The 72,089-nt window shown below is 38.4% G+C and overlaps 1 protein-coding gene and 1 pseudogene across 1 annotated transcript; both read left to right on the top strand.

The window, feature by feature from the left end:
• Nucleotides 1–28,522: 28,522 nt before the first annotated feature.
• On the top strand, nucleotides 28,523–35,580 carry PDE6H (phosphodiesterase 6H). Its single transcript, XM_020994389.2, has 3 exons — nucleotides 28,523–28,699; nucleotides 29,412–29,452; nucleotides 30,548–35,580. Exons 1-3 carry the CDS (start codon nucleotides 28,566–28,568, stop codon nucleotides 30,622–30,624), a joined length of 252 nt encoding a protein of 83 aa, XP_020850048.1. The 5' UTR covers nucleotides 28,523–28,565; the 3' UTR covers nucleotides 30,625–35,580.
• Nucleotides 35,581–39,775: 4,195 nt separating this feature from the next.
• LOC110213721 (rab GDP dissociation inhibitor alpha pseudogene) lies at nucleotides 39,776–42,494 on the top strand (annotated as a pseudogene).
• Nucleotides 42,495–72,089: the final 29,595 nt, after the last annotated feature.

Genomic DNA, 72,089 nt, shown 5'->3' with positions numbered 1-72,089 from the left:
ATTATTTCTAGGATCAAATACAAACTCTTAGGTTTGGCATTAAAGTCTTCTCAACTTTACTCCAACCTTACTTTCTAGATGTGGTATATCATCTTTCCTTTGCACACATTCTTCAGTCCAGCCTAATTAGACTTCTTATTTCTTACACATCATTCTATTCCCTATCCCTTTATCATTGTACATACTGTCCACTAGGCATTGAAGGGGCTTTCTCCTAACCTCTGCCTCTTAAAGTGGTATACAAATTATTTGGAATAAGCAACAATTTTGATATGGTTTCATTTTGTGGCAAGCAATGGACATGAAATATGCTGCTACTAACATTAAGCTGACTCAGAATACTTTACCTAGACCAGATGAATGGAGAGTGAGCTGGTTTCTCTACCTTAATTAGTTCTCCCTCAGTTGAGTGCTAAATTTTGTGCTATTTATACATTTCACTTCTCCCTTTTGTTGTATTTTTAATTCTGAAGTTTTTTAGTCCAAAGAAACATGCAGAAATCATAGCTCTTTATAAGCACAGTTTAATGATAACGAGAAGCAAAGTATGGCTAAAAATGAAAAACAATGTCCCAAACATATAAACTATTCCTGTGGAATAGCCTAATTAATCCTTTTAAAATAAGAAAAGATTTTCAGAGGAATATGGCAAGGAAAAGGGTGGTTATTAATTCCACCACAGTGTAGCAGATGGGGGAAAAAAGCTATGGAACATTTCTATGAAGAAAAAATGCTTGTCAGCAGCAAGGCAATAAAGACTAAGTACTGAAGATTGGAAAAATGTAATTTTTATGGAAAAAACTCACTTTTCTTTCAAGGCTACATAAAAACTACTGTCGGATAAAGTCCAGGTGATGCTATAAAATCTGGGCATCTTCATCAAACTGTAAAACATCCTTACAAAAAAAGTGTCCCAGGGATTTCTATTTCCAGTCAACCTAGAAATATCATCCCTATCCAAAGAGTGAAGAACTTGGATAAATATGTTGATATGTTAAGAAGCAAATTTTTTTCAGAATTACAGAAAGTGCTAAATGGGAGTGGAATTTTTTTAACATGTCCTTGCACCATATTGTATGCCACAAAAGATTTACAAATGTATCCAATAGTAGATACATGTGTTCTGATGGTCTGCAAACTTGACTGATTTAAAACCCAGTGGTAACAAATGAGCTTTAATCAAGACTAGACCTGCAAAAATGGACTGTTCCTCAAAGGTATATTTAATATTCATTGTGATAAAGAATATTTTCATGCTAAAGAATTAATAGATATATATCTGTTATATATATATTCAGTACCAAATTATGTATAACAAAGGATCATGGCAAAAGGATGGCATATCACATAAAGTTCTAAATAGTTGTGAGGATTATCATATATCAACATTTATTTTATTTTGTTCCAGCTAGTTCTCACACTAATATAGAATCTTAATTTTCCTTCAAGCCTTGCCTCCTGTCACCTCCTACATGAAGATTTTCCTGTCTCCCCTCCTCCAACTGCTAGTTCCTCCTCATCCTTAATGGTCTTGGATTTTTTTGTATTTATTCTTCTATGCTGGTATGCTGGAACCAGCTCCCCCTGGCTTATGAGAGCCCATTATTAAATGTTCAATGTGCACATTTACACCTCAGAAGTCAGCAAATGCTCCAAATCAGGGTTTGACTTACTCTTTTGCTGATTGTCTAAGCTTAAGAAAGTGATGGAGAAAATGTTAATGATACAGATTAAACTTAAAAGTGTGTCCTGGGGGGTAGCTAGGTGGCAGCTATAGATAAAACACTGGCCCTGGAGTTAGGAAGACCTGAATTCAAATCTAACCCCCAGACATTAGCTGTATGACCCTGGGCAAGTCACTTAACCTTGATTGCCTCACCAAAAAAAAAAGTATGTGTCTGAGACTGGATTCGAATTCAGGTCCTCCTGACTCTAAGACCAGAGCTCTATACACTGTGCCACCTAGCTGTCTCCCCCCCCCCATTATTTTTTAAATGTGTGTCCTGGGTACATTTTTTGAGAGTCAATTAATTGTTAAACATTTACTGGCACACCCCTGTTTACAGGCGTACATGGTATCTCCTATAGACTGTAAGTTCCTCGAGAACAGGCACTGTTTGGTTTTTGCCTCTGCACTCCTAGCTCCCAATACAGTCCTTGGCACAATGTGTATGATTGACTGATTGGCCACAGGACTGGGAGCAGGCTATCTCCATCCTAATGTCGTTTTTGTCTTTTCCAGCTTCTTCTGAAGTTCTCACACAGGCTTATCCTATGTCATTTCTGACCCCTTTTTGACACAGCAATTTTCAGCTGAAAATTAAAATAGATTTAGGAAGAGTTTGGACAGATTCATGTTTAATTGACTCATAACAGGTTATTGAGAGAAGTCAGGGATGTTTGGAGAACATTATTAACTTCTTGAGTTTGACATCAGAGAGGTAGATCTTTCCTATATACAGACTTTGACTGATCAGACAGCCACAAATATCCTTTCATGTGTCAGGGAGAATACCACTGACAGTGGCATTTATTGTGTTTATTCAGTCAGAGCTTGATCCAGCAAAAAGAGCTTCAAGTCTTAGGGTGAAGAAGGCTGGGTCTGAGTCCGCATTACAACATTGCTAGCCATCACACCCTGTGTAAATTACTTCACCTAACTCTGCTCTAAAATTATGTAATCTGACTCCAAACCAAGCTGGGGAGGGGAGGGGAGAGGAGAGGAGGGGTAGCATTCAGCTCAGGGCTACTAACTCAGCCATATATATACATATATATATACACACACGTATATATACAAGATACATATACATACACATATATATTCACGTATATATACAAGATACATATACATACATACATATATATACACGTATATATACAAGATACATATACATATACATATACATACATATATACATATACATATATATATATATATACATATACATATATATTAAATGGGCGGCAAACACCTCCCAGCTTAATAGTCATTACTTGCAGCATTGTACAGTGAAAGTGAGACTGTGCACATTGCTTAAACCCAGTTTCCTCATCAGTAAAATGAGGAAATTTCGTCTAGATGGCTCAGTTCAAGCCTTAGGAACTTCTACTTGTATCACTATCTTACAAGTTAGTTGTAAGTGCAGTACTTTGTAAACTGTTAAATAGCATATTAAGGTGAGTTATAACATGACTAACATGGAAAAATGCTTTGTATGACTTCACATGTATAATTGCTGTCGTATTGCTTGCCTTCTCAATAGGTGGAGGAGGGACCCAAGGGAGAGAATTTGAAACTCAAAATTTTCTAAAATGAATGTTAAAATAATTTTTTTACACCTTGGTTAAAAAAAAAAGACGAGTTACATTTATTTATGATGTACCTACCTTATGTAAGTCACTGTGTTAGGTAATCTTAGGAGATGCAAAAATGAGTAAGGTATAGCCTCTGTTTTTATATTTTGTTTTATTCTCTTTTCTGTTTTTTATATACAACTACCCTTCTTTTCAAAAGGGAAAAATTTTAATTCATGCAATTTATTTGTTACCCATTGGCTTAAGACTGTAATAGCTAAGCTCAAGGTTTTCACACCAGCTGACAAATATGTAACCTCTGATATTTTCTTTCCCCCATACAAACTCCTATAAATATAAGAAAATGCTTACAATTGGCTTTTGTCTGATGATAACTCACAATTATATAGTACTTTAAGGTTTACAAAGGAACTCTAGTCCTTTAGCACAAAGTATACATTAGTAATTACTGAGCAGCATGTTCAATGAACTTTTAGAATAATGATCAGCTGAAGTTGGAGCCCTAAATACCATGTAATTCCCAGTCTCCTCTCTTTCCATAGAATGGAAACAAAACAAACCCAGGCAGGTTCTGTCATTAGACCAATACCCTTTTTATCACATTGGAAAAAAAAAAGAATGTTCTTAGGAGATTAAAATTTACTTCTTTTCCCCCCCCCCAAAACCTTCTTTCTGAAAGGCTGTAGCTATAAAGAGTGATGTCTTAGGGAGATATCTCTATCTCTGAAAGGCTAAACTTAAACCTAGCCAAGAAAGCTGTTGTTACTATATTCTCAACTCTTAGATTACTATTGTCATTATATTGTCATATTAGTATTATAATTTTATATCAGATCTGGAACTGATAAGAGTATCTCTGTCTATAAACTTTATTTTCAACAAATGTTTACAATAATTATACATTTGGTCAGTATTTACTAAGCACCTACTATGTGCCAGGTATGGCAGATAGGTGGTACAGTAGATAGAGTGCTTGGCCTGGAGTCAAGAAGACTCACCTTCTTCAGTTCAAATCTGTTCTCACACCCTTACTAGCTGTGTGACTTGGGCAAGTCACTTACCAGCTGTCTACCTATATACTAGATAAATTAGAAAAAGGTACTTAAAGGGAATCAGGAAAAGTTTCCTGTAGGTGGTGGGTTTTAGCTGGGACTTGAAGGAAGCCAGGAAGGGTAGGAGACACAAATGAGGAGGGAGAGAATTCCAGTTATGGGAGGTAGCCACTAAAAATGTGCAGAGTCAAGATATGGTATGTGTTTGTGAAGAACAGAAAGGAAGCCATTGTCACTGGATAGTAAAGTACATAAGTAGAGGTGGGACAGACAGAGTAAGTTGTAAGAAGACTGGAAAGGTAGGAAGAGGACAGATTATAAAGGGCTTTGAACACCAAGCATATGATTTTATATTTGATCCTCCTGGAGGTTGATTAAATAGAGGATGACAAAATCAGATCTGCAATTTAAGGAGAGTGAGGGGTTGAGGATGCAACCCAAATTGCAATTCTGGGTGACTGGGACAATTATGGTACTGTTTATGGCAATAAGAAATTTAGGAAGAGGGGAGGCATTATGGGTACATATGAATATTAATTAGAAAATTGTAAGAATCAGGACTCATGAATATATCATACATCAACAAAAATAAGTCATTTTGGTTTGCAATAATAACAAATCAATAATACAATAAATCAATAGTCAGTAAGAAGAATGGAATAAAACTAATCACATCATTGTTGTTGTTCAGTCACTTTCAGTTATGTTTGACTCTTCATGACCTCATTTGAGTTTTTTTTTAACAAAGATACTGGAGTGATTTGCCATTTCCCTTCTCCAGCTCATTTTTACAGATGAAGCAAACAGGGTTAAGTGACTTGCCCAGGGTCACACAGTTAGTAGGTATCTGAAGCCATATTTGAACTCTGGTCTTCCTGACTCCTAGCCTAGAGCTTTATCCACTGTGCCATCCAGCTGCCCCATATCATTATCATAAATAAGCTAAAATTATTTAAACACGTTTATATAAAAGTCACCACACATATTCTACCATTAGTACTCCTGCAAAAGTTTGGAAGACAACTTTTTTTTTTTGAGACTGAATAACTGCGGGTTGATAAAAAGGATCTGGAATAATTGGGTATCCAAACACTACTGTCAATGATAAAAATCCTGCCAACCAGTATTTTAACTGTCCCTCCCCACTTTGTATAATGTGAAACTTTGATTAGCATGACATCAATGCCTTTGTGCAAATCACTGATAAAATAAATAGCCATGGGACAAGTGCAGATTCCAAGAGGCTCCACTGCATCTTTCAAACTGATATTGAACAATGGTGCTTATTCTCTGAGTTTTGCTATTCAACCATTTCCAAGAATGTTGTCTGTACAACACTTCTTTCCATCTTTTCCACAAGAGTAGCATGAAACACTCTGGAAAATATTTTGCTAAAATCTAGGTAAATTCTAACAAGAGCATTTCTCTGACATGCTTGTCTAGTAATCATAACCAAAAGAAAGAAACAAAGAAACAAAGGAAGAAAGGAAGAAATGAAATGAGACAGATATGCTGGTAAATGTTTAACAACTGGATCTCTGAAAATTCAAGAAAAAAATTTGAAGTTTATTACTATACTACTAATATTTTCTCCATCACTTTCTTAAGACTAAGCAATCAACCAAACAATAAATTATTGCTTGATCTGTAGTTTGGTGATTTAGGAGATGTAAATGCTCACACTGAAAATTTGACAATTGGCTCTGACAAGGTAGTAGAGTTGGTTCTAGCACACCACTTAAATAAGGTTACTATGGCAGAACCCACCCCTGAAAAAGCGATGCTGGCTCATGGTGATCACCATTGCCTTTTGTCTGTGTGTTCTAACCAGTTCTTAAATAGAATGCTCTAATTTTTTTTTTACCAGAATCAAAGGTAAGTTCATTAGCAGACTCCATTCTCTTCTCTTTTTTGGAAAAAGAAAAAGGGGGAGAGGGACAACATTTATCATTGTCCACATATGGTACTTCTCCCATTCTTCATGATCATGCAGTTGTGATAATAGTGACTCAGTCATCATAAGTACTTGGTCTTTCAGTACCTGGGATGTAATTCATCTGGGCTAGGTGACTTGAATTAATTAAGGGCATATGATTCATTGTGTTATGAGGTAATAGGTCTTGAAGGCCATAGAGCACATCTCTGGAGGGTCCTATTAAGCTAGAAAGGTCTGAGGATAGGCTATATGTCTGTGGTCCAAAAACAGCAATGCATTTGAAATAAGCAGCAAATGATATCAGACATTATGAAAAGCTAAGCTCAGAGAGGATAAATACTACATTTGGCTGATTCATGGTGATCTCTTCCAACCATGGTAACTCATAAAGACTGTCCATCAAAATATAGAGGGGTTGCAACCCATGCTGATGAAATCATGGAGGAATGGGGAAAAAATGTTCTTTCATTCATTCTTTCCCTGTTCCTTAAGGTATTGAAGTTTTAGAGTACCCACACTTAACTGAACTTAAAATAGCTATGGAGTTCAAATCCCTTATCCTTGGCTACTCAGTTTCCTTCTATGACTACTCAAGCTTACATTGCTTTCACCCTCCTCTCAATTTCTAGAGCAAATTCTAGCATTATCTTGACTTGTATTGTTGACTGCTTATTTCAAGTATCTCCAACACTAGACTGTAGTTTTCTGGAGGGCAAAAATCATTGCTGTGTCTCCCACAGTGCCCAGCATAGTATTAGGTACATGGTAATAAATAACTGAAGCTCTACACTGAAGACTGATTTTATCAGGGTCAGGAACTCATAGCGGAGGAACTCCCTCCACCACATAGAGGCATAACCTCTTAAATTAGACACAACTGCATGATAATTTGCATACAAAGGAAATGCAGGGTGGTGGAAGATGAAAATGAAAACAATTGAGAGCTACTAAAAAAACCAAACAAACCCCCAAATCTGGCTTCCGGCAAGACAGACAATGTGGATCATTGATTGACTCTTCTTTCTTCTCTTTCTGTATCTGTCCCAGAAAGAACATTATTTCTACATTCTTAACTTCTTGTCTTCTTCAACCCTCCCTCCCTTGCCTTTCTCTAATTGACATAATTTGCCTTATCAGATAAGAAGTAAAAAAGGAAGATCAGTTTATCAGCTCTAAGAGGGAAAGAAGTTAGAGATAAGGTTGCCATCAAGATTCATATTTGTACATGTTTAAGTAATATATTAGACATTAAGGATATTCATGCCTTGCCTATTAAGTTTTTGCATATAGATTGAATAGATCTGCTAGCATGGGGATTTGTATCACTTAAACATTCAATACATATTATACCTTCCCTATGTTTCAAGATGGTGGAGGTGAGAGTGATCTAAAGAAAGGAAGAGGGGGCAGCTAGGTGGTGCAGTGGATAAAGTACCGGCCCTGGATTCAGGAGGACCTGAGTTCAAATCCGACCTCAAACACATAATGCTTACTAGCTGTGTGACCCTGGGCAAGTCACTTAACCCCATTGCCTAAAACAGAAAAAAAAGAAAGAAAGAAAGGAAGGAAGAAATAAGAGGAAATAGCCTAAATATCTTATAACATTTCATTAAGTTTCTTTATATTGATAATATTTTTACATCACCTTCATTTCCAAACATGCCCCTCTTTTTCCTTTCCTTTTAAGAGCACTCCTTTGGAACAAAGACCAAAAAAAAAATCAATTCAGAAAAACTAACTAATAGATTACCTGAGCTTGACATATAAGCAAAGTTCCACACCCATATTCCTCCACCCCTGAAAAAGAAAGGAGGGAGACATATTTTCTCCTCTTTCTTTGGGACCCAGCTTAATCACTTAGCAATTATTTCCTCCAGACATTTTCCATTTGATGATCTTCTCTGAGCTCCATTTTGCATTGGTAAGTTTGAGTAGGTCAGTTCAATGGGAGTTCAGGGTCCGAAAAAATGTAGTGCTGATTTTCTTTTCCTTGATATTTTAGGAATAAGTTGTCTTTTCTGAAACACTGATAGAAGACTGGAGATTTACCACCTGCCTAAGCAGCTTCCAAGGTGGTTTAAAGGGCTAATAACTTAATTCCTGGCCCCAAGTGACTTCCCTTCTTTAGCTAGTTAATGATGTTTTCCTTTCTGATGGGAACAATGTAGACCCTAAAATCAATCCTCATCCTTCCCTGGCTGTAATAGTTGACATTTTTTTGACTAGCCCCTCCTTCAGAATACTGTCTTCTCTCTGTTGTCTTCTGACACTGTTCAGTCAGAGAATCTCTTTCCAGAAAGGTTGATCTTTCTTAATGTCCTTTGTAAGATGTATCAATCATATCTTAGTCCCTATTCATGACATACTACAAGGCTCTGTTCCAGACCAAAGGATTCAGAAAGTCTCCTTTTCTTTCTACCCTTTCTCTTGGTGATCTCATCAGTTCCCATGAATCCAACCATTACCTCTATACAGATGCCTCCTTTATCTACATGTCCAGCACTTCCTTATCTCTCTCTTGAACTCTAGTCCCTCATTTCCAGTGGCCTGAAGAGCAATCTTCCTCTGGATATCTCATAGGTATCTCAAAGTCAACATTTCTAAAATGGAACTCATTATATTTTCTTTTGGTCACTATGTGCCTCAGGGATTAGTGTTAGACTTGGAGTCAGGAAGACCTGAGTTAAAATCCTGCCTCACATGTTTACTAACTGTGTGCCCTGGGCAAATCACTCTCAGATTCCTTACCTATAAAATGGAGATAGTAATAGCACCCATCTTACAGGGCTGTTGCAGGTATTAATGAGATAACATATGTAAAGTACTTTGCAAAACCCTAAAGCTTATATAAAGGCTAACTCTTTATTGTTATTATTAAGAAGATTGGTGGCTCTCCATTACCTTTAGGGAAAAAAATACAATTTTGAAATTTAAAGCTTTCACAATCTGGGTCCAGACCACTTTTCTATGCTTATTATAAATTACACCTCCTCTCACGCATTCGACCTTTCTGACAAAGTAGATTATTTGCTGTTCTCTGTAAACAACATTCCACTTCTGGGCTTTGCATAGAATTTCATTTTTCCTACTTACCTCTGTCCCTTAGAACTCCTGGCTGAAGTGCTATCTCCTGTAAGAAGCCTTTCTTGATCTACTCCTAAGAGGGCTACCCTCTTGCATTCACTTTGCATTTATTTTGGATACATATCCATATTTCCTTATCTGTGAACACATTGTATCACCCCAGTACAATATGAGGTGCTTGAGAATTGGGACTGTTTCACTTTGATATTCATGTCCCTGATGCCTAGCATCACATCTATCACAAAGCAGGCTTGACTGATTTTAGAGATGAGTGAATTGAGGCAAAAGGGTCCTGTGATTTGGCCAGAACTGCACAAGTCAGAACTGAGCTGGAATTAACCTGGCTCTTACTTTTGACAGTCACGTGGGCTGTCTGCAAATAATACACACATATTAAGAGAAGAACGTGCAATACTTTAGAAAGTAAGTTTTTCCCTTTTTCTTTGTATCTTGAGGGCTTAGCACAGGGCCTGGCACTCAGTAAGTACTTAGCAAATGTTTCTTGATTTGGTTGTTGAATTCCTTCAAACCCAATTCAAATGTCAGCATATTCAAGAGGCCTTTCCTGATTTTCCTGGTTTTTTAGTCCTCCCTGCCTCAAATACCACAGAACTTATTTTGTGTATTTAAAAAATGTATAAAATCTTAGTAGAATATAAGCTCTTGTGGGCAAGAACCATCTCACTTTTTCATTTGTGTCCCTAGAGCCAGGGCAGCTAGGTGGTGCAGTGGATAGAGCACTTGGCCTGGATTTAGGAAGACTGGAGTTCACATCTGTCCTCATACACTTACTAGCTTGTGACCCTGAACAAGTCACTTAACTCTGTTTGCCTCAGTTTCCTCACTTGTAAAACGAGCTGGATAAGGAAATGGCAAAATCACTCTAGTGTCTTTGTCAAGAGAACCCCAAACGGGATCATGAAAAGTCGGATATGACTGAAAAACGACTAAACAACAATCCCATAGCCGAGCCCAATAAGTACTATTAAATGCTTATTGATTTGGTTATCGATTTATTGATTGATTCCTTCAAGCTTCAGTTCTAATGTCACTTTATTCAAAATTGTCCTGTTTTTACCAGTTTTAGGGCCCCCTTCCCCCAACACTATAGATTTTTGTTCTGTACATAAAAATGTGTACAATTTTAGTAGAATATAAGCTCCTTGACTACAGGGACTGTGTCCTTTTTTCATTTGTGTCCCCAGAGCCCCGCATAAGACCTACCAAACAATGGTCATTTAAGAAATGCTTATTGATTGATTGATCAGCTGGTAGAATATCCAACTTTCAATTGAGAGAAGACCCTAGAAATCATCTATACTAAGCCACTCACCTTACAGATGAGACAACCAAAGCTCAAAGACGTTAAATGACTTACTTAAGGTCAGAAAGTGAGTTGGTTGCCAATTCTGAGCTAGAACCCAGCTCTTTTGATCCTTCCTACGTATTCCTAGTGAGCTGTGCACTAATCTCAGGGGATGGTGGTATTGTCTACAGGTTAAAACAAAGAGAAAATTGTCTGTGGTCTGGGAAAGTACAATACCAAAATTTGCATGAGGGTTAGAACATCAGATAGTTTCATCTGGAAGCATATAAAGGGGCAGGGGAGTTGAAGATACCTGCTTAAGCAAGGCATAGGGACAAGAGAACTGAGTCTAGAGGCAGAGGGCCTTGGCTCAAATCCTGCTTCTGATGCTTGCTTGCTGGGTGATCCCAAGGGCACTTAACCTCCTCGGCCTCAGTTTTTTCATTTGTAAAAGGAGGAGGTTAGACTAGATGGCCTCTTGAGTCCTTTCCAGTTCTTGATGTATGATTGATTCTTTAGATGCAGAATAAGCTTTTGAAAAATACAAAATATATTTTTATTAAAAATGCTAGAACAGATAGGAATAAATGGAGCCTTTCTTAAAATAAATGGAGCGTTTCTTAAAATGATGAGTAGTATCTATCTAAAAACAAGAGTGAGCATTATCTGTAATGGGAATAAAGTAGAAGCCTTCCCAGTAAGATCAGGGGTGAAGAAAGGGTGTCCATTATCACTACTATCATTCAATATTGTATTAGGAATGTTAGGTGTAGTAATAAGACAGGAAAAAGAAATTAAAGGAATAAAAATAGACAATGAAGAAACAAAACCATCCCTCTAGCAGACGATATGATATATTTAGGGGCCCCTAAAGAATCAACTAAAAATCTAGTTGAAACAATTAACAATGTTAGCAAAGTTGCAGGATATATTTCTATATATTACCAACAAAACTCAGCAGCAAGAGATAGAGAAATTCTATTTAAAATAACTGCAGACAATATAAAATACGTGGGAGTCTACCTGCCAAAACAAACCCAGGGACTATATGAACATAATTACAAAACCCTTTTCACATAAATTAAAACAGATTAAAGCAATTGGAGAACTATTAATTGCTCATGGGTAGGCCAAGCCAATATAATAAAGTGATAATTCTACCTAAATTAATTTACTTATTCAATGCCACACTAATCAAACTACCAAAGCACTACTTTAGAGAGCTAGAAAAAATAACAAAATTCATCTGGAAGAACAAAAGGTAAAGCATATCAAGGGAATCAATAAAAAAAAATGTGAAGGAAGACAGCCTAGCAGTACCAGCTTTCAAACTGCTTTACAGAGTAGTAATCATCAAAAAATATGGCACTTTCTAAGAAATAAAGTGGTATATCAGTGGAATAGGTTAGTAAATGACCATAGTAATCTAATGGTTGATAAACCCAAAGATCTACGCTCTTCAGGTGAGAACTCACTATTGGACAAAAATTATTGGGAAAAATGGAAAACAGTTTGATGGAAACTAGACATAGATTAACATCTCATATTTTATACCAAAATAAGGTCAAAATGGGTAAATAATTTAGACATAAAAAGTGATATCTCAAGTAAACTAAGGGAGCATGAAAAATTTTACCTGTCATATTTATGAATAAGAAGAATTTATGACCAAAACAAGAGGTAGACATCACAGGAAGTAAAATATATAATTATGATTATATGAAATTTAAAAGGGTCTGCACAAACAATACTAGACTTCTAATAAAATCACAAGGAAAGCAGGAAATGGGGGGGAAAGTTTTAAAGCAAATTTCTCTGATAAAGGCCTCATTTCTCAAATACATAGGGAACTGAGCCAAATTTATAAAAAATGAAAGCCATTCCCCAACTGATATCAAAGCTATTTATAATCACATGAAAAAATTCTCTAAATCACTAGTGATAAAAGAAATGAAAATTAGGACAACTCTGAAATACCACCTCACACCTACCTGATTGGTTAACATGATAGAAAAGGAAAATTACAAATTCTGGAGGGGGATGTGGAAAATTAAAATGTTAATGCACTTTTGGAGAAGTTGTGAACTGATCCAACTATTGTGGGAAACATTTTAGAGGACTATAAAACTGTGTAAACCCATTGACCCAGTAATACCACTACTAGGTCTGTATCCCAAAGAGATTTAAAAAAGAGAGAAAAGGATTTATATGTACAAAAATATTCATAGAAGCTCTTTTTGTGGTGGCAAAGATTTGGAAATTGAGGGAATACCCTTGAATTGAGCAATGGCTGAACAAATTGTAGTATATGATTGTGATGGAACACTGTTGTTCTATAAACAATGACAAGGGGATTGGATTCAGAAAAACCTGGGAAGTCTTATATGAACTGATGCAAAGTGAAGTGAGCAGAGCCAGGAGAACATTGTACAATGTTATAAGGATGATCGACTGTGAAGGACAGCTACTTTGATCAAGATAATGATTCAAGACAATTCCAAAGGACTCATGGTGAAAAATGCTGTCTACCTCTGGAGAGAGAACTAATAGAGTCCGAGTGAAGATTGAAGCATATTTTTTCACTTTATGTTTCTTGCTTTTTTTTTTTTTGCAACAGGGCTAATATGGAAATACGTTTTGCATGATTTCACACATATAAATGAAAAAAATACAGAAGACCCCTTAATTGTAGTGCCTTCCCTCTATTGATTTTTTCAAATTTGTCTTGCAGATAGATTGTTAGCATATAGCTATTTGCATGTCCTTTTCCATATTAGACTGTGGGCTCCTGGAGAGCAGGGACTGTCTTTTACCTTTCTTTGTATCCTCAGTAATTAGCACAGTGCCTGGCACTTAGCATATGCTTAATAAATGATTATTGATTGACTGACTGACTGTGGCCCATGTAGTTCCTTGCCTCATGGCTCTGTTTATCTCTTTCTGTTTCTGTCTCCTTCTGTCTGTCTCTCTGTCCATCCCTCTCTTTTTCTCTCTTAATCTACCCACATGTGGTTCATGGTCACCTCAGTCTCTTGATTCCTTTGAGACTTTGTTGTCAGTTCAATTAGTCTGTCCTGTCCTCAAGGATCTATATTGATATTTTAGCCTTCAGTACAGGCCTCTCTGTAGCTCCACATACATGCATTCACCTTTGCTTGGCAGAGTGTGTTGTCAGTCATCTACAAAAGCATTTTACCACTTAGACTTGTACCTCTGAAGTCCCCTGTGCATGAAGGGAAAAGTAAGGCTTATTTGATTTCAGTTATACAATTGGCTCTATTAATATTATCTAGTTTATAAAACCATTGTGAAATTTGAATGAGATATTATGTAAAAGCACTTATAAAAGTATAAAGTACTGTTCAAATGGAACTAGGATCCTTTGTCAGATGGAAGTATTTTGGGCTTATGTAACAAGCCTTAGAATCTAGGAGATCTTTGCTTGGCCCCTTTCCCATAATCTCTTGAGTTTTATAGAAGCCAGCAATAATCAGAAAACAAACCAAAGTTACTTATTTACCAGTTTTCATAGGATTCTCATCCAGCAGCATATCTCTTGATTTTTTTGTTATCTGTGTTTTTTAGGAGGGAAAGTTTTTGGCTCTCTCTTTGTGAGATATAAATTTACAAAACAAACTCATGCCTTATTGATTAGTGCCTTGAACATAATAGGAGCTTGATCCATATCTGTTGAGTTAAGTTGAGAGGAATGAGAAAAATCTTACTCTCTCCATTGTCCTTGTGCCTAGATGCCTTGCCTGTTAGGCGATGCCCTGCTCAGATCTCTCTCTCCCTAGACCACCTTCAGGGGTGGGGAACCTATGGCCTTGAGGCCACATGTGGCCCTCTAGGTCCTCAAGTGTGGCCCTTTTATAGAATCCAAGTTTTACAGAACAAATCCTTTTATTAAGGGGATTCGTTCTGGGTGGAGAAGTTGTGGCTTTAAAGCCACATGTGACCTTCTAGGTCCTCAGGCATGGCCCTTTGACTGAATTGAAGTTTTCTAGAACAAATCCTTTTATTAAGAGGATTGGTTCTGTCAAGTTTGGATTCAGTCAAAAGGCAACACTTGAAGACCTAGAGGGCCACATGTGACCTTGAAGCCACAAGTTCCCCACCCCTGACAAGGTGAAGGGGAAGGAAGAAGAGAAAGCTCTTGAAGCAAAATCTGACCTTAGTTACCAATTAATAAACATGAAGCAATAGTGATATTTTCATGTGCTTATGAGGAATCAATAATTATTCACTTTTAAGGAGAGAAGTCTCAAGTTAGGCAAGAGTATTAGTTGTAATCCTCTAACCCTGTTTCAGGCTGAATTAGTATCCTACTTCTTTGCTCTTCTCATCAGCTGGTCTCAGGGCTCTAAGCTCATGATGAGCTCAGTGATTAGACAGCAAGCATAAGGGTATTTCAGGGGGATGAAGCAGGACTCAGATAGCCTTTTCTCATCCAGGGGAAAGAAGGCAATCAGATGACTTCCAGGAACATCATTCAGCACTGTGAGTATCTCTCAGGAATGAGGCCAGGCTTGCTCCAAGGCTGAGCAGGGCTTGGAGGAACTGAAGAGGGAACTGGCTTTACAAACTTATAGAGAAACAAAGTCAGTCTATGAAAAATGGGACAGTTTTTTCTCTTCGGTATTAAGAAAATGTTCTCAATATGTCTCTACCATGAGATGGCCTTTTACTGCTTTATAATTAGGAAATTTTATTTTTGTATTTTTGGTTCCTTTAATATTTCTAAGATCTTTTACTGCTTTTCTGTCCTAGTAATTTCCAAATATGCCCCCAAATCCTTCCCTGCCTTCCCCCCACCCTCCAAACAAATGGATTCTCCCATGAAGCAACTAGTGGCGAAAGGATAGAGCACTGGGCTGATGTTAGGAAGACCTGAGTTCAAATTTGGCCTTAGACACTTACCAGCTGTGTGAACCTGGGCAAGCCACTTAACCTCCATTTGCTTTAGTTCTCTTTGCCTCAGTTTCCTCAGCTGTAAAATGGGGATAATAATACCTCGTAGGGTTGTTGTAAGATCAAATGAGATAATATTTGTAAAGCATTAGCCTGGCACATAGTAAACACTATATAAATGCTTATTCCATCCCTTCCCATATGAATTAGAAAAACCATTTACAAAGTGGCTTCATGCCCAGTGTTCAGCACAGTGTCTGGCACATACTAAGCATTTAATATATGCTTACCAATTAATAATTAATGCTATAACTGACAATCTCTATCAAAAGGAAGGACACTTCCTCATATCCTCTCTGGGGCCAAGACTAGTTGTTCACTTTGTGATCAGCTTGATTTTAGTGTTCTTTCTATTTACATAATTGTAGTCTATATCTTTCTGTATGTGTGCATACACACACTCACACACACATATATACACAAATATATGTGTATATGTGTTGTATACACAATATACACATATATGTATATATGTAATGTTACTTATTTAATTTTCTTTCATATCGCCTTCATTTCCAAATATATCAGTCCCTCTCCCCTACCCAAAAAGCCATCCTTTTGTAATCCAAAATTTCAGCAAAACTAAACAGCACATTAACTAAATTTGACATGCAATGTTCCAAAGGAATATCATCCCTCTCTTCTGCAAGGACCAATGGGAGATAGTAAGCTTTTTGAAGGCAGGGGTTGTCTTTTGTTTCTTTTTGTATCCCCAGCACATAGTACAGTGCCTGCACATAGTGGGCACTTAATAAATGTTAATTGAAGTTCATTTTCTCATCTTGTCTTTGGATCTATACTTGGCCATTATAATTGGTGTAGTGGATCTATTTGCTTCATTTTACATCAGTTCACATAATTGTTTCTTTGAATTCCTACTAAGGACCTTTTGTTGCCTTAGTTACTGAACTTTGGTGGAACCCAAGAAGGACCCAACTTGTTCTCACTCCTGTTCTATAACAAATGATATTGTTATATTGAACTTTCCTACTACTATCAGAATGGCTGTTTAAGAGATTAAAATGAGACTATGAAGAGGAAGATAAAGGAGAGTTGAAATGGAGGACAGGAGAGGCTACAATGCAGTGGGGATGACTTCTCTCCCTCCGAATTTAAAAGATTTGCTCCCTTCTAGGGCCAGGTTCTTCATGGCTTTAATTTTGTTTAGTGGCTGTCAGTTTGGGACTCTTCTCTAGCTATTGAGAGTATTCAGTTCTTACTTCATGAGTATAATAACCCCAAGTGACATTGTCAGGCCCCTAGTACCCTTCACTGGAGAAGATTTCACCTTTTCTCCCACACAGATCTTTTCCACATTGAGAAAGTAAGAGAATCTTTAATCTGCCTCTGTATTTATGGTACAGGGAGTAGAAACTGGGGCCCAGGACTGTTAGACTTGTACCAGAGCAGTTCCTTGTCTCTATATCATGCTAAAATCTTATTGAAATGACTTCCCCTAAATTGTCATTTGCAAAACATAAACTTATTTTCCTTTCAGCTGAGTATATACTGATTCTAGGCTGAGGCCCTCCCTTTGCCATATTTTGTTATTTTTTTGTATACCTATTTTTTTTTCAGAAAAGGAAAGAAGAGTCTGAGAATTCAGGTAATCATTGTTCAAACCAAGCAACATTTCCTAGGGAAATGAGGTTAAGTGGCTATAAGCATAGTTGTCACATCTCTTTATAAATGGCTATTGCCAGTTCTGATGTTTCATATCCAGTGAGTTGCTCCAGAAGTTATAAGATGCTTCCGAGATGGTTTTTTGGGCATGACCAAGGAAGCATGCATGACCAAGAAGTCATAGCTTTCCCTGATTCCTCTGACAGGCCTGAATCCTGATGCAGGGAAGATTACATTGCACATGAACTCTTCCTTAAAGAGAGATTTTTCCAAAGAGGATCAGAGGTTAAATTTGACATCGTTGGATTAAGAGGTTGCTCGACTATCCCAGGTGACTGCCTCTTCCCTTGAGAGAGGATTCAGAGATTAACTTGGCTCTGTTACTGAGTTTCCAAACCTGATTCTATCAACTGCAATTTTTCCATTGCCTTATAAAAGAGACAAGACATCGAATCATTTATCCAGGAAGGTTCACCCTCCAAGTTCTATGGAAAATAAAAAATACAAGAAAATGGGGAAGTATAATTATAAAGTAAAAAACAAATAAACAAACCCTGAACATTGTGGTCACTGTTTGAAGTGCCAAGGGAAGTAGAATTTAGAAAAGAAGAAGAAAGTAGAAACTATCTTTTTGGATAGATACAGTTGATAATTATATGCCCAGGGCTTGTGACATTATACCTTGCTCCAAGTCTTTGTATATCTAATTAGACAGTGCCCCTTAGCAATGGCACTCTGTGTGAACAATTAAGGAGAATTTTGGTTTCAGCTGTAGTCCCATAGCCTCCTTGAATAGTATAGGGTCTCCCGGAATCACCACAACAGTTTAGGCTGACAAGTCTGGTTAGGAGCTTTCCCATATCTCAGAACTCCCAAAAGGGCTGGAGCAGAGCAAGGATTCCCTACTATTTTGAAAGGGTTTAAGGATTAAGACCAAGATTCCCTCCTTCCCTAAAGAACTGGGAGTTCCTGAATTTTCTTTGCACTGTTATCAATGTGGAGATAGGCTCAAACTATGGCCCCATCCCAGTTGTTCTTCCTGGGAAGTACAGTCACAAAAGTGCCCTGTGCTACCCATTGCTATTTCCCACACCCTCATTTATTCTGTCACCAGAGCTGCTGAAGGCAAGAGTTTTGCTTGGTGACTCGATGGAGCCAATGTGGTACCATGAAGTTAGGAACTGAAGTTCCCTTTCTAGGGTTTTCAGCAGAGCAAGAAATGGGCTTGTTCCCTGAAGCATTTATGAAAGTCAGTCTGTAGGGTTTTTTAATTTTTATTTTAAGTCTGTAGCTTTACAACTCTATATCTTGGGAGTAGAGCAATAGAGCCAGGAGCTCTTTGTAAAAGAGCTTAGAGACAGAACTTGGAGGAGAGCTCAAGGGATTCAGGGATAGTCCACTATACAGAATATATTATCTTTCTCTCTCACATCTTCGCTCATGCCATACTAGTATATACTGTGTGTTGGGTGCAGTAATACTAGCAGTTGGGTCAAAACTCTATCTCTTTTCATGCCCCTGCATAGCCTGCTTTTATAATGCAAGAAAAGAAACTATACAAGTCCTCTGGCACCAAAGACTCCCAACACTGACACTTCCCATGGCTCACTGCCTGTTCCAGCAAAGACATTTCCAAAATGCACACACCCTACAACCACTGCCCCTTTTTCCATGCTCTCATATTCCCTTCCAAATACTCCAATAATCACAAATGCCAGACCTCTGCCTGCAACCAAACACTCTTGAATAAGCTTGTGGAATTGCTGTTGGTATTTATCCTTCCAGTTACTCCCATGATGGTGAGAAAGTGGGGAAAAGAATCTTTATAGGTAGTATCGTTGCTATTATTATTGAGAGTGTAAAGTAGATATTCATGTAGCAATTTAAGGTTTGAAAATCACTTTATCAATATTATCTCATTTTGTCCTTACAACAACCCTGTGGGGTAGGTGCTATTATTTCCATGTTACAGGTAAGGAAACTGAGGCAGAGGTTAAGTGACTTGCCTAGGATCAAACAGCTAATAAATGACTCTCAACCTTGCAGGGTCCCAATTTCACAGAATCTTAGAGCTAGAAAGGAGTTCAGAAGCTATGAAGGTCAAGGGTTCCTAACCTTTATTTTTTTTTTTATCATGATCTTCGTTGGGAGTTTGGTGAAGCTAGAATAATGTTTTTAAATGTATAAAATAAAGATCACAAAGAAAACCAATTATTTTTGAAAAACAATTATGAAAATATTTTAAAAACACATCTATGTATCCCAAGTTAAGAATTTCTGATCTAGTCCAACCTGTACCTTCAACATACTCAACAGGTAATCATTGAACATTTGCTCATAGACCTCCAATGAGGAAGAACTCATTATCTTCTAAGTCAAACGGTTCCACTTCTAGACAACTGTAATTATTGGGAAGTTTTTTGCTCAAATGAAGCCTAAGTTCGACCATATTCATTTCCACATGTGAATTTCACTAAAATGAGATTGTATTAATCCTTTGCTATGTGACAGACACTGTGCTAGGAACCGGAGAGACAAAGAAAAAAAAAGTGAAACAGTTCCTGCTCTCAAAGAATTTACATTCTAATAGGGAAGATAATATGAGTATGTAGAGAATAAAACAGAAAAAAGACAAAATAAACACAAGATGGTTAGAGAGGGAGGGCATTAGCAGTTAAAGGAATCTAAAAAGGCTTCATATGAGAAGTATTCCTTGAACCAAGTCTGTAAGGAAGTGAAGAATTCAGAGATGAGGAGGGAGTGCATTTTACACATGAAGGACATTATAAAGGCATAGAGATGGGAGATGGAGTAGTGAATGGGAGAAACAGAGAGTAAGCCAGCCTGGATGGACTTTAGAATGAAAAGGGGGTAGTAAAATATCATAAGCCTAGAAAAACAGGGAGTGAAGGGCTTTGGAAGTTAAAGGAAGCATTTACATTTGATTCTAAAGGTAAAAGGGAGCCACTGAAATTTACTGAATAGAAGAATGACATAGTCAGATCTGTTCTTAAGAAAGATCACTTTGGCAACCATGTGAAAGATGGACCAGAGTTAGGAGAGACAGGGGGCAGTAAGATCAAGAAAGAAGTCCAGGTGAGAGTCCAGATGAGAGGTGATGGAGACCTGAATTAAGGTGGTGACTGTCCAAGTAGTGAGAAGTGAAGGAGTAAGAGATGTTATGGAGATAGAGATGGCAATATCTGGCAGTTTATTGTATATGGGAGAGTGAGAAATTGAGGTTAACACCAATTTTATGACCCTGGAAGACTGGAATGGTGGTGCCCTTGATAGAAACAGGAATGCTCAATAGAGGGATGAGTTTTGGGGCAAATATAATGAGTTTTGTTTGGGGAAATAGATTAGGGAGGAATAAAAGGATTGCCTTGCTGCAAGTTACCAGCTACCCAGTTGAAGGTAAATAACAAATCTGTAGGCCTCAGTAAACTTGGTTACATTACTTCTTCCACATGAGTAGAAGTTGAGGAGGTATATAATGAGAGTAATCCAGACTGGGTTTTGGCAAGTCATGAGTAGGACAAGGTGTCAAAAGGTTTGAAAGTAGAGAACAGAAATGATTAATTATAGGGTCAAGGTTGGGAAGGATGGAAAGTGAAGTCAGAACAGGTCTAATGCCTTGGGAACATACTCAGGATGGAAGGATTGGAAGTCATGATAAGGATAAAAAGGAAGCTTAGGAGGGGTAAGGCATAAAGAGTTGGAATGATATCCATGATCAGATAAAGGAATATATGAATTTTTTATTATGGAAGTAGAATATTTGGAGGTAATAGCAAGATTTGAGAGTACAACTATGCCTGTGAATGGCCAAGATGAATTGGAAAGGTAGGTTGTGGGAATTAAGAAGCCTGAGGAACTAGGATGTTTGAGTGAGGGAACAACAGCATGAATGTTCAAGTCCACTAGTATAAGGATAAGCATTGAGGAGAGGAAGTCAGGTACTGAATTCGAAAAAACGAGGGAAATGACCCAAAGACCATTACACAACAGCCAGTATGATCTGTATTGGTTGATAAATTTGATGGACTGAACTTTGAGTGAGAAGAGGTTGCCCAAGGATGGTGGCAGAGAGAGTCTGGGTGTGGTAGTACAAAACAAGGATAAGTAACGTGAGGCAGAAGAGAAGATGCAGACAGAGTTGAAGAGGATGGCCTTGGATGCTTTTTTGGGAAGCAGTTCTCTGTGAATATAAGGAAGTAGAATATTTTCCCTCTGGAGCCAAACAGAACAAATATAGTACCTCTCACACATGACAGCCCTTCACATATTTGAATTCAGCTATCATGTCCCTACTAAGTCTTCTCTTCTCCATCTTAAATAGCCCTAGTTCATTCAAATAATTTCCATGATGCATGACTTTAGATACTTCACCATCTTGATTGTTCTCCTTTGGATGCCCTAATATTGATCATTTTCCTTTTTAAAGTGTACTTCTCTGAATTACAACTGATATGGGCTGTCTAGGACAGAGAACAGAACTATTTTTATTGTCTTCCAGTTCTAGACACTCTTCCTCTCTTAATGTAGCTTAACATCTTATTTAACTGCTACATCATGTTATTGACCAATATGAGGCTTTTGATATATTAAATTTAGAGATCTTTTTTATAAAATGCTACCTAGTCACAACTTTATATTTTATTTATGAAGTCATTTTTTAATCCTTAGCATGAAGTTTTGCCCAAATGCAAGACATTATATTCACCCCTATTAAGTTTCATCTTAAGAGACAACATAACAAAATATACAGTCAACTAGAGTCAGAAAAACCTCTGTTCAAGTCATACTCCTAACATGTATTGGCTGTGTGACTGTGGGCAGGTCACTTAACCTCTCAGTGACACAGACAACTCTTTAAGACTATAAGTTGCAGAACAGTAGTTGACCTGCACTGGTGAAGGGAATTTACTGACCAGGAGTTTATCATACCAATGAAATTACATGTCTGTACCAAAAGGGGGAAAAAACATCTCATAGTTGAATCAATATTTAAGGTACTGGCATTTTCTTGGATCTGAATTCTTTCATCCAATAAATTTTGTGTCATCTGAGTGGAAGGAGTACTGGGCCTGGAATCAAGAACACCTGAGTGCTCATGTATGGCCTCAGATATGTAGTAGCTGTGTGACCCTTGGCAAGTCACTTAACCTCTGTTTGCCTTAGTTGTCCTCATCTGTAAAATTGATATAATAATAGCACCTACCTCCCAGAGTGGTGGCAAGGACGAAATGAGATCATATTTGTAAAGTAATTAGCATAGTGCCTGGCATGTAGTAAACACGATACAAATATTAGCTATCATTATTATTTTCTGAAAATTTGTTACACTATTATTCTAGTAATTGATAAAAAAAATTTCCACAGTTCAGAGCCAAGGGCAGATCCCTTCAGCACTTTACTCTAGACCTCTTTCTAAGGACTCATTGACTCACTAATGACTGACTGCTCATTGGATCTGACCATTCATTCAAAGCTCTGAATCCCCTAAACTGAATTATTATCTACAGGAACTCATATTTTTTTCACAGACTTGTTGACAAGAATAAGAAGAGACATCATAATATATTATTTATAATCTAGGTAAATTAAATCTACAGCATTCCTCTGATCAAAACTAAAGTAAACTATAATTAGTCTGGCATAGCTTCTTCTTGATGAAGCCATGTTGGCTTTTCCTGATCACTGCTTCCTTTTCTAGATGTTAGCTAACCATCCCTTTAGTAATACATTCTAATGTCATTTTTCACTTGACTTCACTTCTGGTTACCAAACTTTAGTGAAATCCCTCAGCTGCCTTCTCACTCTAGGCACTCACTTCTCACTCACTCCCTCTGTCCCTGTATCCTTCTTACCCTGGAAGATTCCCTCTCTCTTTGCACCCCTGTTTTCCCATTGGCAAGTACCTCCTGGAACTTCGTTTGAGGAAGGGCCCAAGCCTAACACACTTCATTCTTCTCCTGGCTCTACTTGTTATTTTCTAAATTTCACCACTATGCCCAAAGTCAAGAACTTTCTACCCACCTCCAAATTTTCATCTGCTTCTTATGAATTGTCTTCTCGCTTAGCTCCTTGAGGGCAGGGACTATCTTTTTGTTTGTATTTCTAATCCCCCTTCCCCCAGTACTTAGCCCCTAGAATATAGCAAGTACCTTACAAATGCTTGTTGACTTGAAAAATAGCAATACATTCTAGAATTTTGCCAGGAATCAAAGTCAAGTCACTGGCTTGTAGTTTCTATCCTGAATATCCAGACAGTATTTGTCCTTCTCCAGGCCCATTGCACCTTTGCCATTCTCCATTTCAGTTCCTTCGTTTTTCAGTCACATCCAACTCTTCACCACTCTATTTGGGGTTTTCTTGGCAAAGATACTGGAGTGGTTTGCCATTTCCTTCTCCAGCTAGTTTTTACAGATGAGGAAACTGAGGCAAATAGGGTTAAGTGGCTTGCCCAGGGTCACACAACTAGTAAGTATCTGAGGCTGGATTTGAACTCATGAGAATGAGTCTTCCTGATTCCAATCCCGGTGCTCTATCCACTGTGCCATCTAGATGCTATTCTCCACAATCTTTGAAAGATCACTCACAAGATCACATATCCCACCTACTATCTCATCATGGCATAGTGATTTGAACTCATCAAAGAAAGCTAGGTGTTCCTTTATTTGCAATGTGTTTCAATTCTCTATTTGTCATTTTTGCTTTGTCTTTTCCAGTTTAAAAAAAAAAGCAAAATAAAGGAAAGTTCCTTCTTCTTTCCGCTGTCATTTATCACTGTCCCATTTATCCTGAGCAGCAGGCCTATCCCTACTTTGCTACTCAACAATTCAAATGACAGTTATTAAGCCCATCACCTGTGCAAGGTAGTGTGCAAGATGGGACTACAAAGATCAGTCTCTGCCCTCTACAGAGTGCAAAGATACACACACACACACACACACACACACACACACATACACATATATGTGTATATATGTGTGTATATATGTATGTATATATACACATACATATATACACACATATATACACATACACACACACACACACACACACATATATATATGTATATATGAATTTGAAGAGAAAGGAAGCCCAAACAGCTAGGGGGAACACCGATAACATCATCATCAAGCACTGATTAAGCATTTACTTTGTGCCAGCCACTGTACTAAGCAGGGGGCTACAAAGAAAGGCAAAAACCCTAGTTGTGACCTAGAGGAGCTTACAGTCTAATGGATGCGATAACGTGCAATATTATGCACAGTTATATGATAATAAAACCAAGAACACACACAAAAAAATAGAGGAATGCCTTAAAAATATAAAATACCTTCTCAGACCAGGTAGAGATCTTAACCCAATTTGAGAAAAAATAAATAGATCTAGCTGAAAGGAACTAGCAAAGAAAAAAAGCTCCTGGAAAATATATTGTCGGTGGGTGTGTTAGTGATGGAGGGGGAAAAAGCATCAGTAAAACATTAAAGATGTATATATATATATATATATATATATATATATATATATATATATATGCATATATATGTATGTATATATATATATGCATGTATATGTGTGTGTATATATATGCATATATATGTATGTATATGTATATATGTATATATATATGTATATGTATATATGTATATATATGTATATGTGTGTGTGTATATATATGTATATATATATACATATATATATATATATATATATATATATATATACATGTACCTGGCAAAAAACAGCTTACAAGAAGACACAGAAATTATGTTACTACCTTGTTAAATTCAATATATTCTTTAAGTGTTCTTTTTTTAAAAAAACAAAAACGATTTAACAGAAGTTGGTATTTCATGTACAATTCTCTTTTCAGTTCTCCTTATGTATTGAAATGTTTATTAAAGGTTCATTATAAAAGAAAAAGTACAATATCCTTATCAGGTGCATATAATAATTCTTGACATCTATGATAATTATTGGCATCCATGACCCAGAACTTCCGCTCTGGGTTTACATAGTCTGGATCCAACTTTGGGTCTCATAAACACCTCTCTTCAGCCAATGGCATCATCTAAGTTTCCCCCTGAGGACATCAGAATATGACTTGCATGTGAGTCTAATACAAATGAAGGGCCAAGTCCAGATGTTCTACTTCATAGCACAGTTCTGTCTCTTGCTGCTGCTCACATCTATCTCCTGTTTAATCTAGGAACTGAGCATGGTATACACACTCCTCTTCTTTGTAGGTAGATTTGTACCAGACCTCAGTATTGGCTTAAAGTATTTCCTTTCTTTTCTGGGTGGTGTGGTCCAGAAGCCCCTCTACAGCATGGCTCTTCTTCCAAGTACATGTCTTTATCCCAATATATCTAAAGAACAACATTTTGGGGGGAGGGGGGTATCCTTTGCTTTCCACATAAAAATTTGTTCCTTCTGGTCACTGGTACCTCTGTATCTATTCTGATGAATCCATGTTTCACTCATGAATTCATCCTCCATTACTGTTCTTGTTTCCATATTGTGTACATGGTTTCAAACAAAAAAACCCAAAAAAACCCCTTAAATTGGTTGATGAATTCCCTGAGTATGCCCACCAGTCCCTTTTGACAAATCCTTTCTTTTCCCTCCTCATTGGGAACATTTCTTTCATTATTCAGAATTTCATCTTAAATTTGAGGTGCCACCTCTCTACACTTCTTTGCAGAAGTGGTTGGGGGGAAGGGCAGGCATTGTACTAGGAAACTTCATATAACAGCAGACTTTTTTGATATATTGTTTTATATCTGTAGATTTTTGTATATTTGTACGTTTTATTTTCCTTCCTTTATTTCTACTTTATTGTAAAAAATATCTTTCTGGGACAGAATGAGGACAATGGGAAGTATTAATAATGTAAAAACAAAGGATAGCAATAAACTTTTATTTAAAAAAATTTCATCTTTAGAATTTCCTATACTAACCTCCCTAGACCTTTAGTTTATGGCAGGCCTGTACAACCTGTGGCCCACAGGCTGCTTTCGGCCCGATGGCACGTCAAAGGATTTCTGATGACCCACGAAAAATGTAGAGGATGTTTTCCTCTACATTTTTCCTGGGCTCCCCAAAATCCTTTGGTTCGCAGCAAGTGGCCTGTGGGCCGTATACAGGCCTGGTTTATGGGATCCTACCCATCCTCCTTGTGAACCCTTTGAAGTCTGTTCTCCAGATATACCTAGGGTGAGGTAGATTAGGGGAAGAGAAGGAGAAAGAAATAGGCATTTATACAGCAACTACTATGAGCCATGAACTGTGCTGCTAAGTGCTTTTCACAAATATTTTTGCATTTGACCCTCACAATAATCCTTAGAGGAAGGTGCCATTTTTTACCCTCATTTTACAGTTGAGGAAACCATAGTAAACAGAGGCTAGATGACTTGCCCAGGGTCTCACAGCTAGTTAGTGTCTGAGGCCCATATTTGAACCCAAGGCTTCCTGACTCCACATCCAGCATTCTGTCCACAGCACCACCAGCTGCCTCACTGAATTTCCTCTCCCCCATCACAAATTATAAGATGAAGTGAATACTAAGTTTCCCATCGTTACTATTTCAGCAACAGATTTCTTATACCTTGGTTCCAATCCTGAGATTTGTGCATGCATGTAATTATAAAATTAGAGAGTTTGAGTTTGAACTTAATTCTATTGAAGAGGCATTTTTAAAGCTGCTACATCACTGCACCTGGTCCGTGGCAAGGATTAAATTAGAGTCCTTGCCTTCATAGCTATAGCAGATTTGAGAGAGACAGCACATAGCTAAGTAACTACAATAAAAATAAGATACAAGTGCATAAAGCAGTTGCAACGGTCATAAACCACTGAGGGGAGCAGAGACTTCCCTTCATAGAGAGGGTAGGTTTGGATAATGGCAAAAGAGAAAGTAGAGGGTGAGGAATAGATAACAAGTTACTGGAGAAAAAATTATTAACTAGGGAAATAGAAGATAAAAGACAAATACTTTAAAGGTGAAAATGAAGATTCCCAATTTGATTCAGAAGGTAATAAGAAAACAAAGGTAAGGGCCACAGGGGAAGGTTTAGAAGAGGTTTTTTTGAGTAAGGTTGAAAGAGAGGCAAGGAAAAACATATATAAGTGTCTTAGTGTAAATAGGTCAAACCAGGTGAAAGAAACAGTCAGAAAGAAGCAAAAAAAAATGTATTAGGAAGTTGAAGGGAGGAAGAAGAGAAAAAGGATTTGTTTACCTGACTCCTACAAGAGTGGACCAAACCGCTCAGAATCTTTTTTTTTTATCAGGGAAATGCTGGTCGCACTAAGTGACAGGGAACTCGGGGAGCAGCAAGAATAGCAGAGTTCTTGCATCCTAGCAACTGACCTCATTATGCTACCAGTTTCCTTTCTTTTAACGTTCATTTCAACATTTGCTTTTCTTAATTGTGAGAAGGCCATCCTAGCTATTTTTATATACTTACAAGAAATGAAGATACCGGGATGTGGGACTGAAAATCCTTTTGTATGGCTTATAGGCAGAATAAAAGCTTATCCTCTAATCAGCTGGAATGTAGATCCCTGTAGAGGTAATAGATTGATGGTGGTCCGTCTCTGAGGTCAACAGCTGTCCCTGGCCTGGAGCCAGGAAGACCCAAGTTCAAATCTGGTCTCAGGCATTTAGTAGATGTGTGATCCTGGGCAAGTCACTTAACTTTTGTTTGCCTTTGTTTCCTCCATTCTAAAATGAGGATACTAATAGCACCTACTTCTTAGGGTTGTCATGGGGATCAAGGCAGGTAATACTTGCAAAGCACTTGGCATACTGCCTGGAACGTAGAAGACATTTAATAAATATTTGTTTCCTTCCTTCCTAAAATAATACTCTCAGAGAGCTGACTTCAGAGTTAAATTATGGCCATAGGTGGTTAGAACAATTCATTGAGATGATTCAGATTTCTTAGCTTCCTATATTTCCAAATACCTGTATTTTTAGTCTACCATCTACCTTACTGAATTTCCTGTACTAGAAGATTTTGTTTATTATTCTACTATTACTCTATTACCACATAAATCTAAAGTTTCTTCTTATTGAAAATGTATTAACTTCTTCTAACTTCCAGTCAAACCCAAAAGTATTTTTATTCCTTGTTCTTAATAATGGCATATGAAGCTTTGAAAAATCTCTTTGAATGCTTAACTTACTTTATTGTCTGTGATTATTTTGCAGGCTAAGGCATTTGAAAGGGAAGCACTGTCTACCTCTAGGAACTTGAAAATGAGTGACAACAGCACATTGGCCCCTCCATCCTCAGGCCAGGGTCCCACCACTCCACGCAAGGCACCCCCTAAATTCAAGCAGAGACAAACTCGACAATTCAAGAGTAAGCCTCCTAAGAAAGGTGTGAAAGGGTAAGAGTTCCTGCCTCCAAAATGGAGAAAAATATGCCACCATATCTCATGGTCTTCTGTCCTAAATCACCTTGGTTTGAAATTTTATTTCACCAAATATTCAGTGAATAGTCACTGAATATTCAGACCATACTTCGGAATTTCTTTTTTTTTTTTTCATCCTTGGTCCCTCCATTTTTCTCTCCTCCTCTACTTTCATTTCAGGCTTTTCCTGAAGGTCTCCAACCATGATCCCCATTTCATCTCAACTCCTAAGGCATCCTTCTCATAAGCTCACTTTGTATCCTCTTCATCTCCTGGCCATAGCTGTCCCAATTTTTATTGGCTAAATGTATGTCTCTCTTTTTTAAAGGAGCAAAGCTTGTACTAAAGTCTCTTACTGAGGAACAATGAGAGCAGACCTTCCTTTGATAGCTCATAAATGTTTCAAGTGATATTTCAGTTTCAACATCTCTTCCAGTGGCACACATTGGCTAGTACTTGTTTGAGCTTCGTTTTCTTGTTCTTTATCCAGGAGATGCTGTGAACACTGTACAAATCAAAAAATCTACTGTATATAGATGTGAGAGGGGAAAAAAAAATTAACAAGCCTGTCCTCTCTCTTTCTCTTCCCTTCAGTCAAGAGAATTCCTAAATGAATCAATCCAGTATCCTCTTCATCTGATCTCAGCTAATCCCTCCCCCACCCTTTTTTTCCCTTCTAACTTCTTAGGTTTGGAGATGACATCCCAGGCATGGAGGGCCTTGGAACAGGTGGGTCTAATGAGATGTTTTCACATGAGATCCTTAAATTGAGGGCTATCAATTCTTATACTCTCAAGAAGACAGATACTTTAAAACTAGGCCTAAATGAAGACAGCTAGAAGCTTAAAATGAGTATAAGGAAATTTTTTTCTCCTATTAACTGTTTAATAGATATTGATAAGAACTGTTGTATTTATAAGAGCAAGCATGCATGTATTTGCATTTTGCAATCAGCTGTTTATCTGAGTCAGCATCATGTATCAGATTGCACTTTGAATCAGGACACCTACATCCAAATCAAGTTAAATCAAACAAGTTAATACAGGAGGTGCTTTGCAAACCTTAAAGTGATTCATAAATGTTAATTATTAAATATTTAATTATTTAATAATAATAATAATCATTATAGCAATAAAGCCTAGTTCTGACTTACTAGTTGTACATAAATTTCCTCATTGGAAAAATGGGGATAACACCACACATAATCAGGCCAACAGCATTACCCCACTTCTGATTCCCCAAGCATGCATTAAAATAGTAATAATAATGCTAATACTAATATTTATGTAGTGCTTTAAGATTTGTAAAGAGCTTTACATGGGTTATCTTGTTTGATCCTCACAACATCTCTGTGAGGTAAGTGCTATTATTGTCCCCATTTTACAGATGAGGAAACTGAAGCAGACAGAGTTTAACTTGTCCAAGTTCCTACAACCAATAAGTGTCTGAGGTCAGGTATGAACAGAAGCTTTCCTGATTTCAGTTTCAGAGCTCTACTTACTGCACCATCTAGCTGCCTCCTGAGTTTATAGAAATAGGAAACAATAGAAAGAGAGTTGGACCTGGAGGGAGACCTGGGCTCTTCACTTGATCTTTGTCAATAAGAAAGTGGGCAAGTTGATTGGCTTCTCTGAACCTCAGTTTCCTCTAAAATGTTTTTGGGAACTAGGATACCATTCGGGCTACCTAAGTGTCTGGGGGAGAAAGACAAGGTGAGATTATGGAGATATCTCTCTATTTGAAAGATTTTCCCTGAAAAAGGACACAGAAGCTTTTAAGTCTGTGGAACAGAATGAGTTTATATGCTCTTCTCCTCTTTTATAGATATCACGGTCATTTGTCCCTGGGAAGCCTTCAGCCACCTGGAACTACATGAGCTGGCCCAGTTTGGAATCATCTAAGTCAAGAAAGTAGCTGTCAACTGTCGCCAAAATTTCCTGTACCTTGGAAGTTTATGTGTGACATTACCAATCTGTGATGTGTCCAGAGGTTTAGCTGTTTTAGACTACTTTCTTCTTAAGCTCTCCCACAGATTAAGCACTTCAAATATTAGTCACACCTAAGGATTAAGGATTAAGGAAATGAACATTTTGGTGTCAAACTTTCTGTTTTCAAAATAGCTCAACTCTCAAAATGGTAAAACTTTCTTCTGAGTGACTGATTTACCTCAAGTGACTAGATGAAGTTGTCTAAAATGTAGCACATGAATACCTTATCCAAGCCAGAAGAAACACATCCATGGCAAAGGTAAAGAGCATAGTCAGTGGAATTATGCATCTTTAGTACCCTAAATTACATCACTTTAGTTCACATCTATCTTCTCCCTTTATCTATACAGTCCACAAAATGAGCTCATGTTTGGTCCAGTGGATTAGGACAATGTTCTCATATTATTTGTTCCTTCGATTCCTGACTTTTTTGTATTTTTCTGTAGGAAACTCTCTCAATAGGAAGACATTTCTGAGAACATTGTAGAAAGGATATAGTACTACTTACCTAAGAATGTGGATGTTTGACAGCAATTTTAAAAGCTTTATGATTTACACACTGATATAAAGTGATAGCTTGCCTGCCCCACTATGGTGAAGTTGTGTTGAATGATACCCACAAACAATTACACCTGCATAGCAATTATGAAAATTCAAGCCTTGCTGCTGGTTTGGCTATGTTGGGGTTAGCAATATTTCTCCATTCCAGTTTCAAAATCGGTAGCGTAAGAATGTAAGCAGTTAAAAGGTTTTGAGATCTTCATGAAATGCTGGGCATGAAATGCAGAGAGGATCATTGTAGAAAATGACCTTCAAGGATCTTACAATAAACCCCATGCTTTCAGGGAAAAAGCAGTAACTAAGGGGAGTTTTTATTTTTCAGGGATGTTCTCTGCCTACAAAATAGATTTTCAGTATTAATTTCAAACATGTAGTATTCATAGGATTAATCACATGTTGCTATCTGGTCCAACACCCTCATTTTAGAGGTGAGGAAACTGAGGCCCAGAGAGTGACTTTCTCAAGTTCATGTAGGTAGGAAGTGGAAAAAACCCTTCTGACTTCAAGCCCATTACTTTTCCCACTGCATTTTTTGCAATATCAAGGTGGCAACATTTTTTGTTCATCTTTCTGGCAGAATATATTTTGACAATGTGCTTAAATGGACCACAGTCATTGGTTCCCTCTTATTTCTACATTACATTATGGGATAATGGAAAGAGCACTACTCTTATAGTCAAAGACCTTGGTTCAAATCTTCCCTATGCCATTTATTAGCTGTGTAACTTTAGGAAAGTCACTTCAACTCTAGATCCTGAATTTCTCATCTATAAAGTGAAGGGAGTATGGAGGGAGGACAGAGGGGTATGGTCAAATAGGTGTTATCTAAGGTCCTTTCAAGCCCCAACATTCTAGGATTCTATATTTTTTTTTTCTGAGCAGCTGTTCAACTAAGATAGGATGAAGAATGAAAACACGAGAAGCAAAGTATAATAAAAGCCAAAGACAGGAAGGCTAGAAGAAATGTTGTATCTATGTAAACAGATTAGGCAAAGAGAGAAAAACAAGGAAGTATTAAAAGTTATATTAGTAGGTATTATGATGTGCCTTTCTATAGTTAATATTTGAGATTTATACAGCTCTTTCCTTAAAACAACTCTGGGAGATAGGTATCAAGTATTTTTGTCCCCATTTTACAGATAAGGAAACTGAGACTCCAAGAGGTTGTAACCTCTCTATAGTAACACACCTAGAAAATATTAGATATGGGATCAAGCAGGTATAACGAGGTCTCCTGACTCCAAGTTCAAGTTATGACTAAATATGAAGGCTAGATAGAAAGGGTAGGTTGAAAAAGAGGTGGCAATGATAAACATGCAAAAAAATGGGTCAACAGGGAGGCAGGCTAATGCATGAAAAGACTACTAAAATGGAAATTGGAGACCTAGTTTTTAGCCTTGGTTGTGTCACTAACTAGCTGTAAAACTTTGAGCAAGTCACTTGCCCCTGAGCACTTCTCCTCATCTGTAAAATGAGTAGCTTGGACTAGATGAGCATTAAAAACCCTTCTAATGCTAATACTTTAGAAATTTCTCTGAGAACTTAGCTGTCGTTGTTCAGTCGATTTCAGTTGTGTCTGACTCTTCTTGACCCCATTTGGGGTTTTCTTGGCAATACTACTGGAGTGGTTTGCCATTTCCTTCTCCAGCTCGTTTTATAAGTGAGGAAACTAAGGCAAAAAGGGTAATCGACTTGCCAAGGTCACATAGTTAGGGAGCGTCTGGGGCCACATTGGAACTCGGCAAGATGAGTCTTCCTGACTCTCTGCCTAGCACTCTATCTGTTGTGCCCCTAGCTGCCAAGAGGATGTGGTATTTCTGAAAAGTGCTGGGCTGAATTATCTTCATGATGGCTGTCTTCATTCTTTCTTGCTGCTGTTCCTTCCCACCTTCAACCTCACACTATAATCCCTATCACTTCTTGCCCACAGCTGTCTTATTACTACATATCCAGAAATAATATTGATAAAAATTATATAGGTAGAGAACATGCCTGAAAAATGACAACTCCTAGTTATTGCTCTTTCCTTAGGAACATGGGGCTTATTGTGACCCTTAGATGAGCATTTTCCATGAATGAAGAGCACTTCTGTCTATACATAAATACCTAGGGGAAGGAACTTTCTGGAAGTAGATACACTTATTCCCATTCGCCACCTTCCACTTTAATTCATGTCACTAATGATAACAATGTTTCATCCCCTAAGCTCCATGCCTAGTCCCCACTAAAGGTTGATGATATTCCCACCCACAGTGGAAATTAAAGTTAGAGAAACAGAAACTCAATCACAGAATCATAGAATTCGAGGATTAGGAGGGACCTCTAGGCTCTCTAATCTACCTCATACCTAGAATGAATTCCTCACTGGAATGTACTCATCAAGTGGTCATCCAGCCTCTGCCTGAAAGACCACCAAGGAAGGGAAGCCCACCACCCCTTGGGGCAGCCCTTCTACTTTTGAACTTGTTAGGAAGCTTTTCCTGACATCAAGCCTAAATTTGCCTCTGCATTTTCCACCTATTGTTCCCTTCTTCCCATGAGAGCATTTCAAATACCTGAAGATAGCTACCATTCCCCACTGGAACCTTCTTTTCTCCAGGCTAAGCTAACCAGTTCCTTTAACCAAATGTAATATGCCGTAAGAGTCATCTAGTCATCCTGTACCATGATAACTACTGACATAATCCTAGATTTATAAGTGGAAGAACTCTCAGAGGTCATTTAGTCATATTCCTTCATTTTACAGATGAAGAAACTGAGGCATAGAGAATGAAATCAACTCACAAAATCACAAAATTTTAGAGATGGAAGGACCTCAGTGACCACCTAGTCTAGACCATAGCTAGAAGGAATGCCCACCATAATATACCCAACAATGGTTATCTAGTTTTTGCTGAATGCTTTAGTAATGGAGTACTTATTTTCTCCCAAGATAGGTCATTCAGTTTTGGACAGTTCTAATGGTCAGGAAGTTTTTGTTGATATCATGCCCAAATCTGCCTCACTGAACCCCCCATCCTCTGCTTCTAGTTTTGCCCTTTGGAATTAAACAGAAAAAAGTTTAATACACATTGCTTGTTCTGTGCCCAGGCATGTAATTAATTTCTTCCAGATTCAGTCCTGTGTAGCCTGAGTAGTAAGAGGGATCAGTTTCTCTTCTCTCAAACTCTTCAGCTTGTTAAATGCCCACCATGGCACTCTAGGGATGATTTTACTAGTGATTAGTTTATGGCTTAGATCTGGGGTTTCCTCCAAAAAAAGAGAGATGGTAAAAATGTACTGAATAAACAACATGAACCAGCTATGGAACAGGCGATTTATTCCTATACAAAAGAAAAACTAAGTATAAAAGACTCATAACACATATTAATAGAATGATTAAAAACAAAATTCAATAACAACTTGTAACTACTGTTTTAATCTTCTGGGACACTGATACATCTCATCAGAACACAAAGCAACTTATAGGACTGCTAATTAGGCATTGTGCATTTCACCTTGGCTCTCCATTGTACACATCTGCTAGCAAAACTACTAGGCTTGGGCCAATTCTTTTCTTGGTGGTGGTGGTGGTTCTTCCCAAGGACATTGACTTAGTTGCTGGGGACTTCTCCCCTACATTCATTTGCCCACAACCTGATGGTGTCCAGGACGTCTGAACCTTTCAGATTCAGAACCTTCAGGCTTGGACTTGTCCCATCTTAAAATAAATACTCTTTCACCTAACAAAGCAATAAACACAAAAGGAGAAAAGAGACACTCAAGGTTTATCACATTATACCAGAATGCAAAGTAATTTTGGTGTTGGATTGCCATATAGCTGGAAGCAGGTCCCAAAGTTCCCACATGGTAGACTGGAACCAAGAAAAGCAATTTGGGGCACACCCCATGGGAGGGCCACTATAGGCCAGTTTAGCCTCTGCTACACTCCTCTCAGTGCAGCCAAGGACTGTATTAGCTTTTTGGCTATCACTTTACTACTACTTTATATTGATCTTGGAGTCCACTAAAACCCCATTTTTTTTTCTGACAGCAGCTTTTGGACTATTTTCTCCATCCTGTATTTGTAAAATTCAAATATAAGAATTTACACTGACCTCTATTTGAATGTCATGTTATTAGAATAAGCCCGGTGCTCTTACCTGTCCATATCTCTTTGGATCTTGACTCTGTCATCCACGCTGTCAGCTATCCCTTCTAGGTCACATTGACAGGAAAGTGGCACAGTAGGAATTCAAACCCAGCTCCTCGGACTCTAAATTCAGTACTCTTTCCATCACCACCTTCCAACTTCCTTTGGATAGCACCCCCCCCAATAATAGGAAACACCAATAAATCAACAAGCATTTATTGAGCCCTACTATGTATTAAATATGGCTTTTGTTGTATGCTCCAGTCTGATATACATGGAGGGGGGGGAATCTCTTATTTTTAAGAACTTTACATTCCACTAGGGGGAGACAACTTGTTCAAGATGAATGAACAAAAGAATATAGACATATAAAAAGGGAGGAAGGAAGGAAGGAAGGAAGGAAGGAAGGAAGGAAGGAAGGAAGGAAGGAAGGAAGGAAGGAAGGAAGGAAGGAAGGAAGGAAGGAAGGAAGGAAGGAAGGGGAAAAAAAGACATTTACCAAGAAAGAAATAGATGAGGTGGAGGCACTAACAATGGGGAGAATCATGAATGGTCTTTTGAAGGCAATTGTACTCAAGCTGAGCCTTAAAGTAAATTTGGGTTCCAAGGGGGAAAAGTGAGGAAAGAGATCATTCCAAGGATGAAGTGCAAAGGAATGGATGTGGGAGGTGAAATGTCATATAGGAGGAACAGAAAACGTATCAGTTTGGCTGAACTAGTCTAATGAGGAGGTGATTTTTTTCAGGGTTCCCTAGGTAGTAAGTCTCAGAGCTAGGGTTTGAATCCAGGTCTTCTAACTCCAAGATCAATCAGCACTCATTTATTAAGTACCTTCTCTGTACTCTGCATTGTGCAATTAGATGGGCATACAACATATCTTGTCCTTGAGGAATTTATATTTAGAATCAAAAGTTTACAGTCTGTAAGTTCACATTTTCCACTTTAGAGAGCAGAGAGAAAGATTATCATTAGGGTCAGATTTTGATCAAATACTGAGTTAAAAAATATCAATATGAAAAATCTCCAAGAGTCTTAGAATCACTAATTTCTTCTTGCTCTTCCAGAAGAAAATGAACCATCTGACACCTGATAAACATTTCAACCCTCAACAGCACAAGTACCTTAAATATAAACATTGAATCAACTAAAGGCAAAGTTTCATACCGAAATTACTGAGCCTATCTAGGTATGTGGCTACGAGTAAAACAGTACTTGTTCTGAGGAGTCAGAATTTTAATGCTAGGAATATGAAGAGAAAATGTTCAACATTGTGTTCAAAATCAGAGAATTAAGCAATATGATAAGAAAAAGCAGGAAACTCCCTGAGTTATCATCACACAGTAGACATGGATCAAATTGTGTTATTAGGGAAGCTAAGTCAATGATTTATCAGGGTTTGGTTCTGGGTAGTACAGGAAGTTACTGATAATGTTTCTCTTGCTGTTTTCTAGTTATATAAGCATCACTATATTGTTTAAAGGGCATGTGCATCTAGTACAATTCTGTGCTTAGGCTGCCATCATGTGGATAATTCAATTTATACATCTATGCTAGCAAAAATAATAACAATAAAGTGAAGACTGGAAGAGGGAAAATGAAAAGAAAGACAAGGAGAGGAGAGAAAGAAGAAGAGTCTAAAAATTAAATCATAAAAAGTTAGCTATCCAATGGATAGGATTTGGATAGGGAGAATGGAGAAATGAAGCCATTCTAGGCAAGGGGGGAAATATGAAAAAAGGTGGAGATGGGAATGAGTGTAGTTCCTCCTTGTGACAATGAGCAGAGTCTACCACACTCTGAGGCAACTCACATAGTATCAATTCATTCCATTCAATCCCTCATACATCCAACAAACATTTATCATGTTTGTTAAATTTATGAAACACCAAGAGAGATGGAGATTTAGAAGAATGTTCTCTGTCCTTAGGGATTAGCACAAAAACATACATAGTTTTTGACCTAGTCCATTTCCCACAGTAGATTTCTGAGTTTCCTTTTGTGTAGAAATGAATGAATTGGACTAGATAATGTCTAAAGTAGTTTTCAGCTCTAATATCCAGTGAGGAATCTTAGATGGAAATGACCACTCTGTCTTAGAATTTGTGATTGGTCTGACATGAACCTTAGCTTTTATGAGAACAGATTTCAAAGGACTCCAATGAAAGATAAATAGGATTCCATAGACCAAAATTCCACAGGGAATGTCAGCTCAGGAGTGACATTTCATCCCTCAAGGATGAAATTCTGAAGAGACATACAATTTTGATGAAGGGGGGAAATGGGACCAATAATGTCACTTACGGAACTTACCAATTGACTTGCCTTTTTAAAAGACGGAAGATGGAGGCAAGGACAGGTAACAGGCAATGAATATAACAAGGCACAATTCTCTAAGAATTGTTTCATGAATGCTAAGTCTCAGAATGAGCTGAAGTTGGCAGAAAAAGACAAAAACTGGTTTAAGTAATTTGGGGGGAAAGGATCAGAACAGCTAGTACTGATACTCAGGGAGGATAATAACACCACGATAACTGATGAAAGAGAAGATAGAATTATTTGATTTTGATGTTTTTTTCTGTTTTTTCTTACAAGAAGAATGATCTTTGGAATAGAAAGGACTAAACAAATATGGCTAAAAGTGGGGTTGATAGCCAAGGTAAATAAAGAGAATATCCAGTGTCCTTGATGAATTCAAGTTACAGTTCAAAGGAGATACATCCTAGGGCATTGAAAGAACTGGCAGATGTGATCGCTGATCCTCTATCGGTGATTCTTAAAAGCTCATGGAAACTTGTTTAGTGGTGACGTATGCCTGTAGTACCTCCTGTTGAGGAGGCTGAGGCTGGTGAATCACTTGAGTTAAGAAGTTCTGAGCTTTCTTTGGGCCAACACCAATTCAGTGTTTTCACAAAGAAGGCCATTGGTCTACTTAAGGATGGGACAAATTGTCCAGTTTGGATAAACGGAATAGATGGCTATTGTGCTTCCAGCCTAGGTAGAATAGGAAGATCCAGCCTTAAAAACAAATAAGATAGATAACATAGGATAGACAGGTAGACAAATGGATAGATAGATAGATAGATGGATGGACGGATGGATAGATGGATGAAATAAAAGATCATGGAGACCTGGAGTGGCATCACAGCACAGCACCTGTTTTGGATGACTCCTTGAACTTCTTATTCATATTATCTGAGTCCCTAGAGAGCAGTTCATTACAACTTTCAGGGATCTAAACTTAAGGACCTGGGTTTCCAGTAACATTACTTAAGTAGCAAATTTAGGGGTCCCACTTGGGTAGAGAAGCCCACCCTAATATATATATATAGTGGAAGAGTTAGCCCCACAGGTGCTGCAAGGCCCACATATGGTGAAGCCTGTCAGTAGTGATGAAGACCTGTTGTGTAGAGTTTGAAGGAAATCAGGATAGACATCTCTAGATTCTTCTTCACCAAGTGGCTATAAACATTCCATGTTTCTTCTGTCCCTGTTGTGTCTATTCTTTCCAAGAGAGCTACCAGAGGTCCAATAACTAGAGTGCACAGTACAGTCTGATGGCAGCTGTGACAGGATAAGTCTGTTCAACACCATCAAGGCTGGCTCATTGTTAGTGGGAAGCCCAACAGTGTAACTCTTGTTCCAAGGCCCATTGGTATGGGAAGCTCTCTTTGGTAGAGAAGAAGGCCCAGCCTGACATGAGTATTAGGGCAGAGCTGTCACAGGCAGAGAACTTCCATCTCAGTCCATTCCCTTTTAGGACTCTTCAAGGGGGAGTGCTAGTGGCAAATAACTCCCCCCCCATCTCCAACCCACATCTCTACAGGGGGCCTATAGGTTGTGCCCTGAATAGACTGGACCTGGAGTCAAGAAGACTCATCTTCCTGAGTTCAAATCTGGCCTCAGACACTTACTAGCTATGTGACCCTGGGCAAGTCACTCAACTATGTCTGCCTCAGTTTCCTTATCTATAAATGAGCTGGAGAAGGAAATGGTAAACCATTCCAGTATCTTTGCCAAGAAAACCCCAAAGAGTTGAACAAACAACAACCACCATCAATTAGGAGTTAGAGGTTTTGTCTTAGTCTTTTGTATGCACACTCAGTCCTGGCTCCACAGCCAATTAAAAGGCCTTTCATCATTATGATAATAAGAAACAGGAAATGGCAAGAGTGACGGCAGCAGCGGAGGCAGCAGAGGTAGTGCAGGTGAGTGCAAGGGCACTCTGGCCTCGAAGGCAGAGGCAGCGCAGGTGGGGGCAGGGGCGCAGCGGCCTGGAAGGCGGAGGCAGCATAGCTGAGTGCAGGAGCGCAGCGCCCTGGAAGGCGGAGGCAGCGCGGGTGGGTGCAGGGCCGCAGGCGGAACGAGGGCGGAGGCAGCGGCTGTGACTCGTCCCTGAGGCTCGAGGGCGGCTGCACCAACGGCTGAGAAGCCCGAACGCGGAGCCGAGCCGAGCTCAGCCTTGCCGGGCCATGGAAGGGGAGTACGACGTGATCGTGCTGGGCACAGGCCTCAAGGAATGTATTCTCGCCGGCATCATGTCTGTGAATGGGAAGACGGTGCTGCACATTGATCGGAACCCTTACTACGGGGGCGAAGGCGCCTCCATCACGCCCCTGGAAGACTTGTACAAGCGGTTCGAGCTGAGTGAGGGGCCTCCCGCAAGCCTGGGCAGGGGCCGAGACTGGAACGTTGATTTGATCCCCAAATTCCTCCTGGCCAGTGGCCAGTTGGTGACTATGTTGATTTACACAGAAGTGACCAATTACCTAGAATTTAAAGTGGTGGAAGGCACCTTTGTCTACAAGGGGGGCGAGATCTTTAGGGTGCCATCCACTGAGACGGAGGCCTTGTCCTTCAGCCTTTTGAGCATGTTTGAGAAAAGCCAGTTTAGAAAGTTCCTGATGTTCGTGTCAGCCTTCGATGAGGATGAACCCGAGAGCTTTGAGGGTATCGACCTTCAGACTACAACCATGAGAGATGTGTACGAGAAGTTTGATTTGGGCCAGAATGTTATTGAGTTCGTTGGCCATGTTCTGGCACTCCACCAAACTGACGACTACTTGGACCAGCTCTGCCTTGAGACCATCAATCGCATCAAACTCTACAGCAGGTCCCTTGACCAGTATGGGCAGAGCCCATACCTGTACCCTCTCTATGGCCTGGGAGAGCTACCTCAGGGATTTGTAAGATTGAGCGCCATCTATGGTGGGATATACATACTGAACAAACCTGTGGATGACATCATCATGGAGAATGGAAAAGTGGTGGGTGTGAAGTCAGAGGGGAAGGTGGCTCATTGCAAGCAGCTGATCTGTGACCCCAGCTATGTCCCTGATAGGGTGCAAAAGACGGGCCAGGTCATCCGAGTCATCTGTATCCTCAGCCACCCCATCAGGAACACTGATAATGTCAACTCCTGCCAAATCATCATTCCCCAGAATCAGGTCAACAGGAGATCGGACATCTATGTGTTCATGATCTCTTATGCCTTTAAGGTGGCTGCCCAGAGAAAGTACATTGCTATCGTCAGCACCACAGTGGAGACAGCGGAGCCTGAGAAGGAGATCGAGCCAGCTCTGAGGCTGTTGGAACCTATAGATCAAAAGTTTGTGGCCATCAGTGACTTGTATGAGCCAACAGACGATGGATTGGAAAGCCAGATATTCTGTTCCGTTCTTATGATGCCAGCACTGACTTTGAGACAACCTGCAATGATATCAAAGATATTTACAAGCACATGACTGGGACAGACTTCAACTTTGAAGATCTGAAGCGCAAAAAGAATGATGTCTTTGGAGTGAATGAACAGTGATAGCAGGAATTAATCTCCTTACCACCTTCTCAGGCTTCCCTCAGCACCAAATTTTCTTCTGTCCCTTCTTTCTATTCTTTTCTACTTTGGGGCTCAAGGGGGGAGATTTGGGTGGGATGCATCAATCAACAATGTGCCCCTGTTTAGTCTTTTTTTTTTTTTGGTTGGGCAATGGGGGTTACACAGCTAGTAAGTGTTATGTGTCTGAGGCCAGATTTCAACTTACGTCCTCCTGAGTTCAGGGCCGGTGCTCTACATACAGCACCACCTAGCTGCCCTAGTGTGCCCCTGTTTAACTTCTCTGCACCCTCTTTTTTGGACCCTTTCTAATTCCATTTGTTGACCAAACCCTAGCCTAGCAGTAGAAGGTTGGATGTTGGGGCACCTTTCTTATCCCTGCCCCCCACCCTAAGGAGACTGGACTTTATGGGAGTTCTCTCTCTCATTTTAACCTCCCTATTTGTTGCTTTTCTCCCTCACCCCCTCTGCACAATACACACAACATTATCATCTCTGTGCTCAGCTTATCCCTACATTCTCTTTTCCCCCTTCCCAAACTCCCTACCTCTATGGTGCTTTTTGGGGGGGAAGAGGAGGAGAGGCCATTGAAGGAAAGATTAAAGCAGACTTCTCTCTCATGTCTCAGGTGGTGACTGTCTAGTCTGTCCCTGTGCTTCTATTCTCCTTTGGACATGCATGTACTTGCTGCCTGTAACAGCCTAATTAATCAGTTATTCTTTGCCTTGACTATGTGCTGGTCTAGAATGTGTAGGGAGTGCTGGGGAACTCACAAAACTGCTTCATTGAATTGTATTTCCATCACTTCCTCCCTTAATTTAACTGATTTATTGTATCTTTCCATAGTGATCACTTCCCCTTCCCTGTCATGCAGGAGAAGGAAAAAGAAAGCTAATTCAGTGCCCCCCTCTCATACTCTCAATGCTGTATTAATCTTTGCTTTATTTCTTGGAGAGGGAGACCCTTCCCTAGGCCTTTTTCCTGGTGCAATGGCCAGTTGACAGGGGGAGCAGACAGACAGGAGTTTCACTTGAAAGGTTTTTAACTTTTATTCTTAAGAGATTACAGTTGAGGAAACTAAGGCAGAGATTAAGTGACTTATCTGTGGTCACACAGCCAGTAAGTGTCTGAGGTTGGGTTTGAAAGAGATTTGTTAAAATATGTAAAACAATGCCACTTTTCTGGCAAATTATGCTTTAAAATATGGTTATTTTTTCATTAAAATGTTATTTATATTAGCATGTAATTGATTTATTTTAAAATAAAGATTAGTATTTTAAACTGATGAATTTTAATTTTAATATGGTAAATATTGATAGCTTTAAATAACATAAACAAAAGCTCTGTGGAGTCCTGAATAATTTTTAAGGGTGTAAAAAATACTAAGACCAAAAAGTTTAAGAACCACTGTCTAAAGATGAGGTCCTTATTGGTTAGTCCTGCCATTACAATGGAATCCCAGAATATTAGAGATAGAAAGGACCTGAAAGATTACCTTTTTGAACCCCCTTATTTTATAATAGTAAACAGAGGCTCTGCGTGTTGAAGTAATTTATGTAAAGTCAAACAGCAATTAAGCAGCAGAGAAAGGATTTGAACTGAGCTCGTCTGACCCTAAGAGCAGTGTTCTTTCCATTAAACCAAGTCAAATCAATATGCATTCATTAAGCAACTAGATGTGAGAATGAATCAATGACTACGGTAAACTTTAGGATATTTTCAAAATACTTCCTGTCAAAACTATGGACAAAAATGTCACCAACTTTATACTGCACAACTTGTAGTGGCAGAAATGCTGGACTTGCAATCAGAAGATTTGGGGTCCTCATTCCTTTGTTTGGAGGCAGTCATGGTTAGGTGACTTGCCTTGGGTCACACAGCTAGTAAGTGTCTGAGGCCATTTTTGAACTTGGATTCTCCTGACTCCAGGGCCAGTGCTCCATCTCCTGCGCCACCTAGCTGCCCCTCTCATTCCTTTTTATATTCCTTTTTCTTATTCCTTCCACTTATTAACTGTTTGTCCTTAGGTGTGTCACATTTTCTTTGGGCTTCAGTTTGCTTTCCTGCAAAATGGGGTGCCTTTTTCACCTATGACCCTAAGGCTGAAAATTTAAGTTTTAACTTCATTCTTAAATAGGACTATTTGTTTTCTATAGGGAGCTTCAGCAATTCCTTCCTCCTGAAGGTATATGATGTCAGAATGAATTTCTTACTTAAAAGAACAAAGTCAAGATCTAAAGGAATAGACAGTATTAGAGTGTTGTCCTAACCTACTGGTCAAAATATGGACACAAGTCATCTGGACTGCAGTGAAATCTAAAGGGAGAAGATAGATTAACAGAAGTGGTGGCTTGGGGCACAAAAGAGGACTTACTGGGTCAGGATGCTATATTTGCTTTCCTAATTCGCTATAAGATTTTGGCTTGGATGTGTTTGTTTCCTTTGCCTATGACAAACATGTTTGTTTGTTATGGTTAACATGACTTTTGTCCTATTACTTAGGTTGAATCAGTTTCATCTTCTAATAAAAGGTGGGGTTTAATACTAACAAAGGGCACCTAGGTGGCGAAGTGGATATGGTGTGCTGGGCTGAAGTCAGGAAGACTCATTTTCCTGAGTGCAAATCTGGCCTCAGACACTTATTAGCTGTGTGACCCCGAGCAAGTCACTTAACCCTGTTTGCCTCAATTTCCTTATCTGTAAAATAAGCTGGAGAAGGAAATGGCAAATCATTCCATTATCCTTGCCAGGAAAACCCCAAAGGGGGTTACAAAGAGTCAGACATGACTGGAAAACAACTGGACAACAACAATACCAACATTACTTCAAAGGTAACCAAACTAAAATAAGATTAATTTCTAACACAGGTGATCTTGAGAGATGTTGCCAATATAAAAAGTATAAGACAAATATTAGATAATAGTGAAGCTAACTTTAGGGTCAAATTTCAAATCAGATTATAGGAAACCCTGAGTCAGGAAGACTGAATTCTAAGCACTAACATCACTTTCTCTATGGCTTTCTTTGCCTTGGCATGTGTTTTCCATGGCTGTAGTCAAGTATCTCTGTATTAAATTTACACAGCTACACACATCTACAACTTGTTAAATCAATCCAAAATACTATTTTCCCTACACAAAAGAGTTGAGACATTTTGCAAACAAAAAGTTCTATGCATTGTCATTATCAGAAAAAAGCTGAAGTAAATGGAAGAACTGAATAGTTCTCTCCAGCATTCATTATTATCATCTTATCTACCTTGAATAATATTTATTTTATCCTCCACTTAACTAAAAAAGGCTCTTTTTGTTTGTTTCCAATATAGCTAGGAAGTGACTAAGGCAGGATTTGAACTCAAGTCTTACTGGGTTCCAAGGTTATTGTGAGGGATGTATTTTATTAACCTTATTGGCTCAGTGATCTCATTAAAGAGCTATAAAAATGCTAGTTATTATTATTATTATTATTATTATTATTATTATTATCTCATCAATACAGATATATGCTCCAACGATGCAGTTTGCAATACCTATGAAGGTGACACTAGTGGTCCATTCCTTTCCACAAATTTGATTTGGGAGTCGACCCAATATATTAAGGGCTTTCCTTGATTTTGCTGGACATCATGAGAATACCTTTGGAGATACAAGCCATCTATCAGTTATCTTTTGTTCTTACCATTTAACCAGCTCCTATTTTTTGGCTCATATATTTCCTTGATATCATTTATGTCCTGTTTTTCCTTTATAATTCCTTACAACCTATTCAACTAATCATATGTCTCTCCATTGCCCTTTGGATGACTCAATTTCAGTTCAGAGACTCTAATAATTCTATGACTCATGGTTGTAAAATAGTGACTGATGAATATTGGTACAAAAAAAGATGGGTCTTTGTTTCAGGGAAAATTGGAATCCTTCAAAGAATTTAACAGTTTCCTAAAGTGTGTATGTGTGTGTGTGTGTGTGTGTGTGTGTGTGTGTGTGTGTGTGTAAATCTTAAAGCACTAAATAAGTGTGAATTTGTATTATTTTCCTTGTCAAAAGAAAATCTGAGAGCAACTTCCTATATATAATGAAAGATACCATAGAGGGAAGGATAGAGAGAAAAATCTTCCAGGGTAATGACACTGTTTAGAGTACAGACATGGCTAGGGCATTGCAATAGGCAATCCTGAAAGTGGAGATTATGGGGAAATTCTGAAAGGGATGAGAGATGTGCTGAAATGGGAAATGAGAGGGCACAGAAGACCAATTTTACCTACTTCACAGTTTTATCTATAGCTGACCCTGAATGGAACTCTGTGGTTGTTGATCTTGAAGCCAGAATTATGAGTCAATTGAAAGTAACTTTTTTTTCAATGAATCTCAAAGAGTCTTAAATAGACACAGGCAAATGATGCCATTGACCATTAGGAAAGATCATCCATTCCTCAGGAGGAAACTAATTACCTGATACAGGCAGTCACCACATTACCTTCAGGAATCCAGAGCGTATATTTGCATGGGGAATTGTTCTTTGTCTGCCTTATGTTCTCCTCCCACACATGCAGTATAGTCTGCCTAAATAACATCAGCCTGCAGAGGGCTGCCCTCTCCAACTTTACAGTGTCTGGGGAGCAGAGCTACAGGTTAGGAAAATATGATGGATTTAAATAGTTGTTTTATCACTGAATAAACAAGCAATCTTGAAGACTGGTTTTGTTTTTGCTTTTTTTGGTCCAATGCTGACTCTAGCTCCTAAAGTGTATTTCTCTAAAGCATATGTCATTTCTTATAACTTTTGAACAATTATTTGTTAAAATCATATCTTTTTTTTTTAAAAGCACATATAGTTGGAACTCCATTTCTGGCCTCCAATTCTGAAAATATTCATCAGTTAAGTACTTTGAAGTTTTAAAGCACTATATAAATGCTAGCTACTACTCCTCAAAATTCATTTTCTACTGACTTTACCTTGTAATTTACCTTTCTTTTCCCTCCCTATCCCTTTGTTTTGGAGGATTCTTATACCTTTTTCATAGAGATAGTAGATGGAATCTGTTTTTTCCTAAAATGATGCTTTGTTATTCCAATCCAATGAATGAATGAAGCATTTACTAAGAGTTAGACCATGTGCAAAGCACTGTGCTAAGAGCTTGGAATACAAAAAGAAAAGTAGGACACTCCTCTCAAGGAGCTGATGATCTAATGACAGGAGAAAACACAGAAGATTTCTCTGCAAGTCAGATGAAAAATCCCATGGTCCTTGGGGTGAAGGAGCAAAGTAATGGTAATGTCTTTTCTTTGACCATTTTGACAGTGCCAATGATGGGATTCACACTGGACCCCTAAAAGGAAAAGACCATGTCTTTGGCACCTGGATCCCAAAGCTCCTGACCCCAGAACTCTGGTGGTCACCTGAGGCACCCAGTCCATCCCAGTCAATAATCCTTTTAACTACCCTTTCACTGGGTCTCTCCTGCCACTTAACTCCTTCCATTGTCTGCCCAGGCCCACCCCAGGCTATTTGCCACTCCTTAATCCCACCCAGATCTTCCCACTGTCTTTCTGTATAAAATATCAATCTTACCCTCATCAATTGCTTAGATTCTTATTTTTATTGGCTCACTTTTATTGTCTCACAAATAGCGAAGACTCACTAGGAATCTCACTCCAACTGGTTGGCCAAATTCTTTCGAGACAGATCTGTACCCTTTTACCTCCCTAGACTGCAACACCAAGGGCTTTGGTAGAAAGAGCTTTCCCTTTTTGGGTCTGCAAAAGATCTAATCTAATCCAACATTCATTTATTAAGCAAATGCTAAATTCCAGGTACTATACTAAAAACTAAGTGCTGAAGATATTGTTGTCAATGAGATGAAAGTGAATTTCTTAACCTCAATAAAGGGAGGGAGGTCAACACATATCGGGGAGTAATGGCCAGGGAGAGGTGCTTTTTGTTTGAGAAGTCACAAGGATGGTGAATGAAGCCATAGAAGAGTTGATTTACATGCCCTTTCTGGTAGCAATGGCAATATTGATTCTATTATGGCAGAGAGAGAGAGAGAGAAAGAGAGAGAGAGAGAGAGAGAGAGAGAGAGAGAGAGAGAGAGAGAGAGAGAGAGAGAGAGAGAGAGAGAGAGAGAGAAAGGTAGAAAGCAGAAAAGGAGAAGGGAGAGATAGAAAGCAGGAGCAGATGGTAAGGCAGGCTAGAGAGAATGGATCACATGAACACTCGTGTCCTCACTAATTAGGATGGTGAGGGGCACACTATGAGAGTTCCAGGTCTGAGTTAATTAAGTACTCTGGGCCATTTTCTATAGAAATCTACTAGGTACCATAGCAGGGCATATGGCAAGAAAATGAAGAAACTGAAGGATTTCCTATAGGACATAAAACATAATTTAAGCCTTGAAGGAAACCAGGGAGTCTAAGAACAGGTTAAGAGGGAATAAATTCTGCTCATAAGGCAGTAAGCAGAATGCTGTGATTTGGGGACAGCAAGTAGACCACTTGGCTAGAACATAGAGCACGTCAAAGGGAGTAAAATGATTGTAGCTTGGGAAGGTAGGCAGGATTCAGAGTATGGAAAACTTTAAATGCCAAACTAAGGAGTTTCTATTTTTTTTTTTTTACCATAGTAGCAATAGAATCACTGAATATTCCTGTGCAAGAGAGTGACATGGTCAGCTTATTTTTTAGGAAGATTACTTTGACAGTTTCATGAAGAAGAAAAAAAATAGAAGCTAGGATTCCAATGAGCAGGTTGTTCTGAGAGGCGATTAAGGTAACATGAGGAAAGAGATGAAAATGCATGTGAGGGATAGTTTGGAGTTAAAATCAACAAGACTTGAAAACTAATTGGATATGTGAGCAGAGGCAGTGCTAGAAATTGCGGAATGGAGGTTGACTCCAAGATTGTGAATCTCAGTAATTAGAAAATGATGATGCCCTCAACAGATAAAGGGAAGTTTAGAGTTAACAGTTTCAGTTAAAAATCATTAGTTCCATTTTGGGCATATTGAGTTTGAGGTATCAAAGTAGCATCCAGGTGATATGCAACATACATTAGTGATGTGAAACTGGAGCTTAGAAAAGAGATAGATAGATTGATCTATTGGGAGTATTGATGAGATTCAAATAGAGTAGTCAATGAGAAGCCGATTAACTCAAGTACCACTTAAAGCCACTTTAGGAGACAATGAGATTCAGGTAGCATGGTCAGTGAAATAGAAACTAACAGAGACCCCTCCACTCCTCTGCCCTGGGTTGAACAATGGAATAATGTTGTGCCTAGATATTTGTGCAACTCTGAACTACTGTCCTGGTCACTTCATCTCCTGGTCCCCAGCAGGTTTTCCTCTTTAAGAATCCCTAGTCTCTCTTGGCTAGCAGGGCATCCTCCTTAAGGAGCCATCTCCTGGAAGCAGTTGTCTCTCTTAGGGGGGACCACCTCTCCCATAGCAGGTTACAAACCCCCCTTAAGTTGGAGTCTCTCTTAAGCTGTATCTCCCTTAAGGGGCTGAGGAGCTTGCTTTGTGTGGTGTGTTGCCTGAATAAATGCCTTTACTTGATTTGGAGACAGCCTGAGTGAATTCTTTTGGGACAACAGTGCACCTCAACATTTTGGGGTGCATCCTGAACCTCATCATTTCTGGTGACCCAACTTGGGGTGACTGTCTCAGCCCCAGGCCCTCTCCAAATCAAGGTAAGCCTATAATCCCATTCCCTTTACTGCCAGAGCCGCAGTCTGACTGGGATCTCTGCACCCCATTTTCAGGTTCTGTCTAAATGGGGGATGCCCTGTCTGAGAACCCTGTGTTGTTCTCTCTGTGGAAGGTGGGGTGGCTTAAAGGGGAAGTGACTTGTTTTGGATTTACTGCGCAATGGGGCAGTTTTCTTCCACACCACAAGACTCCCCACTAGGATACCCCACTCTCAAGTTTTTTTAAGGGGTAGACATAGAAGCAAAGTTTATTTGGGTAAAAGTTCAAAAAAAATTCTTAAGACCCTTCTCCCTGTGGTCTGGCTCTGGCCAGGCTGAGGCTGCAGTGAAGAGTTAGAACAGCAATAAAACAAAACAAAACAAATCTTAGCAGTTTTTGAGGTTAATCATTAAGGAGTTTGCAAATTGACCATTTTAAGATCCCATGAGGAAACTCCTGAGACTTTGGGGTGTTTGCCTATTGACCCCTTTCTGTACCCTTGGGCACCGTACAGCCAGACCCTCTGGGTGGGGCCTTGGAGTGCTGTCTAAGTTCTGTGTGTCCTGCCTACCCTTCATGGGTCAGGGCTCCATGGGCCACTTCACTCCTGGCCCTAGCATCAGCCACTCTGGTCCCTAGCCAATGCCCAGCTGTCAGTGTGAGGTAAGAAGCCAGCCAGACTCTGCTTTTGGTAAGCCTACTCTTCCATCAATTTTTATGTGATGATTTGGAAATGCAATTGATGTCATCTGAAGTTTGTCATTTGTGTTCTAAATAGTATTGTAAAATTCTCTTATATCGTAAAATTTGAGTGACCATTGTGAACCAGAAAAGGTGTTAGACAAAGCAATTTTTAATCTGAATTTTGTTGCATATGAATTGGACTTCTAAAAGGATGTGAAAAAAATTAGATAATTTAAAAACTGTTCAAATATAAGGTGGTTTAAGTTGTAGTTTCAATAAGTTAATGATGAGCAAATGGTTTTCTATATGAAGTAATCTGGAAATGCTGATTCTGCTTCAACAAGATTAAAATCACATAAATGATTGTTGTTTCAAGTTTCAAATACATAATATTGCTTTAACTTGGTAAACTTTTGTATTGGTTTTAGAAAGTATCTAGTTTACATTAGTCCAGAGGAAAATATCATGGGGTAGACAGGCAAATCAGCCCAGGGATCCTGATTCCTCATATTTTGTAAACTTGCCAGATCCTTCTTTTAAGTTTTGAGGTTAAAGTCAGGAACCTCTTCTGTTTTTGTTTTAAGGAATAAGCTTTTAGCACAGTTATGTTAGCGAAGAGTAGTAACTTATGAGCTATCTTGTGTTATCTTAATGGGAAATCTGATTTTACTTATGTTTGTTATTTAATTGGGAATTAGAACATGAGTAGGAATGTATGCAAACTACTCAAGATTCACCTTAAATATGTTCCCGTTGTTTAAAGGGATTCTGAGAGCAATGGTCTATGTTTGTGTCCATTTGAACATAGTTAATAACAGAACAAGTTCTACTATAGACAATGTTTCATGAAATCTGTTCTCTCTATATAATTTGGGATTATTATATTTACACATCCCAAGTGTTTTATTGTTTGTTATTAAGCATCTTAATGCAAAATTATTTGTGAAATGTTGAACTCAGGAAGAGAAAAATCTACTTAGCAGTACTAGTCATAAGTTGTGATGAATCCGTTATTGTTACCAATGTGAAATTATAGTCAATACTTGTGATCTTTGAGAGCTGACCCACTTGAAGCTCTGATTATTGAAACTTGCTATTCAAGACTTTATGGGACTGCATCTGACTCCAGGAAAGGAATGGTATTGAACCAATGATTCATGGTGTCAGCAAGCCTGTGGGGTTTTATGTCTATGAACTGCAGTGGTTATTCTCATGGGAAAGGCTGGAAGAACAACTATTTGCATGAGCTGAGGTAGGATTCTCCTGACTCAGTTTCCCCAATATGAACATCCCATCTGGCTGACTTTAAGACTGGCCTAATGCAATTGGTCATATACATAACTTTTGCCTGGAATTGACATGAAATTTTCGGGAAGCATTATTCCCTTACTATATGGTTATGTCCCTTTTATAGCAGTTTTCTATAATCAATCAGTTTTGTAAGCCCAATACTAAATCTATTATTTGACCTAGCTCCTTATCCTGGTCAACCCCCCAAGCTGGCCAGTAATTTAATCTAAAGTAGGGAGGCCCATTGTGTTCTACTCAAGCTTGGGTAGAGACAGATTCTTTTGCCTAGATCACCCAAGACTGGGAGTGGTCTGGTATTTTTTTTTCACAAACTTGCTCCTATTTTGGGACTAGGAATGGACAGTGCAGGTTTATGCAGATTAATGAAGAGAGTCCCCTGCATTGAAATTAACACCATAGCTTGAAGAAAGTAGGTTTTAATAAAACATTGGTTTAACATTAGCAGGTACAGTCTGGGACATGATTGAAATGGAAAGTTGGATAGTCTGAGTAATGGGCTTGAAACATTTAGAAAGAGAAATAAAGGCTTGATGGAAAATATGGAAGGCAGATAAGAAGATCTGGGGACAAATGAGAGATATCCAAGCCCCTCCTGAATAGTTGTTCTGGGTACCCTGGTACCTACTTCAGATGATTTAAGCATGTTGAGAGGATGCGAGGAAGTTTAAGAAGAAAGGTTGACAATGAAAATTATGTAGCTTGATTTGAAAGTTAGTATAGAAAGCTAGGAAGAATCAAAATGGAGGATGCCATGTGTTTTAAGCTCCTCTTGTTCAGTTTATAAAGGGGGAATCTGTGCTCTTGTTTAATATATCATGCTGTGTTTATATCAATAATTCAAAGCAGGACAAGACACTCATTGTGAACATCCTGGGAAAGGCCCAACGGATGAAGGAAGTCCACATCCAGCTCTTCCCTCTGGAGCGCTGAGCTGGGGTTCCTGGTTTTTTAACTTTTTAACTCTCCCATGGCCACACCTGACCCCTTTCCCCACTTTTCTTTTCTCACTGTCTTGTTGCTTTTGATGTTCAGACCTTGACTTTTGAAACTTCTAACCGAGTTTGTGATCTCCAGATGGCCCTGTCAGAAGAATTCTAGTCCATACTCAACCATCACCCCCTGGACTTGGCCTATGCTAGGTTCCAGTCAACCCTAAGCCCCTCCACCCCCCAGGAGCCAGTGAGGCAGGGACAACTCTATGCCACTTGTCAGCCTAAAGTAGTTCCAGAAAATGAACCTCTGTCCTTGTCCCCAAATTAATTTGGGTCCCCACTATTTGAGGAAGAATTGAGGAGGAAGGCATGACCCTTGCCCTTTTTCCCAAATGAATTTGGGTGCCTACTTCTTGAGGGGGGAGATGATGAGATTCAAATAGAATAGTCAATGAGAAGCCCATTATCTCAAGTACCACTTAAGGCCACTTTAGGAGACAATGAGATTCAAGTAGGCTGGTTGGGCACCCCTATACCCCTCTGCCTGGGCTGAACAGTGGAATGATGTTGTGAATTTCTGAAGTACCATCCCTAGTCACCTCATCTCCCTACCCACAGTAGGTTTTCCTCTATACGAATCCCTAGCCTCTCCTGGCTAGGGAGTGTCCTCCTTAAGCAGACTACATCCCCCTTAAGACAGGGTCTCCCTTGAAGGGCATCTCCCTTAAGGACCCATCTCCCTGAAGGGGCCCTCTCCCTTGGAGGGCTCCCTCCTCTTCCTTTGGGGGCTGTCACCCTTCCCCTTAAGCTGGAGTCACCCTTAAGCTGCACCTTCCTTAAGGGGCAGGAGATTAGTGTGTTGTGTTACCCCAATAAATGCCTATACTTGATTTGGAACAGCCTGAGTGAATTTTTTTGAGACAACCTAGTACACCAACATTTTGGGGTACCTTAATTATAAATGAATATCTGAGAATCATTTATATAGAGATGATAATTGTATCCATGGGCTGATGAGACCATCGAGAGAGAGAGTTTAGAAGGCATAGGATAGACCTTAAGGGGATACCCACAGATAGAAAGTGGGACAAGAAAAGGAGACAGATTAGAAGCAGTCATATAGACTGCTTATATGCTGACATATAAGAGAATCAGGAGAAAGCGGTGCCTCAAAAACAGGGATGAGAAAGTTTTCAGGAAGAGAAATTAGTTAGCAACATCTAATGCTGTAGAGAGGTCAAGACTGAGAACCAAGGGGCAGCTAGGTGGTGCAAGTGGACAGAGAACCGGCCCTGGAGTCAGGAGGACTTGAGTTCAAAACCGGCCTCAGACATATAACACTTACTAGCTGGTGTGACCAAGGGCAAGTCACTTAACCCCACTGCCTAGCCAAAAAAAAAAAAAAGAATGAGAACCAAGAAAAAGGCCAGCAGTTAGCAGTTAAGAGATCACTGGTAACGTTGGAGAGAATCTTTTCAGCTGGGTGATAAGGTAGGAAGCAAAACTGCAATGAATTGAGAAGTGAATGTGAGGAGATGCAATAGAGGCAACAAGAATGTGTGCAATGTCTTCTGTAAGTTCATCTTATAGAAATGGAAGGGAGACACAGGACAATAGTTTGAGATCAAGGAATTATCGAGTGAAAGTGTTTTCAGGATGGAGAAGACATCTATAGGGGATCCTACATCCATTTGCACTCTGAACTAGAGCTTCTCCATCGATAGTAGTAAAGCCTCTTGGTGAGCGTACATCTCTCTGCCTCAGGCCTTGCTTGATATTAATAATCAAAGGGTTGTGAAGTAAAGCTATCTCTGTTGTTGTATCTTTCAGAAAATCTAGCATAATTTTGACGTATGCATTGGAGATGTTTTGTTGGAGAAGAGCTTTTAGGGTAGCATTTTATTCTATTCAAACACTTTTTTCTAGTCAACAAACAGTAAGCACAGTGGGATCTTCTGTGTACTCACACTGACTGTAAAGGTGTAACCTTCTGTAGAATGGTATTTGCCAAAGCTCTTCCGTCTTCTTCACAAACCTTCACAAAGGGTGCACTTGATGGCATGTGTGTAGATTTTTCTTATAAAAATAATCTAGTGATGAGAAAAATACATGGGGTTGGTAGTTTTAAATTTTCTCTTAGGCACTATTTTTGGTAATAATAAGGTTCAAAATTTTTTCCAAGCGTCTCTCATATACTTTGAGAATTTATTTCTTACTGTTTCAAAAATTGCATCACTTCCATTTGATTTCCCTGACTTATACTTGGTCTAGTATAGTTGTTTTTCCTGTCTTTATTTTGTGTAGTCCCTTTCTATTTCAATCAATCAACAAGTATTTATTACTTGTCTATTGCGTGCTGGACACTGTTTTAGGTTCTGAGGGTACAAAGATGAAAAATGAAACAGTTCCTGCTCTCAGGATACTTACATTCTGTTGGAGTAGTCTACTCATGTACTTCATTGGAGAATATGACATTACAGTCTCTTTGAAAGCAAAAAAGTATTTGCTATTATATAAATGAAAATAACTGAACAAAGTAAAATTTAAAAACCGAACAATGTGAAGTTGTAATGACCAAATATGGCCTGGCAAAAGACTTGAGAAAATGTGCCATCCTACCTTCCCTTCATTGCAGAAGTGGGAAATTACAGCTGTGGGATGTGCTATTAGATATTGATATTATTATTAGACGCAGGCCAAGTGCTGGCTGGTTTTACCCTTTCTCTCTTAAAGTTTTTGTTACAAGGAAAGGTTTGCTGTGTAGGGAAAGAGACGTTTGAAAATAAATGTAAAAATAAAAGGCATCAAATGTGTTACAAAAATATTTACAGAGCTCTCATTCTTATCTGTTGTCATCTTTTCAGTTTTCTCCTGAAATGCTCTCAGGATGAATTTGTTAAGTTGGATCTTTTGCCAGACTTTCTGTTAACTTGTTTTTCCTGAAACTGTTCTCAGGTTTTTAGTGAAGGGATAATGCAAATAATCTTCTACCATTCTCCTCCATAAGGATTCGCAAAGAAGCTTCGATTCTAAAATGGTTTTTCCCTTGCCTTCCTTATCTTTGCTGGATGAGAAGTTCAGGTGTTTGCTAAACGAGATGGTTTGTAGGCTTTTTGTGTCTCATTGTTATGGCAAAATATCAGTTAAATTTCTTTAGGAAATTGTGGTGGTCTATGTTGACATCTGTTCTTCTATGAATTTCCTCTTTTTTTTTTTTTGCATTAGTATCTTGCTTAAATAACTAAGTTGGAGTTGTCTCAATTTCCTACAATGACTTCCCCAGACTGGTATTGACTTTAATTGTTCCTCTAATGTGTTGGTGGTCTGACTATATAGAGATTCAAGAATGGGAGGCATTCCATGTTAGTAACTAGTCATTTATGTACACTAAAATATTATCAGTTTCATTTTATGTGATGTTTTTGTTCCCTGCTTGATAGCTCTCTATCTAGTGGCACATATCATTTTTGATTACTCCTCTTCCCATTGCTTACAAAATGCTTTTATTATGCTAGTGCTGTGAGATAGGGAATGCAAGAATTATTACTCCCATTTTAGAGATGAGGAAACTGAGGCTGACAGGTTCAGTAACTTGCCTCAAGTTATGTAGCTAGGACTGGAACTCAGGACTTCACTCTCCCTCCACTGTTCTTTTGACTATGCCATGAACTATGCTATGAAGTGAATTAGTAATTGTGGTCCATTGTGTAGAAATGACCCCTCTGTCCTTTATCAGAAGGGGGAAAGAGCTGTTCTATTGGTACCTTAATATTTGCAATTTTTATTCGGATACGAGTGCCTAGGGGTAATGTTTTATTTCACTGAGGGAGGCAATAAGATAACAATTTAAGAGCTCAATATCCTCTGTAGATGTATAGCTAAAGTATCAAGTTTATAGATCTCTTTCTGAAGAATGGGGGTAAGACAAACACCTTGAAAGACTAAGAAACTTTTTTGGAGGGGAAGAAGTTTCCTTAGGACATTTTAGATGAGGGCTTCATTGCTCACAGGGTTCCAGGAATCCTTGTGGTCTCACTTGTGGCACAAGAGGTTCTGTGAAGAAGAAAACCACCCAAATACTCCCAAGCAGCAAAGGCTCCCTGACCTCTCTGTCACTTTCCTGCCCTTATCACTTTCTACCCACCAAATGCTCCTTTTCTCCTTGGCAGCTTTCCAAGACACTATCTCTTTGCGGGAGCCCTATCATTTTCACTCTTTTCTCTGGCCCCATCCTCCTTCACTGATTTTCTCTTAGCAGTCCCATGAATATGAAAACCATGTTTCAGATTCTGGAAATAGTCTGTCCTATTTGCCAAGTAATGGAAAAAATACTTTGTTAGACTACTCCAATGTATGTGGGTATGTGTATGTAAAATATGGGCACTATACCTATAGGTTCTCTTAGGCTAGCTGGAGAGGAAATACAGAGAAAAGAATCCTTTTAAGACTCTTAGATCTATATTGTTAGTTGGTGCCAGTCCTTCTACACTGGGTACTGGGGGAGACATGATTTAGTCTTTCTCTTCCTCAATTTCACACTGGCTTAGAGTGAATTGCTACATCTAGCTATGCCTCTTCATCCCTCTTTCCTACTGGTCCTATGTATGAGAAAGCTGGGTTGTGGAAGAAAATAGCCATGAGTTTGAAATGAAAATGGCAGGTTTGCAGATTGCTCTTCTGATGTTTGCTTTTTTTTTTCCTTCAGTAAGGAGCTTTAATATTTGATAATGTGTATTTTTTTTTAACATTGTTTGGTACTATTAGAAGTAGGAATAAAAAAAATACTTCCAAATTATTTAACTGCAAGATTCCACCAAAAAGTTTTCTTCAGAGTGAAAGTTATACAAGTTGAAAAATTTTGAAAACCTTTGGATTAGTTAAAGGAACTAGCTCTAGGACAGACTGAGTCAACCCAGTTTCCCTCCTTTCTCTTCTTTCTCCAGTACATGTCAGCCAAACCACCTGTGGCTATTTCACGCTGAGTAGTGCAATAGGGGTTTTGCTGTAACATGTACAGATCACCTTAAGTGGAGGCACCCTGTTTCTGAGAGAGACATCCTCTGTTCCCCATGGGAGTCAATAGCTTATTTCTATTGACTGTGTAAATGGAAAGAGAATGAGACTGACTGTCTCAGGCTGTGACTTTGCCGCCCACATTGCAGGATGAGAAGGCAGGATGTATTTTCCCAGAAGTAGGGTGCCTCCATCTTAGGTGATTTGGGAATACTCAAGAAAGCCCCCATTATTTTAGAATTAAAAAACTAATAGAATTTAGATTTAGAAGGAAACAGTCACTGTTTACTCTCATACCTTCATTTTTCATTTAAAGAAATTGTTGTTTGTCCTTCTTTCTCGAAGAGGACCAATGATATTAGGAGGAGGAGGTCTTGACTTGCAAGTAAATTGGATTTAAGTGAGGTAGAGCTGTAAAAGGTCATCAGCATCACTGTCTCCTCCAGAGTCCAGTGGTAAGACATAGGTCAAGATGACTGGTGATGGCCCCAGATGCAGTGGGAAATCTTGGCCTTTTTAAGCTAAGGTCTTTCCCATGGCTCAGTTTGTCTGAGGCAACACCCATTTTATTGATTAAAGGCTAGCAAAAGATAGCCTAGTTTGCCTTCACAAAAAAGTTAAGGAAATACAGGCCCAAGGAGAAATGACTTTCTCAAGATTCCATAGGTGTTAGGTAGCCAAATCAGGACTGAATTCAGTCCAGTGTTCTGACTCAGTGGAATTGGGCTTGACCAGCCAGTCCTCTAATGCCATCAAGGAATTCCATTCAATCTATCCTTTGATTCCATTAAAGAATTTCTCTTGCCTGTAAATAACAAAATGAAAACCCTTCTTTGCACTTAGTTTAGGACTTTAACACTGTTTTTCCTCCCTCTATTATCTGATCCTAAACTTCTCTGATTTGTCAACTGGGCTGAGGATAAATCAATCATTAGAGGTGTCCTGATTAACCTCTATCTCTGCATACAATGAAAGAAATGACCTAGTTCAGTGACCTACTGATTACTAGTATTGGTCAAGGTATAAAACAGGGAGACATGTTCTTGCCAAAGATATTCTCAACTGATCCAGTGCAGAGTTTAGGTTGAAGAATGAAGCTCAATGGATAGTGAGATTTTCCAGATGACCATATTTATAGACAACATTGTGCTGGTTGCACCAAGCCCTGAAATTCTGCAGTCTCCTGGGTGAGAGCCACAACCACTCAAAAGAGTTTGGTTTAACCATCAACATATTAAAAACCAACTGGGGGCAGCTAAGTGGTGCAGGGGGATAAAGCACCAACTCTGGAGTCAGGAGGACCTGAGTTCAAATCTGGCCTCAGACACTTGCCACTTACTAGTGTGTGACCCTGGGCAAGTCACTTAACTCCATTGCCTAGCAAAAACAAAAACCAATTGGATAGGGGCAGCTAGGTGGCACAGTGGATAGAGCACTGGCCCTGGAGTCAGGAGGACCTGAGTTCAAATCTGGCTTTGGACACATAACACTTACTAGCTGTGTCACTTTGGGTAAGTCATTTAACCCTAATTGCCTCATATAAAAAAACAAAAAACCAACCAAACAAAAAAACCCAACTGGATAAAGGACATCTATCATTCAGTTTATGACATGTGGCAACCTATATATTTTATCCATCTAGCTAGATGATGATAGGTAGATTTCATGTATTTATAAATATTCATTTATTATTATTATCATTATTAATATTATTATCACACCATTCTAGCCTTCCAATACCTCTTTAGAAACTGACATTGTCAAGTTCTTTTCAACTGTAATTTTAATAAGTATGTATTCTACACCTTCATTCAAGTCATTGGTAAAAATACTAAACAGCACAGGAACAAAGATCCCTGTGTCATTCCTCCTCTCAAATGCTCGATGTTCAAGTGGATATGTGAACACATTGACATAGATATTCCCTTCAGTGAAGCGCTTCCTTCTCCATATCTTTCTATCAGTTTATTATGGAAAGTTCATACAACATACTGAGTACCTTCTTCGCTTTCTCTTGGCATTATGGGTACACCAATAGGCCATTCATCCATTGTACTTTCTTCTTGCTAGATAACTAAGTTATCTTCTTTTGGTATACATTCCTTTGACGGCATGCTTTGCTTCTGTTCTTGAGAGTTCTGAATTTGTTATGTATTGTTATTTGGTCCATGAACCTTTCCATTGCTCTTTGAGTGATATTCTTTCTTAAGAGATTGTATTGGCAACTCCTTCATGAGAAAACATTTTCTACTGATGCTGGAAGAGGAAACTATTTCTCTAACTAGTTTTCCCTTAATTTCCCCTGATTAGAGTCTGTTACCTGGCTCTGGGGTCCTGGTTACTCGTGGGGTAGAGATTGGCTCTATAATTTCAGTGAGAGGGCCGGAGGGGATTCCTTTTCCATAATCTGTGGTCTCATGTGATTTAGAAATTCCATTGTACACATCTGAAGAATTTGGAGGGCAAAGGAGAAGGAGTTTTGGGAGATAGTTGAAGGCAAATGGCTACCTGTAGGAATGCTTTGCTTTTTGTCCTTCCATTTTTATATCTTCAGAACTTGTGTGGCCATAGGATGTTGAGTGTCTGGGTCTTGTGCATGTGTGTGGTTATGACAAGAGAAAGAAAGACTTAGGTGATTGGACTTCTAGAGTCATACATTTCATATATTTTTATTTAGACTAATAATTCCACTTCATGCCTGAGGTAACTCTGAACCCGGACAGCATGGAGTCTGGATTTAGCACTAGATAGCACCCTATCTGTATTCAAGTTAAATGCCTTCTGGTGGTCAGTGGGGATACTGCATCCTTAGGAAGGTTGTACGTGTATGTATGTACCTGGGCAATGCAGGTATTCCCTCCTTGATATAATTAATATTATAACAGGCTGGCTTTGTGGGGCTTAAGGAAGGTAGGTCACAGCCAGTTTGGACTTACACTCTGTGGAATGCCATAACTTCAATGTCCTGTGACATAACCCTGGGACCCAGGGGATGGGACTTAGAACTGGACTTGTGATTTCACTGTTACAGAACATTCCTTGGATGACTAAACTCCTCTTACCTGTGCAGATCAGCCCCTTCTCTGCAACTCATAGTTGTTGTTTGTCTTTGTTTTTGAAGAGGACCAATGTCATTATTGGTGATGTTTTGACTTGTGAGCGAATTGGATTTAAGTGATACAGAGTTGCACAAAGTCATCAGTCTCACTCTCTCTTCTTAAGTCTCAAGGTCCAATGGCAAGACAAAAGTCAAGATGACTGGCTATGGCCCAGGATGCAGTGGATGACCTTGGTGTCTTAAATGACTGACCAAGCTCTAAGTGCTCCACAGTGCCTACTGCAGCTGCCTTCATTGCTGTTGGAACAAATTATTCTCATTCACCCATTCTACTGGGGAAAGTCTTCACATGTTTGGGGTAAACATCTCCCTAACTCACTGTTGGGTTTAAGGTCTGTTGGTTACCCTCAACCTGGTCTAGCCCATCTGCTGAGAGGGTTTACTGAGTGTGGCCTCTGCACATACTACAGTCTCTTGGAGCCACAGGTGAGAGTTCGGTGAATCAGGTAGACATGAAAGATGGATGAGCAGCCCTGAAAAGGGCTTGGCAAGCCCTCACACCAGAGATGCTAGTCCCCTTGAACACCCTGTATACTTCAACTTAAAGTTATATATACATATATATGTCATATATACATATGCATGTGTAGAGATATAGTTAGCATTGTAGTTATATATATGGGTATATGTGTGTGTGTGAATATATGTACATATATACACACATGCACACATATACATACCCATATGTGTATATGTATAGCATTGAATGATCTCTCCACAGAACTCAAAGAAACTGGGCATTTGTCCATCCAGATCCTGTTTCCAGTCACGTAGTTAGGTCAGGCTCAGTCCTAGGGAGTCTGGCCACTAATGAAAAAGAGATCCTTTTCTTCACTCTCCTCTACAGTTTCTGACAGTGCAAGCCCCCAGTGATGAGTCACACTTGACTGGAAGCAGAATTCCAAAGTTCCCACGTGGTTGATCAGAAGCAAAGAATATCTGAACATGCTCTTTCCAAGCCATATTTTCCACATATGCACACACATTCCATGTACATGCATATTCACATTCATATACATGTGTATATACACCTAGACATATGTATATGTGCATGTACATATGCTTGAGTTTTGTCTTGGAGTCAAGAAGAGCTAGCTCTTGTCTCTGATCATACTAACCATGTAATTCTTGATTAATTACTTGATTTCCTAAGATAGTAAATTGCAGAACAGTTCATAATCTGCATTGGTCATTTTCCTCAGTGAAAATTCTTTGCACCAATGAAATCATAGGTCTAGAACCAAAAAAGAAATTGGTGCATACACTTGAAAAATGGTGTTATGTGACTTCAGTGATTGGAAATATGACTTGGTACTCAAATGTAATATCCTATACAACTGTTTTATAGCCCTTACCCCCAGCTGATTCTGGGCCAAAGTTAGACAGCTGGACCCAATGACCCACAGAGTTCCAAAGTAACATTAAGTTAATTATAAAAAGTCTTCCTCCTCACCACCCCTTGGAGTCATCAGGGCATAGGCTTTAGAATGGGAAGTAAAGGGAGTGGTCTATCTCCATAGCCATCTTGGAAGGGGAATGGCCACCTGCAAAAGTGATAACCTCTTCAGGCAGAGGAGTGATTCTTGCTCAGAGCAAAGCCATGTCACAGAGTGGCCTTGTATGACTTGGGGAGGCAGGATAGTTGTTTTCCCAGACTTAGACATCCCAATCCTCCCCTGAGACTGGGGTAGAGGGAGGAAGGGTATGGGTTTTAGCCAATTAAATTGTGAGTGAAGGAGGACTGCTTGATGATTCAGGAGCAGGTTTCAGTGTCCAGACTGTGCCCCCTTCAATTGAAGGTTTGTAGGGTGCTTGTATGGTTAAGGATGGAGTCTTGTGATGGTCCTCCAATGAAAGGTCATGACATATATGGAGGCAGTGAAGAAGAGATTATGTTATGAAAGAGAGCTTTGTTGTCTTTTGACTATAAATTTTGCAAATTAACTATAATTGTTCAATTTTTTGATGTGTTAGAGTGAGGCAATAATTGTAGTTAATATTATTTATGATACTCTGGGAGCATTTCATTAATTGCTTTGTTCACAGAATAGTTGAAGTTTTTATGGTCATAATTTAAATAGTGGTGCTATTATTTATACTTTCTAGGATTGTATTTACATATGTCCCTTCCTGGACTGCCTTGTTATATTAGAGGAACTGGTGTAGCTCAATAAAACTATGAGCTATGCAAGCTCACCCAAGACATACAAGTTACGGTGGAGAGTTCTGACAAAAGGTGATTCACTGAGAAGGAAATGGCAAACCACTCCAGTAACTTTGCCAAGAAAACCCTATGGACCAGAAGGGCCTGGCATGCTATGGTCCAAAGGATCATGAAAAGTTAGACATGACTGAACAACTGAACTGCAACAACATTTACATGTATGTTACATACAAATGTAATGAAATCAGAGATCCAATCCCAACCTCTATCAAAAGACCTTTCTTCATAAGTTTCTTCTAATTTTTAAAAAAGCTATTTAGTATTTAAATTAACTGCTTCTCCTCATTAGAACCATTTTCATAGAGAAAACAAGTATTGAAACTGCCACCATCCTGGTGTCGGCCCTCGTCTCTTTATACGTAGACTATTACCAGAGCCAACTGATTAGTCTCTGCGCCTCAAATCTCAAGCCATTCCAGTCCATCCTGCACTCAGCTGTCCAGCTGATCTTTCCAAAGCACAGGTGACTGGGTCACCCATGCTCCCACCCTCACACTCAATAAACTCTAGTGGCTTACTCTTACTTTGACATCAAAGAGAAAATCCTCTGTTGGGTTTCTAATGCCCTTCATAATCTGTTACCTTCCTACCTTTCCAATCTTATTAGACTTTATTCCTCTTCATGTACTCTGATTTAGTGACATTGGCTACCTTGCTGTTCCTTGAACATGACACTCTATCTCCCATCTTGGTACATTTTTCACCTGTTATCCCACATTCCTAAAATCCTCTCTCTCCTTGTCTCTGCTTCTTGGCTTCCTCACATTTAACCAAAATCTCACATCTGAAAGAAAGTTTCCCAGTCTCTTTTAATGCTATTGCATTCCCTCAAAGATCATCTCCCATTCATTTTGTCTATAACTTGTTTGTATATAGTTGTTTGCCAGTTTTCTCACCCATTAGACTGTGAGCTCCATGAGAGCAGGGACTATTTTGTCTTTTTTATATCTCTAGTGCTTTGCACAGTGCCTGGTAGGTGCTTAATAAATACTTGCTGACTTGACTTAAAACTATATCACGAAAGGTTAAATGCCATGGACCTTCCATAGCTCAGGAAACTGACTTTGTCACATTGATGCTGACAATTACATATTAGATTTTATTTTTAAATTGCCAAGGGTCACCTGAGGTTTTCATTAGACTCTGCTTTTAATTTTACTGTCCATTCATTACAGTCAGCATCAGATCTCATCCATTAAGTAATTAGAATCTAATATAATTGAATGTCACTTCACATAAATCAATTTGTCAATTGTTTACTTCAAGATTCTAGTTTGCACATGTAATTTTAGAGATCATAGAATTATAGATCACATCAGAAGCAACTTATTAGCTATTCTTTTAGAGACAGAACTTTTAAAAATTAAATATAATTATGGCCTAAAAGCATACTGTTACCAGAAATAAATGGAAGAAAGCCAAAATAATGAAGAATTCACTCCACTTTCCCTGGGAGAGAACAAAACAGTCTCTAACAGTTTGGGAAATTGTCAGCTTTGAGGGGTGAAACTAAGAGATGGAAGAAGGGAAAAACAGAATTGATTAAATCTTGGACTTTGTATTTGGGTTGCTTTTGGATGATGTACCATGGGCTCTACTAAAATTTATAAAAATTACATTCACTGCCTTTCAGGAGTAGGTGAGGAGTTAGGGGTAACAGAGAATAGGACCAGAGAAAAGAGGAGGAGAGATAATCTCTTAAACTTTCCATGGCACATTTTTTTCAATCCCTTTCCCAAACTCATCAGGGGGCTCCCATAGGAGTTCTTTGCTCACAGATGTTTTCCCAAAAGTCACTTTCTCTAATTTTTCCCAGCTAACTATATTATTTCATTTTGAACTAGCTTCCCTCTAGCCATCTGGCGGGTACACATTCCTTGTTCTTGAAATTTCCAAGATCAAAATAACATAAATCATCATATCATCAAATAGCAGCATGGTGCATTTGTAGCAGCACTTTATTTATCAATCAATCCATAAATATTTATTAAACATCTACAAGGCACTGAGAAGCACATAAAGATCATTTGATCATGGACTGAGAACTGGAAGGGACTTTGGAAGTCATTTGGTCCAACCCCATCATTTTACAGATAAGGAAACTAAGGCCTCCATTTGTTAAGTGACTTACTCAAATCTCACAGCTAAGTAGCAGAGCTGTAATTTGAACTCACATCCTCCAAATCAAAAATCCAGTGCATTTGCCATTTTACCACAGTTAGGAAGATGTGGCATATGTAAATGAGAAGATGCAAATTTATTCTGCGTTGTCAGGGAGGAAGGGGCTTTAAGTATTTTATTTAACTGACATTTATCCCTTTACTTAAGTACTGAGAAAATTTTTTTAGTCAATTGAAATCTATGTTTTTCTGGGATGTCTTATATTCTTCCTTTTCTTCTAAAATATGACACCTTAACATAATTTAATCTTCTTTGGATGACTAAAGAATATGAGTAGGAATATGGAATATTGCTGCCTGAATAAGCAAACATAGAACAGTATACCCACTCCTATTGCTTTCTACTCTTTTTTTGATGAGGGAGGGGAGAAATATATTAATTCTTCCTTGGGCATAAGCAATATATATGGTTTCTTCCAATATAAAATTGATCCTTTTCGTACCTCCCAGTAGAATCAATTAGTTTTAATGCACAACTCAACTACTTTATAATTTCAGTGTATTAGCTTCAGTAGAGTTTTGCAATAACATTATAATATATAATGACATTATAGTAACATCTGCATGGACTATTTTAGATTTTGAATGACCTTTCATAGATAAGATGCTATCCTCACTACAACCCAGTCAGTTATGGCAGACTGATAAAGCATACATTAAACACTCCATGCTAGGCAATGGAGATACAAAAACTATCAAGACAGTGCCAGCTCTCCAGGAGCTTATATTGCAATGGAGGAAAAGACCTCAGAGGGGAGTTGGAAAGCAGGGAGAGGGTGATGAGGGACAGAGTCCAAAATTGAAGTTGTGGGAAAGGGTGGGGGAGATAAGGATGATGGGGATATGGTGGGGAGAAAGATAAGGTGAAAATCGCACTTATCAGAGCCAGGGTATCCTGGGGTAGAGTGCAAGTTTTTAGTTGGAGAGAGAGGAGGACAATGGCCATAGTGCAGGAATCATGATGTACAGATGGCCAGGGATTGTCCCCTTTTAATAGAGAAGGAAACTAGGCTATAGGAAGACAAAGTGACTTAACTAAGGCTACATAATTAAATAATGGGGGAATAAGAAACAACCCAGATCTCTTGACTGGCATCCTTGAGGATTTTTTTTTCATTATAATACAATGCCCCTTTTTATTACAAATGGAACTGGGAAAGAATCCAATACTCCATCTGAGTAGCCTAATTACTTAGGCTGAGGCTATTACAAACTTTTAGTCTGTCTTTTTAATTCAAGAGCCTCGCAAATTGTTCACTAAGAGTTCTACAAAGTACTATTCCAATGTCTTCCTGTGCCAGGGAGTGCTTGACCTTGGGTTCTTGAAGACTATGCCACCAGAGCAAAAGTTCTGGCATAATCTGTCATGTAAGTAGGGCTTCATGTTTTGACCTGAAAACAGAGTGAATGAGCTTTTTGAAGTGCAAATTGAAGTAAAATGTTACTACTATTACTACTACTACTACTACTATTGCTACTGCTACACTACCACCAGCATTTGTTCCATACTTTATAAATATGAATTCATTGTATTCTCATAACAATCCTGAGAGGTAGGTGTTATTATTATCCCCACTTTACAGATGATGAGGAGACTGAGCCAGACAGAGGTTAAGTGACTTGCTCAGTTACATAGCTAGAAAGAATCTGAGGCCAGATTTGAACTGATTTGAATCAGTCTTACTGACTCAAAGACCAGGCTCTTTCACAGCACCACCTAACTGGAGAGCCCCATTGCCACTGGGTTAGTCAGTTGGTGATAAATTCTTGGCAAACTACCCTTCTCTTTGTTCCTTTCAAATGGCATGTGATCCCCTATCTCTGTGTCTTGCTACTGATCATTCTACATGGACTGGCCGCTGGCATGGACTGTCTTCTCATTTCCATCTCATAGAATCCATCTCTTCTTTAAAGATATAGCATAAGCACCACCTTCTACATGAAATTTTTCCTTTCTTCTTTTTCTTCTTTTTTTTTAGGCAGTTGGGGTTAAGTGACTTGCCCAGGGTCACACAGCTAGTAAGAGTCAAGTGTTTGGTCTGAGGCTGTATTTGAACTCAGGTCCTCCTGACTCCAGGGCCAGTACTCTATCCACTGCACCACCTAGCTGCCACTGAAATTTTTCTTGATACTCTCAGTTTTTGAAGAGGACCAATTATTCCTCCCTATTTTGTATTCAAGTACTTTGGAGTAATTCTGCATTTATCCTATATTTAATCTACATAAATTTGTGTTTATGCATATTGTTTCCCACTGTAGAATGTAAACTCTTTGAGAGCAGGAGTTGCTTCATTTTTTTTGTTTGTATCTCCAGCACCTAGCACTGGGCCTGGCATAAAAAGGCATTTAATAAATGCCACTTCATTGAATTATGCAATTCAAGAAACAAAGACAAATACAAATGGTCTTTAATCCTGTGCTGCCTTCTTCTGCTTTGTAGGGACAGTGGCAATCCGATAGTAAAAGGAGCAGAAGGTACTAAGAATGACATATTTTTAGATCATCTACACACATTAACTTAAATGTGAGATCTTTGCCCAATGACCAGCCAGTGGACATACCCCCCAAAAGAATTGAATTTTATCAGCCTTGACAAAAGAAAGGAGTGAGTTGCAGACTAAATGGAAAGAAAGCCCATAGGTTCTATTTGGCAAAGCAATTATGAAGGAGGGAGAGGAGTTGGTTTCATCATATACCCAAAGGCATTAAGAAGCATCATTTTATGGACACAGTAATCTCATATTGCAATGCTTATGTTAAGTATTTGAAATATCACAATATGAAAATAGGTGAAAATAGAAAATAGAGAAGTAGAGAAATTCAGCAAGGCACTTTATAAAGTGTTCCAAATGAAACCAATATATATAGTATTTTGTGTCCCAGAAGAGGGAAGCTTCATTCTGGAGTGATAGGTAAGGCATTCACCTAAGGCAGAATGATTCCCTTTTTTAGGTTGTCAAAGCAAATCAATGAGCTACTTGCAGACAATACATTTCGGAATATTTATTTAACATTTTTCTGCATTCTGAGGCAGGTTGATGTGCTGATGATTCAAAAGAGGGGAGAGTGGACAGTTAGTGTAGAAAGGTTCAGTGAAGCTGCTTATCCAGGACATAGCTGTCCTCAGAGTCCCCCCCCTCCCCCCCCACAAGGACCTGTTAGCTGGTACCCTATGGCATCACTTGGCTCAGTTATGTATATGACTCACTTAACCTTTGATGGCTAGAGTTCTTATAATAGAGGGCAGTATTGCTGGGACTCTAGCAAAATGGTTATAGTCACAAATATTTTGAACACAACTTCAAAGTGATTGTCAAATGGGAAGAACTTGTATGCTAAAGGGATTAAGTCACAGAGGGATTTGGACTGGGAAGGAATTAGGTCTGGATAAGGACAGTTTGGAACTTAAAGGGTTTAGAACACTAGAAGGCTAATTGCAGAATTAACTGCTTTATCCAAGTTGTTAATTTGTGGCTTTGCATCTTACAAGAAAATAATAATTGCTAATACCTTTGAGGAAAATTAAGTCATCTAGTACTGGCAGGCTCAACTAGGACTAACCACACTTTGACACTCAGAAACCTCAATGAAAAGGTGAGAATAGATTTTTAGAAAGTTGAAAAAAAATGGGAAATGAATAGAGGAAAAGATACTGATTCTAAGTATAAGAATTTCAGGCCAAAGTTTAATTAATGTAAATCAGTTACCAGAAGGAAGAAACAGAAAACAGTCTAAAAGCTGCCTTAGCAAACATTGTATTTACTTTCCAAAGGAAGAGATACAGCAGCCAACAGAAGCACTGCTTTAGAATACAAACTCATTTATAAAATCTTACAGAAAAAGGGTCATGGAAGATTATGAGCAGTATCTTCTCATAAAATAGAAAGAAGCAGGGGAAGGGAAAAAACAGGTTTAAAGGAAGCTTGGCAAGAGGCACAGTTTTGCACAGTCATCCTATTTAAGGATATATGTATTTTTTTTTTAAGGCAGCCTCAGGGAATTCTGGGTGGGTCTGGGGCAGCAGTCGTGGAAACAGAGCCTGAGACTTCCCCAGTCCAAATAGAGCCAGAACCCAGCCCTAGCACAGCAGATAGAGCAGCCCTGGAGAGCAATAGGAAGTGTTCAGAGAGTGGTAGGCTGTGGGAGAAGATTCCTAGGCAAAATCACCCAAGGACTGCCTGAAGTCTGTGGCTAGAACCCAGTATGGGAGGAGCCTCTAAGTCCAGCAAAAGGGAGGAATGCCCCCAGGCAAGTCCCAGAGCCCTCCCAGCACCAGAGCAGTCCTGGAATCCCTTGAAGGAGGAGTCTGTACTCAGGACCAGAGAAAAGGTCCACTCTCTTTAGTTTTGAAGTTTGATCAAAACACAAACCTCTCAATGAGCAAACCAAGGAAAACTCCTAACACTATGAAAACATACCTTGGTTTGAGAAACATTTAGGAGTAAATACTGAAAAAGATAGTAACTCTGTATAAAGGTAAAGGTGTCCTGGTGCCAGGGACTGTAGGAATACATGGAGGGAATGAAAAAAGAAATTCAGAATGGAAAAGCTAGGGAGGAAAGAATGGCAAGGAAAATTGATATCTTAGAACAAATGGTGGAAAATCTCATTCAGGAACTGAATATCCTGAAAATTATAGTGAGCCAGACAGTTAACAATTCAATAAGATAACAAGAAATATTAAAAGAAAGAAGATTTGATTTGATTTCTTTTGAATTATGCAATTCAAGAAACAAAGAAAAATACAAATGGTCTTAAAATTTTAAATTTAAATAACTAAAAGAAAGAAAAAACAGAAATGTAGTATCTAAAACAGTTGGCTTGAAAAACAGTTCAAGGAGAGACATTTTAACAATTATTGAATTATCTGAAAACTATGATTGGGGAAAAAGTCTAGAAACTATATTTCAGGAAAGTATAAATGAAAATTGTCCAGAAATCTTAGAACTATGAGAAACCAGAGGACAAAGTAAAATAGAATCCATTGGTCACCTCCAAAAAGAAAACCTAAACTGAAAACTCCAAGGATTAGCAGAGTTAAAATCCAGAACTTTGAGGTCAAATATAAAATACAACAGGCAGCCAAAAAGGAACAACAAAAAAATCGGTCATAATGTGAATTACATAAGACCTAACAGCTGCCACTCAAAGAAGTGGAGAATTTGAATATTGATGATTCAAAAAATAAGAGATAAACAACCAAGGATTACCTCTCTGGCAAAACTAAATATAATACTATGGGGGGAAATGGAACTTTAATGGAGTAGAGAATTTCCAAAATTTCCTAAAATTCCTCATGAAAAGGCCAGAACTGAGTAGATATTTGGAAATAGAAACATAGAAAGGTACATATATTTGCATAATTGGCAGAGAATATGTGCAATGAATTCTTTACATGTTAATCCAGGGATAAGAAAGAATGCCTTCTCAGAACCCTTATATCTCTAAAGGTCATCAAGAAATATTAAAATGACAATTTATAGGGCAGAGTTTTTCTGTTTGTTTTAATGGTCTTAGGAGAAGACAAAAATGGGAAGGATGGGGACTGTACGAGGAAGAAAGGTGGAAGAAGATGAAAATCACTATCACATAATAGAGATGCATAAGATTACATGTCAAACAAACTCACTCTTTTCTATTCTGTTTCTAATTGGTAAAGAAGGAGGTTGGAACAAAGAACAAAGTATAACAAAATAGGATTAAAGGATATACATAATTAAAAATCATAACTGTGGCTTTGAATGGATTAAATCCACCCATAAAATGGAAGAAGATAGTAGAATGGATTAGAAATCAGAATATGTAGTTTACAGGAAACATACTTGAAATACAAATATTCAAATAGTCAAAATGAGGGGCTGGAGAAAATCTATTATGTTTCACATAAATTTTAAAAAGTAAGAGTAGCAGTTGTGATGTCAGATAAGGCTATGATAAATATAAATAAAATAAAAAGAGATAAGCAAGAAAATTACATTATGCTTAAAGGCACCACAGTGACTATAGGTCACTCTCAATACTTAATATGTCTCAATCTAATGACATAGCACCTAAATAATTAATTGAAAAATTAATTGAATTAGAGGCAGCAATAGACAGTAAAACTATAATAGTGGGGAACCTTAGCATACCCTTTTCAGACTTAGACAAATATAGTCGAAAGATAAGTAAGGAGGAACTTAAGTACCACAATAGAACTCTAGAAAAAAAGAGAGATGATAGATCTCCGGTGACTATTACATGAGAAGAGAAAGAAATTTGCATTCATGTTATTTCTACAAAAATTAATCATATTGGGTCATTAAAATGTAGAAAAGAAAAAATACTAACTAAATAATTTACTGATGATTATTCAATAAAATTATATTCAAGAAAGGTCCTTAAAGAATTAAAAAGCAATTAGATACTAAACAACATAATTCTAAAGAATGAATGAATCAAAGCACAAACTATAGAAACAATAAAATGTTTCAGTTTAAAAAATGACAGTTTTGAAACAATACACCAAAATTTATAGGATGTAGCTAAAATGGTTCTGAGGAAAAAAATTATATCTTTAAGCCCTTTCATAAACAAAAGAAGCACCAAATCAATGAATTGTGCATACAATTTATAAACTTAAATAGCAATAAATTAAAAAAATCTTTGATGAAAGAAGAAAATAGAAATTATGAAAATTAAAGAAGAGATGAATAAAATTGAAAGCAACAAGACCATTGAATTCATAAAAGAATGAGATTTTTTGTGGGGATAAAAATAATAAAACAGTTGAAGTTGGCTAATGTTATTTTTATTTTATTGATTTGTTTTTAAAATTTGTTTATTTATTTATTTATTTTTTAGGCAATTGGGGTTAAGTGACTTGCCCAGGGTCTCAGCTAGGAAGTGTCGAGTGTTTGGTCTGAGGCCAGATTTGAACTCAGGTCCGCCTGACTTCAGGGCCAGTGTTCTATCCACTGTGCCACCTAGCTTCCCCCTTAATGTTATTTTTAAAAGAGAGAAGAAAACCAATTTTTTTAATTCAAAAATAAGAAGTAGTGAATAGCTGAAAAAAAAAGTAATTGTCAGAAACTAATTTTCCCATATGCTATCAAAACTGATAACTTGAAGGAAATAGATGAATACTTACAATAATATAAAATACCCAAATTAACAAAAGAATAAAAAGATTATTTAAATAAACATTATATAGGTATATAGTTATATGAAAAAAAAACCATAAATGAATTTACAAAGAGGGGAGGGAACCTAGGATTCACAAGTGAAACCTATAAAACATTCAAAGAAAAATTAATTCCAATACTACAGAAATTATTTGTAATAATGAGAAAAGAAGAAAATCTTCTAATCTCTTTTTCAACTATAGTCTTGATGCTTAAAATGGAAAGAGACAAAGGAGAGAAAGAAAATTAGAGAACAGCATGCTCAATGAACATACATTCATAAAATTTAAATAAATTTTGCCTAAATATTATTATGCCTAAATATTAGTAAGAAGGCTAAAATAACATATTAGAAAGATTATATACTCTGATTATGTTGGGTTTATGCCAGGAATGCATGGCTGATTCAATGAAAGAAAGACTATAAATATAATAAGCTATGCAACTAATATAAATAATAAAAACCATATGATTATGTCAATACATGCTGAAAAGGCCTTTTGACAAAATGCAATACTCCTTTTTATTAAAACTCTAGGAGTC

The sequence above is a fragment of the Phascolarctos cinereus genome, unplaced genomic scaffold (assembly GCF_003287225.1).
Source record: "Phascolarctos cinereus isolate Bilbo 61053 unplaced genomic scaffold, phaCin_HiC Scaffold_1;HRSCAF=81, whole genome shotgun sequence".
Taxonomy (NCBI): domain Eukaryota; kingdom Metazoa; phylum Chordata; class Mammalia; order Diprotodontia; family Phascolarctidae; genus Phascolarctos; species Phascolarctos cinereus.
The sequence above is the reverse complement of the archived record's forward strand: the minus strand, read 5'-3'. Positions and strand labels throughout refer to the sequence as shown.

Coding starts and splice junctions, on each gene's coding strand:
- PDE6H (XM_020994389.2), top strand. CDS start 28,566: ATGAGTGACAACAGCACATTGGCCCCTCCATCCTCAGGCCAGGGTCCC. Junction 28,700..29,411: donor CCTAAGAAAGGTGTGAAAGG/GTAAGAGTTCCT, acceptor CTAACTTCTTAG/GTTTGGAGATGACATCCCAG. Junction 29,453..30,547: donor CATGGAGGGCCTTGGAACAG/GTGGGTCTAATG, acceptor CCTCTTTTATAG/ATATCACGGTCATTTGTCCC.